General features: G+C 44.0%; 1 non-coding gene across 1 annotated transcript; it reads right to left on the bottom strand.

Moving 5' to 3' along the window:
- Positions 1 to 53,912: 53,912 nt before the first annotated feature.
- On the bottom strand, positions 53,913 to 53,996 carry Trnas-gga (transfer RNA serine (anticodon GGA)). The gene is given in 2 exon segments: positions 53,913 to 53,947; positions 53,957 to 53,996. It is a non-coding gene; the product is annotated as a tRNA-Ser (tRNA).
- Positions 53,997 to 72,089: the final 18,093 nt, after the last annotated feature.

Here is a 72,089-nt window from a genome sequence, read left to right as displayed (position 1 = left end):
GGTTCGAATCCTGCCTCGGGCATGGATGTGTGTGATGTCCTTAGGTTAGTTAGGTTTAAGTAGTTCTAAGTTCTAGGGGACTGATGACCTCAGAAGTCCATAGTGCTCAGAGCCATTTGAACCATTTTTGAGCAACGCTAGCTACTAGACCACGACCTGCGGACGTCTTTCTGAAGTACATGCGGTAAATGCGGGAACTTCAGCTATGACGATGTTTAAGAGCAGTTAATCTTTTCCTGGCTGCCGAAGGAAGAACACGGGTCCACATTCCTCAGAGAATGAAGGATGTGCATGAGATAATATGTCTGTCATAAACAACCGTTGTGGAATGGTGCACCAAGTTCCATGCTGGTCGCGAGTCGACACAAGACGCCCTCATATTGCAAATGTTGTAACGCAGATGTTTGCCAACTTAAGTAGGGAACACCCGAGCACCCGCCCTATAGTCCTGACATCTCCCCATGCGATTATCGCGCCGTCGCTCCCTTTAAAAAGGTCTTAATGGTCGACGATTCCTGTTGGGCGAGAACGTACAGCAGGTAGTTATGAGCTTCTTCACGTCGCAGGATATAGTGTTTTACCAAACAATTATCTTCAACCTGGTGTGTTGGTGGGAAGACTGCCCCAATGCGTTAATTTGCATTCCGGTTCTGGGCTGTACTGTCGTGGAACGAAAACTTTCCAGTCAGCCCTTATACAATCATGTACTTACGCACCGTGTCAATTCCAAGGCATTCAGACCCTAAGGGACTCTTTCTGCTTGAGTGGTGCATCTTTGTAAAGGAATTGGCAGGTTCTCTTAGGGGTTCGTGTAACATTTGACAGGATGCAGAAAGCTCGACGCCTCCTGGAGCTACGCACAAAGCACTCTGGTTCGTGGTAGCATATCGAATGGACATAATACAGACACTTGTTTTTTTATGGGCGGATAAAAAACATGAAAAAGAAATAAAATGGACATATGGCGTATCTGACCAGGACTCTCCCCCTAGGGAGTCCTTTAGCCTGGTGTAAATACTTCTAGGTGACGCCACTTTGGCGACTTGCTCGTCGATGATGCGAAATGATGAAGACAACTCACACAAACACTCAGTCCCACGTGGAGAAAATCCTAGGCGTGGACGAGAATCGAACCCGGGGTCAGCAAGGCTAACCACACGCTCACGACCTGCTACCAACTCCAACAAAAACTTCCAGCGTAAGGCGGATTCACAGCAAGGGAGAATTATTCAGTTCGCATTTACGTGGCTGGAATTTGAAGCGTGCTTCATGTTTATGCTGAACTGTGTGCCTTTTACAAGTATATTTTGTATTCGAACTTGTCCTGTGCATCGTTAATCCTTTATTCTCTCTTTTGATGTTATCAGAAAATGTGATGATTGGTATCCATTTCATATTTAGCCACTCCTAAGTTCTAGTGTCCCTCCTTCATTTTTCTTATGTTTGGACTTCCGAATTTATAGTTTTTCATCTCGACTTTTGTTCACGAATCACACCAAGTGTCACAAATCTCTGTATGTGAATAAAAAAGAGCGCCATTCACTTCCTTTGTAATTAATCCAACAATAACTGACCACGAATGCGTAGCGTTTGCAGTTATCTTGCGTAAGAATTTTACAGCACCAAAGGTAACAGCACGTAATACAGCATTTCGAGCAGCGCCGCAGTGGAATCGGCACTTTTTTCTCTGACCACAGCGGTTGACAGGTTCTTAAGCAGCATAGGTTACAAATCACTAACGTATTTCCTCTGCAGAAGTTTGAAACGCGATGATAATCTTATTACACATGAAGCGGTATAGTGCGACGCTTGTAGTCAACGTTGCAATGCGAATTTCAGCTATGTTACTCCTGAGTAACACATCCTCCCCCTCCCGCCCCTACTCCACCCCACCCCCACACCCCCATCTCTCTCTCTCTCTCTCTCTCTCTCTCTCTCTCTCTCTCTCTCTCTCTCTCCACCCTTTTTCGTTGCGGTTTGCGAAAGTTTTTCCATGTCAGACACTTCATCATAACAGTCAGGCAGCGCTGCTAATTGGAGGTATTAAGTGTCAGGGTGGAAACAAGGTTCACAATATTGTTTCAAAAGGAGTGGCAGGCTTTCAAAGGCTGAATTCTAAAAAAAAAAAATAATTTCAGACAAAAACTTCCTACTACACTCCTGGAAATGGAAAAAAGAACACATTGACACCGGTGTGTCAGACCCACCATACTTGCTCCGGACACTGCGAGAGGGCTGTACAAGCAATGATCACACGCACGGCACAGCGGACGCACCAGGAACCGCGGTGTTGGCCGTCGAATGGCGCTAGCTGCGCAGCATTTGTGCACCGCCGCCGTCAGTGTCAGCCAGTTTGCCGTGGCATACGGAGCTCCATCGCAGTCTTTAACACTGGTAGCATGCCGCGACAGCGTGGACGTGAACCGTATGTGCAGTTGACGGTCTTTGAGCGAGGGCGTATAGTGGGCATGCGGGAGGCCGGGTGGACGTACCGCCGAATTGCTCAACACGTGGGGCGTGAGGTCTCGACAGTACATCGATGTTGTCGCCAGTGGTCGGCGGAAGGTGCACGTGCCCGTCGACCTGGGACCGGACCGCAGCGACGCACGGATGCACGCCAAGACCGTAGGATCCTACGCAGTACCGTAGGGGACCGCACCGCCACTTCCCAGCAAATTAGGGACACTGTTGCTCCTGGGGTATCGGCGAGGACCATTCGCAACCGTCTCCATGAAGCTGGGCTACGGTCCCGCACACCGTTAGGCCGTCTTCCGCTCACGCCCGAACATCGTGCAGCCCGCCTCCAGTGGTGTCGCGACAGGCGTGAATGGAGGGACGAATGGAGACGTGTGGTCTTCAGCGATGAGAGTCGCTTCTGCCTTGGTGCCAATGATGGTCGTATGCGTGTTTGGTGCTGTACAGGTGAGCGCCACAATCAGGACTGCATACGACCGAGGCACACAGGGCCAACACCCGGCATCATGGTGTGGGGAGCGATCTCCTACACTGGCCGTACACCACTGGTGATCGTCGAGGGGACACTGAATAGTGCACGGTACATCCAAACCGTCATCGAACCCATCGTTCTACCATTCCTAGACCGGCAAGGGAACTTGCTGTTCCAACAGGACAATGCACTTCCGCATGTATCCCGTGCCACCCAACGTGCTCTAGAAGGTGTAAGTCAACTACCCTGGCCAGCAAGATCTCCGGATCTGTCCCCCATTGAGCATGTTTGGGACTGGATGAAGCGTCGTCTCACGCGGTCTGCACGTCCAGCACGAACGCTGGTCCAACTGAGGCGCCAGGTGGAAATGGCATGGCAAGCCGTTCCACAGGACTACATCGAGCATCTCTACGATCGTCTCCATGGGAGAATAGCAGCCTGCATTGCTGCGAAAGGTGGATATACACTGTACTAGTGCCGACATTGTGCATGCTCTGTTACCTGTGTCTATGTGCCTGTGGTTCTGTCAGTGTGATCATGTGATGTATCTGACCCCAGGAATGTGTCAATAAAGTTTCCCCTTCCTGGGACACGGTGTTCTTATTTCAATTTCCAGGAGTGTATTTATATCAACGCTACAGGATGTCCAGCGGAGGAGTTCCTAATCTGAAAACCAAACATCTCAAAATTAATTCTAAGACGAGTGCAACAAACGGTATGTTTGTTTTGAAAATTGTAAGTATTTTATACAGAAGTTATACAGTGAAGTGACGATATGCACATATACAATGGCGGTAGTATCGCATACGCAAGGTATAAAAGGACAGTGCATCAGTGGATCTGTCTGTCATACTCAGAAAATTCTTATGAAAAGCTTTCCGACTTCATTATGGCTGCACGACAGTAATTAACAGACTCTGAATGCGAAATATTAAGTAGAGCTAGACGCATGGGACATTGTATTTCGATAATCGTTAGGGAATTCAATATCCTGAGATTCGCAGAGCCAAGACTGTGCCGAGAGTACCAAATTTCAGTCATTACCTCTCACCACGGACAGCGGAATGACGGACGGCCTTCATGTTTGCACAGAGTCGTTAGTACTAACAGACAAGCAATAGTGCTTGACCTAACCACAGATATCAATGTGAGACGTACGACGAACGTATCCGTTAGCACAATGTAGCGACATCTGGCGTTAACGAGCAATGACAGCAGACAACGGACGCGAATGCATTTGCCAATAGCATGACATCGTCTGTAGTGCCTCTCCTGATCGGTTGGACCCTAAATGACTGAAAAACCGTGGCCTGGTCAAATGAGTCCCGATCTCAGTTGGCAAGAGTTGATGGCTGGTTTCGCATGTGGCACAGACTCTACAAAGTCATGGATAAAAGATTTCAACAAGGCATTGTGGGTATGGGTTGTGTTTACCAAGGATGGACTGGGTCCTTTAGATGTTCAGCTACTTTCGACATTCGACCGTCATGGAATCATGTTTCCAAACAACGATATACTTCTGTAGATGACAATGCGTCATCTCACCGAACCACAATTGCTCGCAATTAGATCGAAGAACAATCTGGACAATTCGAGCGAACGGTTTGACCGCCCAGATCACCCATTATGAATACGATCGAACATTTATGAGACGTAATCGAGAGGTCTGTTTGTGCACAAAGTCCTGCACCGGCAATACTTTTGCAATTATGGACGGGTATAGAGGCAGAATGGCTCAATATTTATGCAAGGAAGTTCAACAGGCTATTTTGAATACCTACCACCTCGAGCTGCTGCACTACGCCATGCAAAAGGAAGGTCGACACGATATTACGAGGTATCACTCCATCCCTACGCCAGTAAGTTAGAATAATCCAACTAGAGACTCTACCCCGAAGTATTCATCGAGAAAGCCTGTTCGATGCGATGTGGCCTGGCCCCATCTTGTACGAACCATTCGGTGCCTGGTCGATCCACCGACACTAGCTGTACGGCTACAATTTTTCCCAAAATTGCAAACGTAACGTTCACTTGTCATCACGTTTCTACCACGAGAAAATTATCAATATTACTTCTCCTTCTTACCGTGGCCCAAACAATAACTTTGGTAGAATACAGCGGTTTCGCTCAACACAAAGGGAACCCCAAGGTCTCCAGCTTGGTTTATGGACGACTCCATACAGGTCGATGTGTGCTCCATCTGTGAACTAAATTCTGCGAATATCATATTTTTAATCGTTTGTGAGAATCTGGTTCGCAAAGTAAGTCCTCTGACGCACAGCTCTTACAAATATGGACCGGTGGCTTTGGATTCAGAACAATATGCGCAGGCTCTAATTGTAAGCGTAGGTTTCCGCAACCATTGTCACCGTCGATAAACTTCTGCTGTGTGTGTGACAGCATTTCCAATGTGTCCGACGTTTCGGACATCCCTGCAACTGGGCTTCCTCAAGGTTGGTAGGCTCTGTTTTAGTGTTTTCTGCGTGCTGGAACGGTTCAAACCAGTCTTTGCTGCAATTCTTCCTGCAGATTTCCTTGGGTTTTTCAGAATGATACCAGGGGCCATAGTGAAATTTTCAGGAGCAGTTATAGTTTTCCTGAGGCCAAGATTCCCCGTCACATCGTCAGCCACGTTGCCTTTCGTTTGAATTTGGCAAACAGTTTGCGAATGGTTTTAGAATTGGTTCCTTTTGGGACATCAAATTGTGGTTCAAAAATGTGCCGTGTTGCCATAGGACCGTGTTCTAACCTGTAGTACTCCAGTACCGGGGAAACACATTGTTCAATGGGATATATGATTTCAGCATTTTCCTTCGGTCGCTAACCTCCATTCTCGTTTCAGCGATGAAACATCGTTCAGAGCTGCGGCTCACATTATACATGCACTGCGTATTGCGATTACAGCGCCATCTCTTACCAGCTTTTCAAACTACTTCTAAATACCTGCATAACTTCTTATAAAATTCTTACAGCTTTAACCGTTTGTTGCACTCGTGTTTCTGCCTCAGTTTCCGAGGTATGTAATTGAAATCAGGGACGCCCTGTATACGTTAACGTACGAGTATTTCAGTTTTGCTTTCAGTTCTGCTTTTCTTGTTACTGACATCTTCTTTACTTCTGCTATAGTCAGCTACTTTATGCCCAAACGTGGAAAGTCATTTCCCGTTTTTCATGTCTCATTTCCGAATATAGTTCTTTCAAAACAGTCTTACTTAAGTTACTGTTCTCGTTTTACCTTTGTTGACCGTCTTAAAAAAAAGACAGTACCCGTTCCTTTGAACTCATCTTCGAAACCCTTTGCCGTATCTGAGAGGACAAAAAAGTCTTCGGGAATCCTTGAAGTATTAATTCTTCCTGAACTTTAATTTAAAAATATTCTTAGAATTCCTTTACTGTGTGATCTGTGTACAGAGTAAATAGCATGGGGGATAAGCTACAGTCCTGTCTCACTCCCTTTCAAACTATTACTTCCATTTTCTGCCTTTCAGTTGACATGTCTGGTTTATGGACAAGTTATAGATAATGTTTTTCTTCCCTGTATTCTACATCTGTTAACTTCAGTATATGAAAGACTGTATTCAGACAACATTGACTATAGCTTTCTCTATACAAACGTGATAAATGTAGACTTGCGTTTCTTGAGTCCGTTTTCCAAATTGAATCGTAGTTTATTCCTACGTTTCTCTGAAATCAATATTGATCCTCCCAGTGGTCCGCTTGTATTAGTTTTTCGAAGTTTCTTTCCACCTAAAAAGATAAACAGGATCGACAGAGTAAGTGTCTTGCTAACTTTGTGCTATATTCTGTAGTTTTTTGTACATTACCCAATCCACATTTCAATCGACAGTAAGTGCTTTAATGATTCGAGCACCTGATACCATAAAATCTGTAAGCACTCCCTCATTCCCGATTCTCGAACTCCCATGTACAAATGGCTCTGAGCACTATGGGACTCAACTGCTTTGGTCATTAGTCCCCTAGAACTTAGAACTACTTAAACCTAACTAACCTAAGGACATCACACACATCCATGCCCGGGGCAGGATTCGAACCTGCGACCGTAGCAGTCGCACGGTTCCGGACTGCGCGCCTAGAACCGCGAGACCACCGCGGCCGGCTCCCATGTACAAAACAGCTGTAAAAGTATGGCTATTTTACAAATGAGTTAACATGTCAAAAGTTAGATTTTGGGCATGTAAAACCTTTATAATTAAAGACGTAAAACCACAATTGTGTTAGTTTTATTAGTTTCGAATTATTCGACCATAGACTAATGAAAAAGTGAAAACCAAGACTGTTAAAACAAAGAAGTGGTAACTTCTATATATATTCATGTAAGTCTAACTGGCAAATAGAGAAATCAGTTTTATAACCTCGCATCACCTGAATTATGTGTTGCACAATAATAAAATTTTGCACATATATTCAGTGGTACATGTGAATACTGTCTCCAAATGTGTTGCTAATACACTTAGTACTAAAGAAGTAATAAATTAAAATATCATGCCCGATGCTGAAATTTTACTAAATGAAAAGCGAAAACCAAGTAAGTAATAAAAGTTCTCCCTTTCATTATTTTGCTAACGAGAGAGTTTCGAAAATATTTTAAGTCCTGTGTAAAGTTTGTTGGAAGACGTTAAGTGCTTTGATTCTCAAATAGTTGGACAAATACAGTCTGAGTAATTCGCGAGCTGGAAAATGCAGGAATTTTGGATTCCGTGTATATGTGGGGATGTGTACGTGGGTATTACAAAAAGAACGGTCAAAAAACAACTAAAAGAGCACAAGGGCAATTTCAGAAGAGGAGAGATTGACAGATCAGCTTTTGCGGAACATGCTTTGCATTTTGTTAGGATTCAAGTAGCGAAAGGCAAGAGTGGATACCATGAAAGGCTATAAAAAGAGGTCATAGAGATTGTAAAACACGACAACTGCCAACTGCGCTCGGGTATTCAAAATATGTGACGTTACTCCACTACGCGGAAGCAAAATTTTCCTGCAGTTAGTAGCGAGTCGGGGAGTGAAACGGACATTCAAAGAAGCTATGATCCCCCTTGAAAATGTCATCGCCCGGTGGGGACGAAACGTTGCGTTTTAATGTAAATTCCATTCGACCACGGTATAATAGCCCACATCATATTATTAACTGTGATGTTTCCGGCTGTGAAAGTCTGCATTTTCAACTTTATGATATGTATCGTCAAGGTAAATTTTAGATTACCCATCCTTGTATTAAAATAAGTTACCCAAATACAAATCTAAGAAAAATAACACTTCCTTCAGCACAATTGCTCCTGACGTTAGATACTATTGTCTTGTCTGAAATTACTGTTCAACGTCAAACAGTGAGGTGCTAATATAAGAAGTTTGTCTCAGGGAAAAGCACCCTGTTAACCACAAAGCACATAGTTGTTTCTTTATGTATCCAGTAATTTTCTTGTATATTTTTGGCACGTTGCTTGAAGTACTAGTTTCTTCAGCCTCAGACACGGAGAGAAATTTATGTGGTGATCGACTTTTTTATGCTGCCAACCTTTAGATACTAATTTACATTAGTATATATACCAGTTATAAACAATAATCTTACGCATGGCACACAAAAGTGCTATGTGGAAGAATGGGTAATAATGATAGGGCACCAAACTATCACTGGGGGGAATAGAGTCCTACCTAGATACAAGTAAATAGCTACTGGAAGACACATAAGGATAGTTAACAACGTTAGGACAGCGACTCACCAACCCCAGGCGGCTATCTTTTTAACTTTATTGTTATTTCATATCCCTACTCGACGGGGGTAGGGGGTGGGCTGGCAGCGGCACAATTCGCCGCTCTACAGCCAAGAGACTTTATAAAACATCACAGAAGGAAAAAGTACATAAATACAGGATAAAAGATGAAGTTGACGCAAGAGAAGTGGAGGCAATAGGAGTCAAAAGATAAAAAAGGAGTAGTTTGGCGAGGTACGTTTACGTAAAATCCACATGTATATGAAGTGACATTCGATGAGGTCGAAGCACATAAATGCAGTGCAGAGAACATGATTACGGCGTTCACAGCAATGTGAGCCAGACAGGACGAAGGCACTTAAAATACACTGCACATACGTAACACATGCGGCGAGCACTAAAACATGACGGAAAGTAACCAGGTTAAAAATGGAAGGACCTTCACCCCTCGATGAACGGGAGCTGGAAGGGGCGGAGTTGCAGTAGTACCTACCTTGCGGTTGTATGTGATGCAGACACTTATGACTTATAATGTCATCTCTCTTGGACGCATATGTGGTACTTATGACAATTTTGTAAGGCCTGTGTGTCACAGGCAACTATTAATATCACCATTGTTTGCCTTGATGTTGTAACCTGTATGTGTCCTACGAACCGATGATGGCGGCTTTAGTTTCGCCGAAACCGGTAATCATGGAATAGAATTCCTGCAATCTTGGCTACTACTTTCCACATGAGCACAATGTGCTCCCTACAAAGGAAGGGTAGACGTCAGGGCGAAGCTCATCATCCAGAGGGGGTGGATACTGGAAGTTGCAGTGGGAAAGGAGATGGAGGGTGTGGAGATGGAGAGAGGGTGGGACACAATGATAAAGGTGCAGCAACGGGCTGGGGTCGGAGAGGAAGGGAGACACCAGGGGGTGATGGTGATCGAGTCATCAGACAACATACAGGGTGCAGATGTGTTCAAGGAAAAGGAGAAGGTGGGGAAAGGGGATGAGGTCATAGAGGATGTGCATGGGGGATGGGAGGTGGGTGCGGCAGACGAGGTGGAGTGCATAGCATTCAAGGATTTGGAGGGCCTTATAGAACTTGGGAGGCGCATAAATCCAAGCAATGCTGGCATAATAAAGAATGGGGTGGATCAAGGATTTGTAGGTGTGAAGGATGGTGGAAGGATGCAGTCCCTATGTCTGGCCAGATAGGAGTTTCAGGGGGCAGAGTCTGTTGTCTGCTTTGTGTTGTATTGTGAGGAGATGGGAAGTCCACGCAAGGCGGCAGTTGAGGGTGAGACCAAGGTATTTGAGGGTAGGAGTGAGGTGAATAGCCTGGTCACAAATGGTGAGGTAGAAATCATGGAGACAGAAGGAGTGGGTGGTGCGGCCCATGATCACTGTCTAAGTCTTGGAGGGGTTGATATAGAGGAACCACCAAGCGATGAACTGGACAAGGTGGGTTTTGGGGGTACGTTGGGAGCGTTGAAGGGTAGGACAGAGATGAACACGCAGGGGAGGTTTGTGCACATCAGCAGTGTACAGAAGATAGAGAAGATGGAAAGGATGGAGCCGTGGGGCACACCAGTACAGGGATAAAAGATACTGGAGTTGTAATTGTGGATAGTGACAAAGGTGCAGAGGAAGGAGCGGTAGACCCAGCGGGATTTGCGAAGAAGAAGGATGGCCTGTGAAGGAGATGTAGGGCGGTGAGGGTGGGACATGGGCTTTCACAGCATCAGTAATGGTTTTCTGAAAGAAGGCATGGGTGATATCAGCAGGATGGTGAAAGGTGAGTGGGTGGCTTTCGACCTGTGAGGCGATGGATTCCCGGTAGGTATCCCAGTTGGCATGGCGGTAGTCATGGATGGACTTTGGAGGGGCTCCTGGGCAGGGGGCTGCAGGGGTGCCACAGGCAGAGGAGACAGTGAGAAGGACAGGCAGGTGGTCACTACCTGCAGGATCAAAGACGTCCGCTGCGATGCAACCAAGGAGGTTGGGGGAATAGATGATAACATCAGGGGTGGAGTTACTTTCAGTAAGGGCGTTTTGTGGGAGAGGACCAAGGTCACCATGGAGGGTGGCAGGGAACTGATGCCGCTGCCAAAGGGTGGCAGGGTCATGGCTGTAGATGTTGAGGTCAGCGGCAATCACATAGGTGGAGAAGGTACAGTCAACATAGGAAATGAATTCGTAGGGGAGAGGAGCTGTGGGATAGACAGTGGCACAAGTGATGGTGATGGAGGGAAAAAAGATGCTGAGGAGAAGGTGTTCAGTTTGGTCATTGACGAGGGGTTGTGGTCTCAGGCGAGGGGAAGGGGATTCTTGGTGTGGTGAAGGAGATAGGGAGATGTGCAGACAACGTTTTGAGGTTGCAGGAAGGTTTCATTAAGGATGAAGGAGTCAACCTTGTGCTGGGATAGGATATGCATGAAGAGGTATTTGTTGGCAGGGAGGGAGCGAATGTTGAGGTAGAGGAGACAAATCTGGTGATCTGCCATGAGGTGGGAAAGGGGAATGGAGTGGGGCGAGGAGAGAGGGGCTTAAATGAGGGTGTCGAGGCAGGTGAAGGTAAAGTGGGCCTGGTTATGGGAGTAGGTGGTGTAGGTATTTAAGTGGGAAACAGAGCGGTCGGCGAGAGAAATCTGATGAAGGGTGTGGGGGCGCTGGAAGGGGTGGATGTTCAGCAGGACGATGGTTAGTAACCAGATGATGTCTTCTGCTGTAGGGGGTGGGTGGAGGGAATTGTTCGGGTGGATGGGCAGGTCGATCGGGCAAATGGGGATAGTGAACTAAGGATTGGTGGAAGACGAGGGAGAGGTGAGGTTAGGACAATGTATAAGGAAGTGGGTGGCTTTACAATGGAGGCAGGGGGTGGGGGGTTCTTGCAGTTTTGGGTGTTGTGGCCGTTGTACAGGACACAGCGCTGGCAAGGTAGGAGTGAGGAGTGGAACGAGATGTGTCAACAAGGTGGTGGTGGTTGAAAATCAGGGCTCCCTGTGTAGAGGTAATCGATGGAGGAAGTGGACTCTGTAAATATACACATGAGGAAGGTAGAGCCATAGGGCATTGTGAATATGGTGGACTGAGCAGTTTTCCAGGGCAGGATGGGCGTTCAGTTCTGCCAATACCTTTGCCTGCATGACCACAGGGCTGTGTTCAATGATCACGGTGGTGAGGGTTGGTGGATGACAAGGTGGTTCGGGATGATGAGGAAGGGGAGGAACTGAGGGGTAAGGGACGCATTGGTGCCAAAGTTGATGTGGGGAAGGCACTAGAGGAGATCAGTATGGGAAGAGGGAGAGTAGGACTTGAGGAGAACAGTGTCTCTGCGAGGGATAAGTTAGGTAATTCGTACACTGAGGATGTATTTGCAGATTTCAAGGGTGAGGGTGCGAGCATCTAGGAATTCTGGATCAGGGTTGGCAAGGACGAAAGTATACAGGGTGGGGGTTGGGGATGTGGGAGGAGGTGGTATCCATGGTGGGATCGGAGGGAAGTGGGGCAGGTGGTGGTTTTTTGGAGGAGGGGGTGGAGGTGAGGTCGCCACTTAAGTGCTTGGAAGGTTGTTTGGTGGATGTGGCCTGGGAGGAGGAATGAGGGACTGGATGGGTGGGGAGGTGGTGGTAGGCAGTTGTACTGGGTATGAGGGTGGGGCGCTCTGTTGTGGCGACTGTGGCGTGGCGGGTGGCTACTCGAGCTGCGGAAGCAGGAGTAGTTGTAGTGGGGCAGGTGAGGAGGAGGGGAAAGTCGTCTCGGCGGACGACTGTAGTGGGAGGGGGGGGGGCAGGAGCAGGGTCTGGAGCAAGAGAAGGAACAGGGGAAGGATCAACATACTGGTGGGGATACAGGGATGAGGAGGAGACAGAAGGGGAGGGGACTGTGAGTAGGGGAGGTGGATGAGATGGGTTAAGCCGATAGGAAGCACTCCATGAGGTTACAGTGGGGGTGGGTGAAGGGGAGGTGTAGATGATGGTTTTAGTGGGGATGTCCATGATTGAAGGCGGCGTCCACAGACGACAGGATTCGCCAGAGTGTGAAAGGAAGTAAAACGGGGGGCAGTGGCTGTGGCAGCGAGCACTAGGTGGCGATGAACAGCGGCAGCGACCGGGCGTCAGCGACGGCGTGCAGACCGACAGACAGCAATGGCAGGGGCTCTTCAGAAGTGATGAGTACACCTTGAGTGTACCCAGGTAGTGTATGCCCTTGTGTGGAACTGAGGGCATCCAACCCTCAAATAGGGAGAAGGCTGCAATTTTTTTTATTTATTGTATTTTCCCTTTACACAAAGGTGGGCCAGCAGTGGCATACAGATGCTGGTCTTTGGCCAACAGAAAAAAACATATAGCGAACATGGAGACATTGAAAACGAAATACATTAATGGTAAAAACAGAAGACACATACAAGAATAGTAATGAAGGTGTTAGTCGGAGGGCACTGGTTTCAGAAACAGGATCCACAGTGCACATAAACGAAGATAATCAGTTGTACACTCGAACGAAGGAGCACACCGAAGATAACACTGACACACAGAAACGAAGAAAACACCATTGCACTAAACACTGGGCTGACGATCCTTGTCACAGAAAACACTGAACATGCTTGATGAGATGAGGGGAGGGCCGGCCACCGGGAGGGGGTGGGGAGGAAGAATCCAGTGGGAGAGAAGGGAGAGGGGAGGGGAGGGGAGGAGAGGGGAGGGAGAGGGGAGAGGGTAGGGTTAGGTGTATAAGCCCGGGAGGGGGAAGGAAGTGGGAAAAATGGGAGAGGGGAAGGCTGCTATAAAAAGTATAAACCTATGTACAAGAGTTCTGTAGCAATAGGATTTGAGAATGAAAGACACTTTTACCAATTTAGATTCACAATTCACACATCGTGACCAATAGACATATGGGAAATACATCATACCACCTTTTTTATAAGTCTAGTGCTCATTATCTAACTTAAACACTGCACCACAAGACGACAAAAAATGGTTCAAATAACTCTAAGCACTATGGGACTTACCATCTGAAATAATCAGTCCCCAAGACTTAAAACTTCTTAATCCTAACTAACCTAAGGACATCATACTCTGGTGAAAGATGACATCAGCAACGTGGAAGAAATCAAGCATGAAGGGATTCAGGTGATTCGTACCTGCCAGCATGCCTTCGATCTCTATCACAGGTCTCATGCAAGCGCCGGAGAACGTCTTCCATAGCACAACGCTGCTCTCACCAGCCTGCGTCCGTGGGGCGCTGCACGTTTCCAACCGCCGTTCACCTCCATAAAAGCGTTTGTGGAGACGACTAGCAACCTAGTGTAGCAAAAATCTGATTCAACCGAAAAGCCGACACGTTTCCTTTGCTCGACGGTGAAACAGTGATAGTGGCGTGTCCATTGCAATCGTAATTGACGATGTCGTTGGGTCAATATATGAACATGGTGTAGTCTGCTGCGGAACTCCAAGTTGAACAATTTACAATGAACTGTGTGCTCCGAAACCTTTGTGCGTGCACCAGCATTGTGCTCCTTCGGTAACGATACCACTGATCACAGTCTATCCCTCTTTACTGACAAGGGAACCTCCCCATCGCACTCCCCTCAGATTTAGCTGTAAGTTGGAACAGTGGATAGGCCGTGAAAAACTGAACACAGATCAGTCGAGAACACAGGAAGAAGCTGTATGGAACTATGAAAAAAATAAGCAAAATATACAAACTGAGTAATCCTTCCGCAACATAGGCTACAACAAGGACAATGAGAGTTCAGGAGCGCCGTGGTCCCGTGGTTAGCGTGAGCGGCTGCGGAACGAGAGGTCCTTGGTTCAAGTCCTCCCTCGAGTGAAATATTTACATTCTTTATTTTCGCAAAGTTATGATCTGTCCGTTCGTTCATTGACGTCTCTGTTCACTGTAATAAGTTTAGTGTCTGTGTTTTGCGACCGAACCGCAAAACCGTGCGATTAGTAGACGAAAAGACGTGCCTCTCCAATGGGAACCGAAATATTTGATCGCAAGGTCATAGGTTAACCGATTCCTCCACAGGAAAACACGTCTGATATATTCTATACGATACTGGTGACGGCATGTGCGTCACATGACACTAATATGTTGTCGACCTACCTAACTTGTACACTTGGCGAATGGGTAAAAAGATTCTTCTGCCTTGCCCGATTTAGGTTTTCTTGTGGATGTGATTATCACTCCCAAAAAAATGATCGCATCGGACGGACAGACGGACTGATAATAATTGTCTGAAAACAAAAAATTAAAATTTTCACTAGAGAGAAGACTTGAACCAAGGACCTGTAGTTCCACAGCTGCTCACGCTAACCACAAGACCACGGCAAGCCTGACCGCGCATGACCCTTGAAGTTGCATATCTTCCACATGGGCTACTCAGTTTGTATATTTTGCTTATTTTTTCATAGTTCCACACCTTCCTGTTTTATCGATTGATCTGTGTTCAGTTTTTCAAGGCCTATCCACTCTGCCAACTTATAACTAAATCTGAGGGGGGTGCGATGGGGAGGTTCCCTTGTGAGAATACAAACCTTCAGACCCCACGTTCTGTGAAGAGGTGTGGGCATCCAACCATTTAGCGCCTAGTGGTAGTTACACTGTCCTCTTTCTGTAGATGCTAACGGCAGTAGCACGTGAAGGTTCGACCAGCTTCGCCGTTTACGAGATGCTCGCTCACAGGCTCTACCTAATAAGAATCTGCCCTTCGTCAAAGTCTTTTATCTCAATGGATTTCCCCATTTGTAGCCCATATCTTCGCCATGGTCATAGCTCGTCCTTATACTCTTTTGTTACCGTGTCGCAAGCCCGCAACGCTACCAGGCGGAATCCAACGTCGCGGTGGGGCGGTGGTCATAAAGTTTTGGCTTCTCAGTGTACTCTGCTCTATATGGAATACAGTATCGTGGCCAGCCGGGGTGGCCGAGCGGTTCTAGGCGCTACAGTCTGGAAACGCGCGACCTCTACGGTCGCAGGTTCGAATCCTGCCTCGGGCATGGATGTGTGTGATGTCCTTAGGTTAGTTAGGTTTAAGTAGTTCTAAGTTCTAGGGGACTGATAATCTCAGAAGTTCAGTCCCATAGTGCTCAGAGCCTTTTTAACCATTTTGAACAGTATCGTGGTCGGTCCATTATCAGACAGTGCATGGGGGATAAAAAGTCAGCAACACTGTGGCTAAGTCAGAATCTCACCCCTACCCTTGCAGTAGCTCTGCATTATGCATGGAGGTGTGAGGATGCTGCAGCAATGTAAATGATGTAATGGATAGTGCATTGGAAGCTTTGTGATAATGTTAGATTATGGAAGTACGCTCCTTTTGAAAGAAGGTGATGTACTTCTCACGTAATATTGTACTGTCAACGAAGACTCTAACACCATTACAATATCAAATTCTAGCGTAGTAGTCATAGGAATATGGTAAAAGAGATCCTCAATTTCTTCGGATAGTCCACATACACTCTGGGTGGTTGAGAATTTCCTCCTGTGCTATTTTGGTCGCTGTGATAGCTCTCTACCTTGTCAGTGACGGGTAGAGGACTAGACAGCCTTCTAACTAAAGGAACAGTGCTGTCCGTATGTGATGGAACATCGAGAGAATTAGCAAGGGACTTTGACTTGGCAGGGGAGATCTGTTACCCTTCGAAATCAGGTCGATTCAAACGCAATGTGTCGAAGACTGGACGATTCGTGAGAATGCGGCACTAAGCGATACTATGACGAATAGGGATCTGAGAATGATATCGATACCGTTTCTTCTAAGTTTTGTAGGCAAACATAATACAACCTCTTACATACATCTCGCGAAGTGATTGCTGTGAGAAAATTAGGGGATAATACTAAGCTTTTTACCGAGAGACAATCAGAAGAAGATGTTCTGTTTTCTTGATAAATAAGAGACAACATTCTTCCTTGAGTTTTATGTGCCTATAAATGAATGGATTGACATCTTAATAGGCAGACTAAATTTACATCTACCTGCGTTTGTGTGCATCCCAAGATATCGTACTATGCATGATGGAGGATGCACTGCACCACTACTAGTTATTTCTTTTTCTACTCCACTACCAAATTGATTGGGGGAGAAAAAGGCTGTCCATATTTTTCCGTATGAGCGCTAATTTCCCGTATCTAATCTTCGTGGTCCCTACACGAAATGTATGATGGCGGCAATCTGCAGTCAGCTTCAAACGTCGCTTGTTAATAGCGTTCCTCAAAACGACATCGCCTTCCAAGGATTCCCATTTGAGTTCTCCAAGCATCCGCCCACTAATTTGACAGGAGTCAATAAGAATGCTTCCACAGGGTTGTGTTCTGAGGCAAACCCAAGTCTCCAGGCTCATGCACATTTGGGATAGCGTGGTCAGCAGACATTATTTTCCTATTGTTGGCTGGGCCAGCCTTTGTGGTATATTTCTAAAACGCTCGTCAGAACACTTCGATTAGCAGGTGGGATGAGGGGAAGCATATTTTTCGATATCCTGGTGTCCACCTCAGTGACATTTGAGAGTCCAGTCCTTCTGAGAAGGATAGGACAATTTATGCGAGTGTGGAGTCATTAACAGCAGTCCGCCGCAACGAGAGGTGGCTTGCGGTGGGGCGCGGTGCATCCCTTACGTGCGGGAGGAGGTTCGTGAGCCAGTGGTGGTTGTGGCAACCATTCACATGGCGGGAATGGGGGCAGAGGCATCACAGGGGCGGTAAAGAGAGTGAGACATCCTACTGTCTCCATAGACCAAAAGGTCTCAGCAGGACTAGTTCGGTAGCAATATAACTGAATTATACAGGGCTATTACAAATGATTGAAGCGATTTCATAAATTCACTGTAGCTCCATTCATTGACATATGGTCACGACACACTACAGATACGTAGAAAAACTCATAAAGTTTTGTTCGGCTGAAGCCGCACTTGAGGTTTCTGCCGCCAGAGCGCTCGAGAGCACAGTGAGACAAAATGGCGACAGGAGCCGAGAAAGCGTATGTCGTGCTTCAAATGCACTCACATCAGTCAGTCATAACAGTGCAACAACACTTCCGGACGAAGTTCAACAAAGATCCACCAACTGCTAACTCCATTCGGCGATGGTATGCACAGTTTAAAGCTTCTGGATGCCTCTGTAAGGGGAAATCAACGGGTCGGCCTGCTGTGAGCGAAGAAACGGTTGAACGCGTGCGGGCAAGTTTCACACATAGTGATGTGAAAGATTCAGTGTTTAAACCTCCTCTACCAAGAAACGTGCCAGAACTGCGAGCTCGCATCAACAATGCTTTCGAACCCATTGATGGGGACATGCTGCGCCGAGTGTGGGAGGAACTTGATTATCGGCTTGATGTCTGCCGAATCACTAAAGGGGCACATATGGAACATTTGTGAATATGGAACATTTGTATGTGTGTGCAAAGCATTGTGAAAATATCTCAAATAATAAAGTTATAGTAGAGTTGTGAAATCGTTTCAATCATTTGTAATAACCCTGTATATGACCAACTTCCACAGACATGACAAGGCAACCGTAGGGCAGAACATAATTAGCGTTGGATATCTTCAGCTATCTGACGACGATTACCAGCGATTTCGATATCGGAGGAGGTGCCTGTGGTAAGACTCCAGAGACGTCACAGTAATCCGACTATAGGACAAAAATCATTCGATACGTAAAGGCTCCCCTGGTCTACGGGAGTATCTTGGACTAACACCGACACGGTAGCTCAGCGTGTTCGGTCAGGGGGTAGGCTATCCTCTTTTTAAAAAATCTGAGTGAACTGATCAACGAAGAACCTGAACGGGTGTAATCGGACGTCCGCCCCGAACAAATTCAACGAAAAATATAGAACAAAATGAGATAAAAAACTACTAATCAAAACTTCCATGATCCCGAGTTCGAAACCCGACAACGCTTAAGTTTTGATTAATAACAGACATTGAAGGCCGAAGACTTCCAGCACAAGAAGATACACATATTCTGCCAACAGCCTTGTCAAACTGTGAACGAGTGGACAGAGGTTCAGGGAACTCTCTTGTCCTCGGGGTGAGAAACTGCCCCTAAGGGCGGAAGAATCAGCAATGATTAACGGCTTCAGGGTGCCAAAGGCAATGGAAACCACTGCATTACAGACGCAAAATGTGAATCCAGAGGACATGTGGCCTGTAATTCGAAAAGTATCATGATGGTCTCCATTGGCAAAATATTCTGAAATAGTGCCTCATTCGGATCTCCAACAGGAGACTGCCAAGGGGGAGGTGACCATCAGAAAAAGATTGAATAACCAACGAAAGGATAACGTTCTACGAGTCGGGGCGTGGAATGTCAGAAGCCTGAACGTGGTATGGAAGCTAAAAAATCTGAAAAAGGAAATGCAGAGGCTCAGACTAGATATAGTAGGAGTCAGTGAAGTGGAATGGAAAGAAGACAAGAATTTCTAGCCAGATGAGTAATGGATAATAGCAACAGCAGCATAAAATGGTATAACGGGAATAGGATTCATTATGAATAGGAAGGTAAGGCAAAGAGTGTATTGTTGTGAACAGTTCAGTGATAGGGTTGTTCTTGTCAGAATCTACAACAAACTAACACCGACAACGATAGTTCTGGTATACATGACTACGTCGCAAGATGAAGATGAAGAAATAGAGAAAGTATATGAGGATATTGATAGGTTAATGTTGTACGTAAAGGGATATGAAAAATCAATAGTCATGGGTGATTGGAATGGAGTTTTAGGGGAAGAAGTGGAAGAAAAGGTTACAGGAGAAAAACAATAAATGCCTTCTCTGTGCGATGGCAATGGAGAAGTATCGAAGACAGTGCTGCCAAAGCAGAGTTACTAAACACAGTCTTCCGAAATGCCTTCACAAAAGAAGACGAAGTAAATATTCCAGAATTCGAATCGAGAACAGGTGCCAACATAAGTAACGTACAAGTAAATATCCTTGGAGTAATGAAGCAACTCAAATCACTTAATGAAAGCAAGTCTTCTGGTCCAGATTGTATACCAATTAGGTTCCTTTCGGAGTATACCGATGCATTAGCGCCATACTTAAAAATCATATACAATCGTTCGCTCGACGAAAGATCCGTACCCAAAGACTGGAAAGTTTCACAGGTCACACCAATGTTCAAGAAATGTAGTAGGCGTAATCCACAAAATTACGGGTCCATATCGTTAACGTCGATATGCAGCAGGATTTGAGAATGTATATTGTGTTCGAACATTATGGATTACCTCGATCGAAACGGTCTATTGACACACAGTCAACATAGCTTTAGAAAACATCCTTCCTCTGAAACACAACTAGCTCTATATTCATATGAAGTGCTAAGTGCTATTGACAAGGGATTTCAGATCGATTCCGTATCCCAGCATTTCCGGAAGGAGTTTGACACTGTACCATACAACCGGCTAGTAGTGAAATTGCGTGCTTATGGAATATCGTCTCAGTTACGTGACTCGATTTGCGATTTCCTGTCACAGACGTCACAGTTCATAGAAACTGACGGAAAGTCGTAGAGTAAAACGGAAGTGATTTCTGGCGTTCCCCAAGGTAGTGTTATAGGCCCTTTGCTGTTCCTTACCTATATAAACGATTTGGGAGACAATCTGAGCAGCCGTCTTCAGTTGTTTGCAGATGGCACTGTCGTTTATCGACTAATAAAGTCATCAGAACAGCAAAACAAACTGCAAAACGAATTAGAAACAATATCTGAATGGTGTGAAAAGTGGCAGTCGACACTAAATAGCGATAAGTGTGAGGTCATCCACGTGAGTGCTAAAAGGAACTCGTTAAACTTCGGTTACACGATAAATCAGTCTAATCTAAAGCCAATAATTCAGCTATATACCTAGGTATTACAATTACGAACAACTTAAATTGGAAGGAACACACAGAAAATGTTGTGGGGAAGGCTAACCAAAGACTGCGTTTTATTGAGAGGACACTTAGAAAATGTAACAGGCCTACTAAGGAGACTGCCTACACTACGCTTGTCCGTCCTCTTTTAGAATACTGCTGTGCGGTGTGGGATCCTTATCAGATAGGTCTGACGGAGTACATCGAAAAATTTCAAATAAAGGCAGCCCGTTTTGTATTATCGTGAAATATGGGAGAGAGTGTCACTGAAATTATACAGGAGTTGGGCTGGAAATCATTAAAAGAAAATCGTTTTTCGTTGCGACGCAATCTTCTCTTCAAATTCCAATCACCAACTTTCTCCTCCGAATGCGAAAATATTTTGTTGACACCGACCTACAAAGGGAGGAATGATCACCACGATGAAATAAGAGCTCGTACGGAAAGATATCGGTGTTCATTCTTTCCGCGCTCTATACGAAATTGGAGTAATAGAGAATTGTGAAGGTGGTTCGATGAACCCTCTGCCAGGCACTTAAATGTGATTTGCAGAGTATCCATGTAGATGTAGATGTAGAATATGGGCTTGGAACAAGGAATGAAAGAGGAGACAGACTAATTGAGTTCTGTAATAAATTCCAGCTACTAATAGCGAATACTCTGTTCAAGAATCACAAGAGGAACAGGTATACTTGGAAAAGGCCGGGTGATGCGGGAAGCTTTCAGTTACATTAAATCATGGTCAGACAGAGACTCCAAAAACAGATACTGGATTGTAAAGTGTACCCAGGAGCAGATACTGGCGCAGATAACAATGTATTAGTGATGAAAGGTAGGCTGAAGTTTAAGAAATTAGTCAGGAAGAATCAATAAGGAATGAACTGGGATACGGAAGTACCAATGAATGACGAGATGCTCTAAAAGTTCTCTAAGGCTATCGATACACCAGCTGGAATAGCTCGATAGGCATTACAATTAAAGTTGAATGGAAATCCCTAAAAATGGCAATCACAGAAGCTGGAAAGACAAACACAGTTACAAAGAAGGTATTTGTGAAGAAACGACAAGTAACAGAAGGAATACCTTAGTTGACCGAAAGTACAAAAATTTTCAAGAAAATTAAAGAATGCCGAAATACAAGTCACTGAGGAATAAAATAAATACGAATTACAATGAAGTTAGGACGAAATGGCTGCATAAAAAATGTGAAGATATCGAAAAAGGAATGATTGTTGGAAGGATTGACTCACCACATAGGAAAGTCAAAATAACCTTTGGTGAAATTGAAAGCAAGGGTTGTAATATTAAGAGTGCAGACGAGACAGCGGATAGGTGGAAAGAATATATTGGATGCCTCTGTGAACGGGAAGATTTGTCTGTTCTGATAGAAGAAGAAACAGGAGTCGATTTGGAAGATATAGTGGGTACTATATTAGAAACAAAATTTAAGAGAGCTTTGGTGGACTTAAGTTCAAATAAGGCAGATAGATAACATTACGTCTTAATTTTTAAAATCGTTGAGGGAAATACCAATAAAACGACTATTCGCGATGGTGTGTAAAATCTATGAGTCATGCGACATACCATCTGACTTTCGGAAAAATATCATCCACACAATTCCGAAGGCTGCAATAGCAAACAAGAGCGAAAATTATCACACAATAAGCTTAACAGTCCATGCATTCAGATTGCTGACAAGAATAATATACAGAAGAATGGAAAAGAAAATTGAGGATGTGTTAGATGACGATCAGCTTGGCTTCAGGAAAAGCAAAGGCAACAGAGAGACAATTCTGACGTTGCGATTAATAATGAAACCAAGAGTAAAAAATAATCAGGACACATTCATAGCATTTGTTGACCTGAAAAAAAGCGTTCTACAATGTAAAATGGTGCTAGATGTTCGAAATTCTGAGAAAAATGGGGAACGTATAGTGAGAGAAGGGTAATATACAATATGTACAAGAGCGAAGAGGGAATAGTAAGAGCGGAGGACCAAGAACGAATTGCTCGGATTAAAAAGGGTGTAAGATAGGGATGTAGTCTTTCACCCCTAACAGTCAATCTGTATATCGCTGAAGCAATGACGGACATAAAAGAAAGGTTCAGGAATGCAATTAAAATTCAAGGTGAAAGGATACCAATGGTATGATTTACTGATGACATTGCTACCCTGAGTGAAAGTGAAGAAGAATTACATGGTATGCTGAATGGAATGAACAGTCTAATGAGTACAGAATATACAGTGAGAGTAAATCGAAGTACAACGAAAGTAATGAGAAGTAGTAGAAATGAGAACAGCGAGAACTTAACATCAGCATTGATGGTCACGAAGTAGATGAAATTAAGGAATTATACTATCTAGACAGCAAAACAACCAATGACGGACGCAGCAAGGAGGTCATCAAAAGCAGACTAGCACTGGCAAAAAGGGCATTCCCATCCTAGAGAAGTCTACTATTATGAAACGTGGACCTTGATTCGAGGAAGAAATCTCTGAGAATGTACGTTTGGAGCACAGTATTACATGGTAGTGAAACGTGGACTGTGGGAAACCGGAACAGAAGAGAATCCATTCATTTGAGATGTGGTGGTACAGACGAATGTTAATAATTAGGTGCTCTGATAACGTAAGGAATCAGGAGGTTCTGCGCATAATCGGAGGGGAAAGAAATACGTGGAAAATAGTGACAAATAGAAGGGACAGGATGACAGGGCGTCTCTCAAGATATTGGGGAATGGTACTAGAGGGTGTTGTAGAGGGCTAAACCTTGTAACAGAGATAGGGTATTCTCTTAGCACTCGATCATGTGCCAACAATGAGATTAATATTCTAGTCCTTTCATGCAGGACGTAACAGATATTAAGGTGATTGGACAGAATTTTTACAATATTAGTTAATCCTAATAGGAAATATAGCCGATGACATGCTTTTGTACAGGAATGAAGAACAACATTTTAGCGATGTGAAATCGCGTATATGCTCCCATTTTCTCTGTCCTCGAAAATAACGCGCATAAGAGGGCGGATCTACCCACTGCCGGTGTATACCGTGACGCTACCAAAGGGGAATAAATCTGATACCATCTATGGAGTCCACTATGTGCTGTCGACGAAAGTGGGGGTGGAGGATAACCGCTCCCGCAACGAACCGTCCCAGTATAAACGTCGTCGACGTTGAACACACACATCTAATTATTGTTTGTTACCAGCACGCTGTGTTAAATGTGGCGTTATGCACCTCCTAAACGTGCAGTTGCCAGGGCCACTTGCAGCTTCTTGGCGGGGCTGTAGCGAATTTCAGAAAGCTGTCAACAAGTTCCGCCCATGTCTCACGTCCTGCACAACCACAGAAGGAACCTCCAACTGTTTCCGACAGTACGAAACTTGTAATGACTAACTCGGCTGGCCTAGATGCTCAAAAAGACCCCCCCCCCCACACACACACACACTCCTACACCACGGGACCATGTGTGGATTTCAGCTACAACACGGGAAGGACGTACGTTTGCTTCACCAATGCTGGGTGTGCAGCGTGACACTGGTCGTTCAACAACGAGGGCGTCTCGGGACAAAGATGCAGATGCTGCTCTTACGAAGGTTCCAACCATTCTCAAATTTCTTAGCACCCAGAAGTATCTACACAAACTTATCACTGCTGGAAAAAATATGTTGGCATCTAAAGACAAGCTGTCTAAGATAGTTAAACTGGTGGAAACACTGGCTCAGCTTCAGAGGTCAGGTTAACGTCTTGGCCGCACATACAAAGGATCTTTGCATTTGTTTATGGAATGCTACTGGAGTTGGCAATAAGAAACTGGAAGTAGAAGATTTCCTTGGTTGTCACAAGATCGACATAGTCCTCTTGTCAGAGACTCAACTATGGCCAAATGAAACATTCAAAGTTCGAAATATTGTGGGTTATCACACTGACAGACATGCACGAGATGGTGGCGCAGCAGTTTACCTTCACTGTACCACTAAATGTCGATCTACCCTGTTGTGTCTAGACCATACAGCCTAGACACAATGCTGTAGCCGATAGGGCACGCAAGGCTAACGCAGACGGGCGTGAAGTCTGGATCATGAGAACTTATAAATGAATAAGAAGAAAAGTACGTAGATGCTTGTTACTTAACTTTTAATTAGTCCTTGGAATACATCTCTCTTGAATATTAGTAAGCTATAGGCACTGATACAAATGGCGCCTTGCTAGGTGGTCGCCATTTAACTTAGCAGAGGGCTATTCTACTGTCTATCTCTCGGCAAATGAGAGCAAGGCTTAGCACGTCCAATCGCTAGCTATGTTGTCCGTACAACTGGGGCTTAGGTCTCCTCAGTCTCTCGAGACCTGCCTTGTGGTGGCGCTAGGTTTGCGATCACACAGTGGCGACACGCGGGTCCGACATGTACTACAGGACCGCGGCCGATTTAAGTTACCACCTAGTAAGTGTGGTGTCTAGCGGTGACACCACATTCCTCCCCCGCAAATCGGCGAACGGTCGTGAGATAAGGCTTCCGCCCGCCGTGGGGAGGACCGCATGTCGACGTATGCGATGAGGTGGGGAGCCTAACAACAGGCGAGGCTGTGCCACCCGCACCCGGCCATTCGGTCCGAGGGGAGCTAGGAAACGCCTGAAAACCTAGTCCAGGGTGCACGTCAACATGCGGTGTATGCGCACGTAATGAGACAGGAGGGGCCGAAGGGTCGACCTCCATTGCGTCGGGGAATCCGACGCGCGATGACGACATCTGGTCCGGAGCGGGCAAGAGGTCCATGGCGGAGGACGGCTGGTCACTGGAAGCGAGCGGCGGCGCGTGACCCTGGGAGGCGCCGGGCGGTTGCAGCGAAGCGTCCACTGCGGGCGGCGCCGGCGGCGGCTGCGGCGGCGGCGCGACGCCATGAGGCAAAAGGGAAGGCAGCGTCGGTAACACCTGGGGATGAGACGAGCCAGTAGATGGGTCCCCAAGGCGCTGACCGGACGGCTCCGTCGCTGAAAGCAGACGGGGAGCGGCAGAACCCAGGTGACGACAGAGGCGCAGCTGATTGAGATGCCGACGCACCTCACCAGAGGCCCCCAAAACCAAATACATCGCGCGGCCGAGGCAGCGAAGAATGCGCCCTGCGAGCCAACGCCGTGAACCGCGATAGGTGCGATAATAGACAACGTCGCCAGGAGCAAAAGCAGGAGTCTGCCGCTGCACAGGAACCTGATGTGGCGGATGCAGCAAAGACATCAAGGTGCGATGAGAACGACCATGGAGCAATTCAGCCGGCGAGCGACCATCGCGGGGCTGAGAGCGATACGAAGACAAAAAGAGCAACAAAGCGTCCTTCCGAGAATGCGACTCTTTCAACTTCAACATCTGTGACTTGAAAGTCCGGACCAATCGTTCCGCGGCACCGTTTGACTGAGGCGAAAACGGCGCGGATGTCAGATGTTGAATACCATTGGCCTTGCAGAATGACTGAAATTCAGCGGACATGAATTGTGGGCCATTGTCGGAAACAATAGTCTGCGGAAGACCTTCAATGCAAAAGATAGCAGACAAGGCTTGGATTGTGGCAGAAGACGTCGTGGAAGACATCCGGACAACAAAAGGAAAATTACTGAAAGCATCGACCACAACCAACCATCGAGCATTCCAAAATGGACCAGCAAAATCGATGTGCAAGCGTTGCCAAGGGGAAGTGGCTTTCGGCCATGCAAAGAATTGCCGCGGCGGTGCGGATTGCTGTTCGGCACACGCCACGCAAGAGGAGCACATATTCGTAATCGCAGCATCGATTCCGAACCAAGTACAGTGCTGACGAGCAAGTTGTTTCGTACGCACTATACCCCAATGTCCTTGGTGAAGAAGCTTTAAGACAGAGGACTGTAACGAACGTGGGACCACGACTCTGGACTGATCATTATCGGAACGCAACAACAAAACACCACGTCGGACAAAAAGTCTCTCCTTGTGAGCAAAAAAACGACGAACCAAAGGATCCTCGATCCGTGACTTTGACAAGGGCCATTGCGTAGCAACAAAACGCAAAACAGTAGCAAGGACAGGGTCAGCAGCTGTGACTGTAGCTACACGACGAAAATCAATCGGAAACGATTCGACCACGTCATCGGTTTCCGAATCAATGAACATGCAAGCAAGTTCGGAAGAATCGAATGGTTTATCCTCAGCAACAGGCAAACGGGACAACGCTTCAGCGTTTCCGTGCTTAGCAGTGGACCGATACAAGATATCGTAGCGGTACTGCGAGAGAAAAAGGGACCAGCGAATGAATTTCTGCGCTGTACGTGGAGGTACAGGCTTGGTCGGATGAAAAAGCGATGTCAAAGGTTTGTGGTCCGTGATGATGGTAAAGTGACGACCATACAAGAAATCGTGAAACTTTGTAACACCAAACACGAGAGCTAAAGCTTCTTTCTCTATCTGTGAATAATTTCTTTGCGCAGATGAGAGCAATTTGGACGCAAAGGCAATAGGGCGATCATGCGAGCCATCCTTGTGCGCAAGCACAGCACCGATCCCGAAATCCGATGCATCTACCATCAACAAAAGGGGTTTCTGGGGATCGAATGGCGTAAGGCACGTATTTGAAAGTAACGCCGATTTCAACTGGCGAAAGGCGCGTTCGCATTCCGTCGTCCAGACGAACGGAACACCTTTACGGCGTAAGCGATGAAGCGGAGCTGAAATGGAAGAAGCATTGCGCACAAACTTTGCATAATAATTAATTTTACCCAGCACACTCTGTAGTTGTTTAACATCCCGTGGCGAAGGCAACTCCTGTATGGCACGGAGGTGCTCTGGACTCGGATGTATACCTTGGGCATTTATGACATGCCCCAGGTAGGGTAAGTCCCGAGCAAAAAACACACATTTGTCCTTCCTCAAGCGAAGACCATTCTGACGCAAGACCTGAAATAATGTTCGGAGATTTTGCAAAAGTTCGGCTTCTGTCTTTCCTGAGATCACAATATCGTCCAGATAGTTCGCAGCAGTAGGGACCGACGCACAAACAGTTTGTAAATATTGCTGAAACAAAGCAGGGGCGGATGCCCACCCGAATGGCAGTCTTTTGAAGCGATACAAGCCAAGATGCGTGGTTACCACCAAGACGCGCTGGGATTCTTCGTCCACAGGTATTTGCAAGTACGCATCTGCTAGGTCCAATTTGGAAAAATATTTTCCCGGGCACAGTTTGTCAAAAAGGTCTTCCGGGCGGGGCAAAGGAAAAGTGGCAGTCACAAGTTGTGGATTCACTGTTGCCTTGAAGTCCACACAAAGTCTCAGTTTACCGGAAGGTTTTGGCAAAATTACTAAGGGTGAGGCCCAGAGAGAAGCCTGCACACGTTCAATGACACCTTGAGATTCTAAATCGGCTAATGTTCTGGCGACCTCATCACGCAATGCGTGGGGAACATTGCGCGCTCTGAAAAATTTCGGTTGCGCGTTTTCTCGCAGTTCCAAGTGCGCTTCATAGTTCTTAGCGCAACCAAGGCCCGGTGCAAAAATGTCTGCAAATTCTGCACAAAGACTAGAAACACTGGCGGAAGGCACAGTCTGATTCACTGATAGGACCTGATTTACTATAGACATATTAAACAATTGAAATAAATCTAAACCAAACAAGTTCACTGCAGAAGTAGAACGAAGAACGTAAAATGATACAAGTTTTGTCTGTCCCATGTATGTGGCAAGAAGGCTGCACTGTCCTAACACAGGTATATGCTGTCCAGAGTAACTATGTAACTTAACATTTGCGGCACGCAATGGCGGTTTGCCCAGTTGTTTGTACGTGTCGTGATTGAGCAATGAAACTGCAGCTCCGGTATCGAGCTGGAATGGTATCACTTTGCCTTCAAAGGCTAAGTCCACAAAAAGTTTATTGTCCTGCTGACGACAAGAGCGACTGTCACGTGCAATTTGAACTGATACAGGTACAGAAGCACTTGCGACTTTACGGGATTTTCGGCGACCGCGACGCACTCTGTTTGTGGGACTAGCAGAGTCACTGTTAGCTAAAGTGTCACTGGACGGGTGGGAATGAACTCATGAATGTCCATGGGCGAAGGTCCACGAGCCTGATTGTCCTGGGTTCGATTCCGGCGCGAAGCAAAGGGCCTGGAATTATTGTGATTGTCTGATCTAAGCTTTTTCTGGCAAACCCTTTGAACATGTCCTTTCTTTTGACAGTAAAAGCAAATAGCTTGGCGTGACGGGCAATTTTCACGCGAATGTCTAGTTGCACACCGCGGGCATGATTTCACTGCAGTTGCTTGCTTACGCGGCGCACGTGTTTGCAAGGTAGGCTGCCGCTGCTGTGACGGGCGCGAGGGCCGCGTAGCGTCCCGTGCAGCGGGCCCGGCGGGCCGGTTAATGTGACACACTGCTGGCGAAGTTTCAAATGAGTCCTGAGCAGAGTCAAGTGTGTCTTGCCTATCCAATACGTCTATCACTTGTTGGAGGGAGGGATTAACGAGTTTCAAAATCTGTTCCCGTATGCGAACATCAGAAACGTTCTGTGCTATTGCATCACGCACCATAGTGTCTGAATAAGGAAGGCCACAGTCACATTCAAAGGCACACTCCCTAGTAAGTCCGTGCAAAGTTGCAACCCACTCCCTATTAGTCTGACCGGCCGTACGTTTTGTACGAAAGAACGTATACCGTTTTGCAACAACATTTACTGTTTCTTTGAAATAGGCATCTAAAGCAGACAAAATTTCTTCGTAGGACAGAGTTGCTACGTCGCGTCGGGGAAACAATTTCACTATCACACGGTAGGTAGACACACCGACACAAGAAAGCAAAAACGGCTGCCGCTCATTACCTTGAATTTTGTAGGCTGCTAGATGGAAGGCAAATTGTCGGGACCACTCAGTCCACGACTCTTGAGCTGCGTCAAAGCTACGAAACGGAGGTGCAACCGCGTGTGGGGGCTGCGGTAGCGATGAAGCGGCGACTGCCGCATCGTTTTGCAGCGCACGTTGACCCTGGACGAGCTGTCCAAGGGCTTCCAATAACGCCTGCGTCTGCTGATTCTGCAAGCGAAAAAATTCGGACAGTACATCCGGAGATTGTGGCGAAGCCATGACACAAACGAATTAATACAAACTCTTTTTCTCGTCGCCAATAATGTTGTGTCTAGACCATACAGCCTAGACACAATGCTGTAGCCGATAGGGCACGCAAGGCTAACGCAGACGGGCGTGAAGTCTGGAACATGAGAACTTATAAATGAATAAGAAGAAAAGTACGTAGATGCTTGTTACTTAACTTTTAATTAGTCCTTGGAATACATCTCTCTTGAATATTAGTAAGCTATAGACACTGGTACAAATGGCGCCTTGCTAGGTGGTCGCCATTTAACTTAGCAGAGGGCTATTCTACTGTCTATCTCTCGGCAAATGAGAGCAAGGCTTAGCACGTCCAATCGCTAGCTATGTTGTCCGTACAACTGGGGCTTAGGTCTCCTCAGTCTCTCGAGACCTGCCTTGTGGTGGCGCTAGGTTTGCGATCACACAGTGGCGACACGCGGGTCCGACATGTACTACAGGACCGCGGCCGATTTAAGTTACCACCTAGTAAGTGTGGTGTCTAGCGGTGACACCACATACCCAACCTATGGGAGCTGGAGGCGACTGTAGTTTCAGTCTGGACAGATTTGGGAGAGGTTACTTTTGTTTTCGCCACACAGTGTAGCTCATAGCACAAGACTTACATCGTATCTTAGCACCAAATGGCAACTGGCGACTGGAATCCGAAGCATCCTACCTGGCCTGGGGACCTCTTGAGCCGACTCACACTCCCTCCCCCAGCCATCAACGTCCAGACGTCGTTGACATTGTTGTCTTCCAAGGACTTGGGATTGACCCCGTCTTGTTACTATCAATGATTTATCATCGAACCTTGACCCTGTTCTGGCGTCGCTACCACGGACGTCACCTACCGAACCGGCGAGTTCACCAGGAAAAGGGACCCAGTTCAAGAGATACTTAAATAACAACATTACGGCTACCCTGGAGGTTCAGATACCGCCCCATATCAATTATGCCGTCGATTACTTAACGTGGAAGCTACGGAATGCTCACAAACTGTCGCCTATAACGGTTGTTGAGGACTTCCAGACCCACTATCCGTTCCTCCCTTGAAGAACTACACACAGAAGAACCGGTGTCGGAATCTGTGGCAGAGAACTCGCAACACAGCTTACCGCCGATGGGTGCATCGCTTGAGAAGACAGCTTCGACGACGATTATTTGAATGGCGAGGAGAAACATGGGAAGATAAGATGTCCTCCCCCCTCCTGCAAACCAGAGAAGAATGGCGGTTAGTAAAAAACTTGAGGGCCGACTCCAGCTCTAAACGACCGCTTCATATTGCTCAGGGATTAACAGAAGACCCGCTCATCAAAGCGGAAACATTCGCGACAGCGTTTGAACGACAAATGACGCTTCTGAGGGAGCCTCTGAACAGAGCCCATAGAGACCACGAGTTGGCCGGTAACTCATCCAATTTACAAACTTTTGGTACAATGCTGCCATCTGTTATTCGTTCTTGGTGTTATGCCACAGAATAGAAAACGGGAGGAAATTAGAATTTTTCTTAAGTTCACACCAGTACCGCCACAGGCGACACCAGACATAGGTGTTGACATAGTTCTGTAGCGGACTGTAAGTTGCTCACAGACATGAGCACACGTTGCCACATTGGCACAAATCATCAGGTGCAAGTAGAATATACAGCAAAACGTCCACTGAGAGAGAAAAAGAGAGAGAGATTCATTATCTCTTGTTATGTGGAGTAGCAAGCACTATCTCATCATCTCTTGTTATGTGGAGTAGCAAGCTCTATCTCACACATTGCAACACTTTTTGGGGCTTGACAGTGGATTTAACTGCCATCAAATAATTATTAAGCAAACACTGTGGAAGGAGAGCCACTGACCACTAGCAAGGAAGCGGACCACATCCTGTCATAATGAAATGCGTATGTCGTAGCCTCATGCCCATCCATAAATACTGCTCTTCTCTAGCTCTAAATTCAGTTGGTCATTGGGATCGATGGCATCCTCTCTGAAGCATTCAGTTCAATGATTATTATGGCGTAGTAAAATCCATGTTCACGTGAAAGTGCTGCTTGCCACTGCCGAGTTGGCAACGTGAAAATAACCACAACCTACTGCTCGAAGGGCTTCACAATGGTCGGTTCCTACCACATCACTGATTGGGAGGTTGAGGGTCTTCTAACAACAGTACAATCAGTATATCTAGCAGAGATTGTAACACAAACATCATCATTAGTGCTGAGTAAGAGGGCTGTCCGATGTTTCTATTCCTTATCGTTACTACAGGCACTTTCAGGTGCCAGGGCCTACCTTTACAGTGGTGAATCAGTTAACTACATGACTTCTAATAACAGCGTAGTTCATCGGAATTGGTCACTACGAATCGTCATCGTCTTCTGGAGCGGGACTGAGGGTGCTCCAATGCAGTGGGGGGGGGGGGGGGGGGGCATAATCTCACGCTACGGTAGATTGTTGGCTGCAATCCATAGGGCTTGAGCAGAATTTCTGGAACATTAGCCTAGCCAACCGAGCTGAGGAGTCAGCGGAATTTCACTGTGTCATGGGCACGCAACATCTGCCAAGGCTCATGCGAATACATAGAACTGTAAATCTGAATGAATAAATAGTGATGCACTAACCATGTTTTGCTCCGAAAGACGCTTTAGAGGCCCGCAACACCCGCCTGGTAATGTAGAGACGCCTCCACTAGGCAACCCTACTCAGCGTTACCAACAACTCCGGTTTATTCGTAAAGTGATTTTTACAGAATACGCATTAACTGGAACTAACGGTTTCGTTTGTTCGTAGTGAAATTATTTTATTTATACCTTCTGTCTGCTCTGGAGGTGTGTATTTCTTCCGAAACTTGGATGGGCTAATACTACCATTTCGGGATGAGGGAATGTGACTATTACATAAAAATTATTTATTGTCAAAATAAACAAAACCACTAGCATTAAATAAATTTCATTTGATCGATGGAAGTGCATGCCGTCAGTGCCAAATCTAACAAAAAATTCCTCCTCAACATTCTTTCCTTTGGAGCCAGTGATTCCTCAAAGGTGAACATTGATTACTAGGAACTTCATTTTTAACTATTTTCTCCAAAAATCCCTTCGATATTATACTAGTTTCATTTTCAGTATTCACAATCATATCTGTTCTCTTCCCCCTAACTGTTCCTTTCACACATAAATTATTTACTTTGGTGGCTTCTCTCCCTGCCTCTTCCAACAACTCGTCCATTAACAACTGAATTTTTGGAATCTTATTAATCCTGTTTCGTATTACTGGATGACATTTTAAGTACTTGGCGGGAGCAACTCATTTTGCACTCTTCCCTCTTCCTCATTTCCCGTTATTTCTGGTGTCCGATTCTCTCTTCTCTCTGCGTCTTCGTATATCATTTGTTATTCCTTATGTTACAGTTATTTCTATATATTTGTCTCAATTGTGGCTATAGTTCCCTTCTGTACCGAAATCCGGGCACCTTGTCCTTTTGTTTCATCTCTTTCTGTAGAACTGAATAAGTTGTAAAACTCATTTAGAAATGCTAGTAACTGTAGGGGACTATTCCGTATTTCTCCAGCCAGCCTCACCCTCACTGTATTTGGTAAACCACTTGTGAATATTTCTATGAAACTGGTGTCATTAATCAGTTCATCTAAATCACTTCATTGATACAATATTACACAAAATTTCGATAACCACCTATTCTTCCCTAGGGGGTTTCAAGTAAGAATGTTTAAATCGTACGTTTCTTCGTGCTCATTTCAAACATCACTTTCATTTAAATATTTTTGAATATTATTCAGTTGAGGCAAAAGACTCTAAGTTCATCCTACCCCATTGGGCACCTTCTTCCTCAAGGTGACTCACTATAAATGGAACACTTTTCTGAGTGCTCCGAGAATCTAGTACTGCTTTCTGAAAAATATCTTAAGATTTCATTGAGATGGACATGACTATTTGACTTAAGCTTTTGAAAATTTGACATACCTCCCTCCATTATTTCATGTTTAGTTTCGTATAAAATATCTATTTTGTCTGCACTAGCTTCATTTCCCACTAACTTGTTGTCCACCATTGAAAAATTAACATGAGGCAGTGGTTCATTCCAACTTCCTGCCTTCAATTAGAGATATCGCATTAAAGTTTCTGCGTTCCTCGTAAGGATAGGAGGATAAAAGCACTGAAGCAACCACTGCTGGTAAATCTCTCTCTCTCTCTCTCTCTCTCTCTCTCTCTCTCTCTCTCTCTCTCTCTGAGTCACATTTACACTGTTAAGTGTCTACTTTTTTGATTTGAGCTTATCTAATATCCACCTCTGAGTTCTGGCGGTTTTTCCATCCATACTATCATCGAATAGCTTAACATGTGCTACGGTTTGCTCCCTTTCATTAATGTTGTCTATTTCTTTTGCTGTCGATGTAATCCAGAGAAAATTATGATCTCCCTGCTGCTTCACTTCGGCTGGTTCTCTGGCAAATAGCCCCTATACCGCCTGCTGCTTAAAGATTCTCTGCTTCATTTCAGGTCCTTGTTTGGATATAACAATACACAGCGTTGCTATGGTATTCTCAGCATCCCATCTAAAGAACGCCCTGCTCATTTCGTATTTCTCGTGCACTCTTTATTTTACTAAGTACAAATTCTGCACCTTCCCTTTTAATACTGACAATCCGACTTGTAATTCGTTCTTTTGTCATTCTGTCACTTCTTCATCTCATTTTTTATGTTTATCTTTTACATGATCTACCTAAACATTTAGACGACGTTCCCTCCCATTCTGACTATTTGTTATACACTAAAATAAGCCAACAGAATTGTAACTCAAGACTATACCAGTTTTAGTTCGTTATATTCCTTTGACTACTGACACTAGAAGAATTACATAGTACCATTTAGCTCACTGAAGCTCACGACCATGCACAGATTGTCTACTCAAAGTCTCAAAATGAAATCACTCTTTCTATAAAAGCTTCAACTTTCAATATCACTTAGAACGCAAATTAATAAATTGTTTATCACTGCGTAGAGTAGTCATGCCGACAAATGTCAGATATGTCGCACTAGCTATTAATACTTTTGGCCCTTTCTGGGTTTAATATAACGGTATACAATGCACAACCATGTAGAATTCTATATCATAGCTGGACCAAGTTACGATTTCAAAGGAACTATCATATCGGTTATTATCACACAACAGTCCCTCAACATTCATGGACGTTTCGACTTCATGGTGCACTTAAATTTTTGCAAAGTATCGACATGAATATCATTATGTTGCAGGATAATACCTGCTCTCATTTTGTCAAGGTTGTTTCAATATGTTGCATTGGTTTTGCTTGGAAGCCCTTATACGTCCTCCATACAGTCTCGATCACTCCCCATGCGATTTCCATATTTTTGGAACCCTGAAGAAAGAGAATTGCCTCGGACGAAGAGCGGTACGCCTGAGTACAACCATCGTTCCGTAGACAACCGCAACCATTTTTCAATGAAGGCATTAATCTTCTTGCCTCACAGTGGCATAAATATGTCAACAGTAACGGCGATTACTTTTGAAATAATAAACAGTTTACTTACCTGTTTTCCATCTGCCTTGCTTTCATTTGTGTGGATATTATACAAGCCTAATTTAGGCCCAAAATAAAGTATGAGCTACATGCTTAGTATTTAAACGTCTCTGTTAGATTCGTTTCATATTAGTTAACTTGTATTTCGTGTTGTCACGCTCAGTCTATAGTAACTTGGTTTTGTACATCATGTGTGTCGTCATTCAGTGGTACAGAATAACATGAAAGTATCAATTTTCCCAGTAAGCACCTAATCCTATGTACGTTACGTAAATTTTGTGCTTCCATATTTCCATTCTCTGTTTATCCTCTGTATGAATGAGTGAGTGAGCGAGCGAGTGTGTTGAATTTGTCTTTTATATGGTAGCAGTGCACAATGTGGCTGTCTCTTATAGTAGTAATAGTTTAGCCAACGTAGCTTTCTCAGGCAAGGCAAAGAGATTTCTACACTTTCCGTAGTCATTCGACAGTAGTTACTTTGGTGATAAGGACTCCTCTGGTATCTTCCGGCTACATGAAAGTTCTTTGCTGGGAGAGTGTGGTCTCGTCACTTGGGACTGAGCCTCTGGTGAGTAAAGATGGTACTCTTAACAGCGACCTGGAGCTGATGAGTGTGTTAATGTGTGATGGTATGTGGTTTTTCTGATGTACACGATTGATCTGCTAGTTCATTTTCAAGTTCGGTAGTGGAATTCTTATATTTTTCAGAGTGTGGTCACGAGTATATTTTTCCTTATGTAGTAAGTTCTTCCGGTTCTTGCTTTGTGTCACCAGAACACGTGGTGCAGGAAGTTCGTTACTCCAGCACAGGTTTAAAATTCAGTTGTCAGACTTCTCTTTTAATTGGATTGTATGTGTGAAATTTTGAGTGTGTATGTCTTTTATTTCTTCCAGTTTTCATTTCATTTCAATTTTATGAATGTGTAGCTTTGTTCATACCAAGTGGTGGTAATTCCACCGTCTGTAATTTCAGTGCCATCTTGATTAAGTTTTATTCTTAATTCTGCGTGTTATTTTATTGCTATTTGCGTCTATACAGTTTACATTTGTTTTCTTGAAGTTTAGTAATTTTGCTTTGCTCGTGAATATAGTGGCATTTGCGGCTGTTTCACGCCAGCGTATCTTAGTTTCTTGTGGAAAGTGCTGCAGATAAATTTCTGTGTAGCAAGTGTTCCATATTATTAGTATTGACAATAATTCAGTCATAACAATTGGGATGAACCTCTGAGCCTTTAACTTATTGTGATGGACAAATTCTTTTTATCTCTATTACAGTGTGTATGAACTTATTCCATGTGCACCTAAGAATTCCTTTTCATTTATCACAGCAATGTACTTCAGCACTCAGTACAATAATTATATAGGTGAGTTATTAATTAAATAATAGGCAACTGCAGATTAGAATTACTTTGTGAATTTTTAACATGATATTTTATTTTGATAAACTATGTTAAACTTTGATGACAGGTTCTCAGACAAATCACTCCCCTTTTGTAAGACAGTTATAGAAGAGTAATTCTCTCTGTATATTTGTTTGTGTGTTCGCTTGCTTAGCCCAGTATATTAGTTAGCATGAGTATTGTACAGGTGTAGGGTTGTTCAGGTCTGTTTTTTGTGCGTAGCCCCGTTTAGACCTAAAATGAAATGACATATATTACTTGTGGTGTCACTGCCAGACACCACACTTGCTAGGTGGTAGCTTAAATCGGCCGCGGTCCATTAGTACATGTCGGACCCGCGTGTCGCCACTGTGTGATCGCAGACCGAGCGCCACCACACGGCAGGTCTCGAGAGACGTACGAGAACTCGCCCCAGTTGTACGACGACGTTGCTAGCGACTATACTGACGAAGCCTTTGCTCTCATTTGCCGAGAGACAGTTAGAATAGCCTTCAGCTAAGTTAATGGCTACGACTTAGCAAGGTGCCAATTGTCACAGTGCATGTATCTTACGAGTCTCATTTGTATAGTCAAGAGAGATGTATCACAAGGATTGATTAAAAGTTAAGTATATTCCAAAGCTACGTATTTTCTTTATAGTATTCAATACGTATCCTGTTCCAGACTTGACGCCAGTCGGCGTGTGTGTACGCGTGCCTTTCGGCTTCCTTCTCAGTGTGGCGTAGCTACCTTGTTACGCCACAACATTACTCATTCCCTATTTTGTGCGTTTTGCACAAATAGTACAATTTGGCAAGGAAAAGACCTTATGGCACTTAATATGAGAGCCCACAGCCATGTTTTATGCACCGATTTTGAAAGAAACTTTTTCCTTTTTTTTCTTTCTTTTTTCGCGTGGTAATATTTATCTGCGCCTTACATAGAGTGTGGTGCAGATATCGTACTATAGTGGTTCACAAGTTCTGTATAGCCTGTCAATTCACGACAAACATTGTGTCTGGAATCGCGCTGCTGCTGCGGTCGCAGGTTCGAATCCTGCCTCGGGCATAGATGTGTGTGATGTCCTTAGGTTAGTTAGGTTTAAGTAGTTCTAAGTCTAGGGGACTGATGACCTCAGATGTTAAGTCCCATAGTGTTTAGAGCCCTTTGAACCATTTTTTAACAAACATTGTGTGCGTGTATGTTTGTTTGTGTGTGTGTGTGTGTGTGTGTGTGTGTGTGTGTGTGTGTGTCTGTGAGTGTGTGTTTTTCTGCTGACAATGAAGCTTGCGTGTTTTAGATATGAAAATACTGTATTTTATATCCTTTAAATAACTTTTTGATAAATACTTTTGAGGATGGAATAAAATTCAAGATCTTTAGGATATTTTTGAACTACAACCATAATGGCCGCTTTGCCAAGTAACCTACCTGCACCATCTTGGGGTTTTTTAATTTTTATTGTATTTAACACATTTTCAATTTTTTGCTGGCACATCTGGAATAGATTGTCATCTAGTTTTACATAATTTCTTACCACCATTATCTAGCATTTTTAAATTTCCGCCACAGCGGTCTTCAATTCCCAGCCTGCGCTATCTGGAATCTGCGACCACTGGCGAGAGGAGCTGCGTCCGCAATACTGTAAACCTGCAATGGACGCTTTTAACTTTGTCACTTGTCCGTTTGTTTCATTTAATCCCTTCGTCCAGAATGTGTTGTTTCGAGCGTACTGAGCTTCTTCATTGACAGCTCTGGGGACAGAGACGGCTAACAGCTGTACACGGTTCGCTCCGCCCGGGTCTGGCGGAACGCCCGCCGGCGCAGCCTCATTCTTGGCGAGTGGCGTTCGCGCGACGAGTGTGGCGGCCGTGAAATATTCAGCCGGCTACATCGGCGGCGGATCCCGACGCCAGCTCTTCATAATGCAGGCGGGGCAGGGAGGCGGGGACCGCTCCTAAGTGGCGACAGCCCCCAGCCCCCAGCTGGCGCTGCCACCCATCTCCCAGGGCAGATCGCTGATCGAGTTCAGGGGACCACCTGGAGCACATTATAGAAGGCGTACGTCAGAGCAAAGTAAGGTTTTCAGAATCACCTGGACAGTTGCACACAGTGCCCACATGGAGATGTGATCCCTATCTTTCTAATATTAACTAGCTGAGAATCCGGGGTGGACCAGCTGTATATTTATTCGTATTTATTCCAATGTTCTATTACTCCATCTCCCCCTAATCCCTCATAGCAGATTTCCTCTCTCCCGTTCATCTCTCCTTCTACTACACTACTGGCCATTAAAATTGCAACACCACGAAGATGATGTGTTACAGACGCGAAATTTCACCGACAGAAAGAAGATGCTGTGATATGCAAATAATTAGCTTTTCAGAGCATTCACACAAGGTTAGCGCCGGTGGCGACACCTACAACGTGCTGACATGAGGAAAGTTTCCAACCGATTTCTCATACACAAACAGCAGTTGACCGGCGTTGCCTGGTGAAACGTTGTTGTGATGCCACGTGTAAGGATGAGAAATGCGTACCATCACGTTTCCGACGTTGGTAAAGGTCAGATTGTAGCCTATCGCGATTGCGGTTTATCGTATCGCGACATTGCTGCTCGCGTTGGTCGAGATCCAGTGACTATTGGCAGAATATGGAATCGGTGGTTTCAGGAGGGCAATACGGAACGCCGTGCTGGATCCCAACGGCCTCGTATCACTAGCAGTCTAGATGACAGGCATGTTATCCGCATGGCTGTAAAGGATCGTGCAGCCACGGCTCGATCCCTGAGTCAACAGATGGGGACGTTTGCAAGACAACAACCATCAGCACGAACAGTTCGACAACGTTTGCAGCAGCACGGACTATCAACTAGGAACTATGGCTGCGGTTACCCTGCACGCTGCATCACAGACAGGAGCGCCTGCGATGGTGTACTCGACGACGAACCTGGGTGCACAAATGGCAAAACATCATTTTTTCGGATGAATCCAGGTTCTGTTTACACCATCATGATGGTCGCATCCGTGTTTGGCGACATCGCGTTGAACGCACATTGGAAGCGTGTATTCGTCATCGCCATACTGGCGTATCACCCAGATTGATGGTATGGGGTGCCGTTGGTTACACGTATCGGTCACCTCTTGTTCGCACTGACAGCACTTTGAACAGTGGACGTTACATTTCAGATGTGTTACGACCCGTGGCTCTACCCTTCATTCGATCCCTGCGAAACCCTACATTTCAGCAGAATAATGCACGACCGCATGTTGCAGGTCCTGTACGGGCCTTTCTGGATACCGAAAATGTTCGACTGCTGCCCTGGCCAGCACGTTCTTCAGATCTCTCACCAATTGAAAACGTCTGGTCAATGGTGGTGGCCGAGCTACTGGCTCGTCACAATACGCCAGTCACTAGTCTTGATGAATTGTGGTATCGTGTTGAAGCTGCATGAGCAGCTGTACCTGTACACTCCATCCAAGCTGTGTTTGACTCAATGCCCAGGCGTATCAAGGCCGTATTTACGGCCAGTGGTGGTTGTTCTGGGTACTGATTTCTCAGGATCTATGCACTCAGATTGCGTGAAAATGTAATCATGTGTCACTTCTAGTATAATATATTTGTCCAATGAATACCCGTTTCTCATCTGCATTTCTTCTTGGTGTAGCAATTTTAATGGCCAGTAGTGTATTTATTCGTATTTCTTCCAATTTTCTATTACTCGATCTCCTCCTCACCACTCAAAGCCTATTTCCTCTCTCCCCTTTATCTCTCCCTCGACTCGAAGTACATCTTCTTCTCCCAACACTCTCTGCCCACCTTGTCCTTCTCCTTACTCTCTCCTCCTCTCCCCTCTCTCCCTGCCCCCACATTCTGTCCAACCCCTCCTCATCTCTCTCTCTCTGTTCAATTCCTCCTTTTCCCTTTCTTTGAACAATTCCTCCCCCAATCTCTCAGTCCATCTTCTCCTTCCCCTTTCTCTGTCTATCTCCTTCCCTTCATCCCTCTCGGTCTCTTTCTTTGTCCATATTTTCATGATTCCTTTCTCTGTCCATTTCCTCCTCTCCCCTCTCTCTCTTTCCATTTGCTTCCTTTCCGTCCATTTCTTCCTCCTCCTTTCGCTCTCTATCTCCTCTTCCACTCCTGTCTGTTTCTGTATCCTCCTTCGCCCTGTCTTTCAGTACATCTCCTCCTCCACCTCCTTCTTTCCATGTTATCATCCCTCCCTTCCCCCTCCATCCATTGACAGGTTCCATGTTCTTGTCCCACTGTATTAACCAATCGAGAGTATTGGAGGGACATTTGATCCATGACTTCACCCAACTATTTAATATATTTCACGTATCTCTAAAGAATTTCACCCTGCATTTCGTTTTCATTCAGCTCAATGTTTATGACGTCATATCACCAGAACTACGTGTCGCACAAAGGCATAATTTTGTAGATACCTCAGATAGTAGATTTGGACACCGTCTGCGAAATTTGTTGCGAATAAAGTTGGCAGTAAAGAAGAAACACATTAAAGCGTCGTGCATGATGCAGCAGTTTTTCACCCATTTCAGTGTTTATAAAGTCATATCTCCTGAACTATGTGTCGTATAATGATATACACTCCTGGAAATTGAAATAAGAACACCGTGAATTCATTGTCCCAGGAAGGGGAAACTTTATTGACACATTCCTGGTGTCAGATACATCACATGATCACACTGACAGAACCACAGGCACATAGACACAGGCAACAGAGCATGCACAATGTCGGCACTAGTACAGTGTATATCCACCTTTCGCAGCAATGCAGGCTGCTATTCTCCCATGGAGACGATCGTAGAGATGCTGGATGTAGTCCTGTGGAACGGCTTGCCATGCCATTTCCACCTGACGCTTCAGTTGGACCAGCGTTCGTGCTGGACGTGCAGACCGCGTGAGACGACGCTTCATCCAGTCCCAAACATGCTCAATGGGGGACAGATCCGGAGATCTTGCTGGCCAGGGTAGTTGACTTACACCTTCTAGAGCACGTTGAGTGGCACGGGATACATGCGGACGTGCATTGTCCTGTTGGAACAGCAAGTTCCCTTGCCGGTCTAGGAATGGTAGAACGATGGGTTCGATGACGGTTTGGATGTACCGTGCACTATTCAGTGTCCCCTCGACGATCACCAGTGGTGTACGGCCAGTGTAGGAGATCGCTCCCCACACCATGATGCCGGGTGTTGGCCCTGTGTGCCTCGGTCGTATGCAGTCCTGATTGTGGCGCTCACCTGCACGGCGCCAAACACGCATACGACCATCATTGGCACCAAGGCAGAAGCGACTCTCATCGCTGAAGACGACACGTCTCCATTCGTCCCTCCATTCACGCCTATCGCGATACCACTGGAGGCGGGCTGCACGATGTTGGGGCGTGAGCGGAAGACGGCCTAACGGTGTGCGGGACCGTAGCCCAGCTTCATGGACACGGTTGCGAATGGTCCTCGCCGATACCCCAGGAGCAACAGTGTCCCTAATTTGCTGGGAAGTGGCGGTGTGGTCCCCTACGGCACTGCGTAGGATCCTACGGTCTTGGCGTGCATCCGTGCGTCGCTGCGGTCCGGTCCCAGGTCGACGGGCACGTGCACCTTCCGCCGACCACTGGCGACAACATCGATGTACTGTGGAGACCTCACGCCCCACGTGTTGAGCCATCTTCAGGTGAGCCGAACAAGCTGGCAGTTGTCCAGCCGAAATATCGTGCTATGAAGTTTACGACGACCGGCTGCAAGCCCGAAATCTTTTTGAACAAGATTCTGTTAAACTTTTATTTCGGTATTTCCCTGATTTTTGTTTCTCTGGTTTTAGTTCTTCTTGCTTCTTTCAACCGGACTCGATCAGTACATTAAAAAACACTATTTTCATGTGAACACAGCCAGAAATTTGAGAGGGATTGCAGTGGTATATGGATGCAATGAGATATCTGTATGATTAACCATCCATTTAACTTAAATTTACGCTACACTTGAGTCATAGGACACATATTAATTCTGACATAGGCCTCACCTGACGCCATTGAAAGGATGTCACTACCCACTTGAAGCAATGGCCGCCGAAGACTTCCGACATAAGAAGTCATCCTCGTTCTGCCAATGGCACTGTCAACCAGGACGGAGGAGCAGACAGAGGTTCAGGGTACTGTCTTGCCCTTAGGGTGACAAACTGCTCCTGAAAGGCGGAAGAATCAGCGATGATCAACGGCGTGAGGATGCAGAAGGCGATGAAGACCACTGCATTAAGGACACATAATGTGTATCTATGGGACATATAGTCTGTAAACTGAAAAAGTGTCATGATGACCTCTCCATTCAGAATTATTTCCCATTTGGATCTCGGAACTTCCAAGGGGAGGTGACCGTGAGAAAAAGAAGCAACAATGAAGGAAAAGCTCTCAGTCAGGGCGTGGAGTGTCAGAAGTCTGAACGTGGGAGGGAATCTAGAGAATTTGAAAACGGAAATGCCAAGGCTCAATCTAGATCAGTGAGGTGAAATGTAAACAAAGTAAGGATATCAGGGGAAGCAAATATAGGGTAAGCTCAACAGCAGGGGAAAGTGTAATAAGAGGATTAGGATTCGTTGTGAATAGAAAATTAGGGCAGAGAATGGGCTACTCTGAACATTCCAGTGACACCCCATCTATCTATATTCATACTCCGCAAGCCACCTGACGGTGTGTGGCGTTGTTCTCATCAGATTCGACAGCAAAACAACGTCGTTAACGATAATTCAGGTATACGTGCCAAATTCGCAAACTGAAGATGAACAGATAGAGAAAGAACAGAGGATATTGAACGGGCCACTCAAAAAATCTAATAGTCATGTCGGATTGGAGCGCGGTTTGAGGGGAAGGAGGATGACGAGAAGATTAGTGTTAAACGTCCCGTCGACTACGAGGTCATTAGAGACGGAGTACGAGCTCGGATTAGGGAAGGATGGGGAAGGAAACTTGCCATGTACTTTTACAGCAACCATCCCGGCATTATCCTGAAACGATTTAGGAAAACCATGGAAAACCTAAATGTGGATGGCCGGACGCAGGTTTGAACCATCGTCCTCCCGAATCCGAACCCAGTCTGCTATACAATGCGCCACCTCGCTCGGTGGAATATTGCCTCAGTTGTGCGACTGGATTCGTGATTTCCTGTCAGAAAGGTCACAGTTCGTAGCAATAGATGGAAAGTCATTGAGTACAACAGAAGCAATATCCGGCGTTCCCCAAGGAAGTGTTATAGGCCCTCTATTGTTGCTGATCTATATTAACGACATAAGAGTCAATCTGAGTAGCCCTCTTAGATTATTTGCGTATGATGCTGTCATTTACCGTCTTTTAAAGTCATCAGATGACCAAAATGAGTTGCTATACGATTTAAATAAGATATCTGTGTGGAGCTAAAAGTGGCAATTGACCCTGAATAAAGAAAAGTGTGAAGTTATTCACATGAGTACTAGAAGAAATCCACTAAATTTCGATAACACGATAAGTCACACAAAGCTGAGGGCTGTAAATTCAACTAAATACTTGGGGACTACGATTACAAACAACCTAATTTGGAACGACCACATACATAATGTTGTGGGTATAGCAAACCAAAGACTGTGATTCATTGGCAGAACACTTAGAAGGTGCAACATATCTACTAAAGAGACTGCTTACACTAAATTTGTCCTCCCTATTCTGTAGTACTGCTTTGCGGTGTGGGATCCGTGTCAGGTGAGACTGACGGATGATACTGAAAAAGTTCAAAGAAGGGCGGGTCGTTTTGTATTATCGCGAAACAGGGGAGATGGTGCCACAGACATGAGACGTGAATTCGCTATAATTAAAACAAAGGCGTTTTTCGTTGCGACGGGATCTTCTCATGAAATTTCAACCACCAGTTTTTTCCTCCAGTTGTGAAAACATTCTGTTGGCACCCACGTACATAGGGAGAAATGACCATCACGATAAAATAAGAGAAATCAGGGCTCGCACAGAAAAATTTTAATGCTCGTTTTTCCCGCGCGCCGTTCGAGAGTGCAACGCTAGAGAGAGAGCTTGAAGGTGGTTCACTGAACTCTATGTCAGGCACTTAATTGTGAATAGCAGAGTAATCAAGTAGATGTAGATGTAGAAGTAAATGCCACAGGGGAAGGAATAGAAGAAATGATTACAGGAGAATATCAGGTTGGCAGTAGGTAAGAGTAAGGAGAAAAAACAACTGAGTTCTGCAATAAATTTCAGATGATAATTATGCATACTCTGTTCAACAGCCACAAGACGATAGGGTGTACTTGCGAAAGACTGGGAGGTACGGGAAGATTCAAGATGGATTACTTCATAATCAGAGATTCCGAATTCGGATACTGGATTGCAAGGCATACCAAGGTGTAGATATGGACTCAGACCACAATTTAGAAGTGATCAAGTTTACTAGAATCGCATTGCGGAAGACTGTGAGATACTAAAGTACCGAGGAGGAATGAGACGCATTTTAAGTTCGCTAAAGGCGTGGATGGTGCGAAAAGGAATATCAAAGTAGCCATTTCAGTTTAAGGGGACCACATCCATGTTAATTTATGTATATATATATATTTATATATGTATATTTATATATGTTATTTGACCCATTTCTGAAAAAAACTATTTGATGCAGGACCTTAATATTTTTACAGTGTGTTACATGATGCTAATAGAGTCAACTGTACTAAAATATACTTCATGCATTTTACAGTTTTAAGAAATACTTTTTTAAATTTACTAACAAAAAATTGTAAGTTTTTTCTGCAGAAAACATTTTTTGTGAGCTTCCTAATGGGGGAATATCAATAACTGTAGTGCCAGATGTGGATTTTTATGTTATGCAGAGTCTCTGAAAATTTCATTTATTTATCTATGACAGTTTCTGATATAATGGGGAATATGTACTGAAAATTTTAGTTTGCGGGAAAGTGACTTTAAAGAAAAAACTTTTGACATTTGTTACTTACAGTTAATTAAAACTGTCCTGCTGCATATGACGGCCCTTCTTTGGCCTCTAGCGGGTCTTCCAGCTTCTGTTTCACCTTCCTGGATATTTGTCTTGCTTTCTTGGCCATATTAGATGCAGACCTGTCTGCACCGGCTATCCTCATTTTACCGCAATATTGCAGCCCAGTGATCATTTTTTCACCAGTATTAATTCCCAGCTTTTTCAGTACCCAACACTTTCCAATATTACCACAATTGAATGTAACAGCAGCAACATGAACTCCTAGTTTCATTGTATGGATGCCTACAAATACAGTTTTAGGAAGGCGGTTCCAAATTATGCTGTTGAAACATTGTTTTGAGTTCTGTGTCTGCCCATGCACACATTTCCTTAGAAGGTCAGGATCAGCCAAGTGTATGAAAATAGGTTTAATTGCTGCCATAACAGCAGCAGGAAGAGAATGCTGGTGAGAATAAGATTCTCCAGTTGCCTGAGCCCTATTGTACCTACACCACGAATTTTCTCCTGATGGACACAATCCATGACATCAGTAGTTATGGAATAATATAGCCCAAACATCTCTCTTCATTGCCTCCAGAGTACCCTTATTTCTCCTAATTGCCTGTCCATAGTATACCTGCAAGTTTTCTATTTCAATTTTAGCTAACCAACTCTGTCCGGTCAACAGTATTCCATCTTCTAACTTTTTTCCTCTCATATCATGAGTTACTTTTCTCAGCCTTGTTCCCAAACGTTTCTGAACATGGCCTACACATTCTATTTTGCTAATAGTGGTATCTCCATACGGCTTAGAGTTGACCACTTTCTTGTATGCCCTACTGTCACTATCGCCCAAATATTTGGTGTACCATACACCTCTTCTTTCTACGGAGCAATGAAATATTTATTTTACTCCATGAACTTCCATACCACCACTTGTTCTTCTAAAATTAGCCACACAGTTGTGTTCTTTTTGTTCATTGACTTTACAACATTTGCAATATTTAGACATTATCTCCACATCTAATACTTAACCGGTGTCTACAATCGTGGCAGTCACTACTCCATGCAGAGAAGTATGTCCTCTTTTCTGCCAACTTCCATCATGTGCACCTGCAATATCCGAACATCCATCATTTTCTTCCACTGCTTCCCTAGCAGCCAGTTACATACTTTCCTCACTGACTTCACATACTGCTTTCTCTAATATTGCAGTCAGTTTTTCAAATTTATTTGGTGGTTGATGTAAGTTCATCACTGGACAAAATGTTCTCCCTGCAGCCATGCCCTTGCCAATGGATCGTAAGACATAAACTAATCTAGTATTGATTTCATAAAGGCCACTTGCATCTGGTTTTGAAGAACACATAAATGAAATCACAGCTGAGCATTTAGTGCAAATTAAATCCAAAGCAATTGCTAGGACGTTTCACCCACTGGCACTCTCAAAAATTTTCACACTCTGTGACTCACCACGCTGCCTACATTGTACAAATTTAGAAATTACATCTGATAATATTCTCAAATTTATAATAATGTTACTGTCCCCCTTGTCACTTACAGTAAATTCGTTATAACTCTCTTGAAATGGTGAGAGCTTCTTTGATGATGCACTTTCTGAAGAATTACAATTAGAAACATTGTTGCCAGGCGACATAACCTCTTGTACAGAAAGCTTTCTAAACTTGTTTCCTCTAAATGGTCGTTTCATGAAAATGCTTTTACGTTTTGTCATCATCAGTAAACACAACAAAACACACGTAAACAAGCACTGAAAACGTGGGTATAACAACTGCTCGAAATCACACTTGAAAAAAAAACTAATCGCATGTTTGAAAGCGTGTTGTTTACAAACAGCAGAAACAAAAGAATACCTATTATTGTATTCCATGGATAGCCAACACACTCGGGAGTAAAAAAAAATCCCTAACGTGCAATGTAGGAGATATAAGGATCTAAAATATACGCAGAAAAGTGGGTGACAGAAAAGTAGGCGTGGCACATAAACACACGTGGTAGGAAAATGCCTTTTAAATACTCGAAAAAAGTTTTTTTTTCAGCAAAATTCCTTTCAGAGTACTTAAATAAAACCTTAATCTCTCTTAATATGATGAAAAGAGGAGTGAACATATCTAAAAGAGCAATCACAGTTGTTCGACAGAGAATCGTAGGTACAAAGAAGGTAACAGCGAAGAAACTTTGGGTAGCCGAAGTAGTACTCGAAGTGGAAGTATATTAATGTTCAGGAAAATACAGGAACAGTACAGTATAAATCCCTTAGAAATTAAACAGACATAAAGTACAAGACAGCCGAGGCGAAATGAATGCAGGAAAAATGTGTAGAAATCGAAAAGGAAGTTATGATCGGAAAAACTGACACATAGAAGAGTCAAAACAACCTTCAGTGGAATGAAAATTAACTGTTTTAACATAAAGAGTGCAATGGGAATAAATCCACTGTTCAACGTGGAGGAAAAACAGGAAGCTGTAAAAAGTACGTTAAAGACTTCAGCGACGGAGAATGTGAGGTAACGGGCGAATTGTGTCGCCCTGAAAATATTCTAAGTTCTGAGTTGGCGTGGCCGAGCTGGGGCCTCTCGGCGGATCGCGGCCCGGCAGCAACCACATGGTGCCGAATGTTAGTTTAGCAAGAGGGGTAGCCCCAGCGCGTGGTCCAGTCGCGTGGCTAGGAGTTCCATGGTGACGCTGTGTCGGTTAAGGAGACACGCAGTGAGTGCCAAAGATGGCGGACTTTGTGAGGACGCGCGCATCTAGCGCAAAGAGGAGGAACAAAATTTAACAAATTATATATATATATATATATATATATATATAAGACCGGTGTTTTACATTTTATAGTTAGTTTGACAACGCATGAACCTGTGTTCAGTGCATGCCGCCTTTAGGTATGAACTATAAGTATATTGCATAAATTCAGTTAGATTACTAATAAGCCTTGTCAAATACTGCACTTATTTTTAGGTTTTAATATAAATTTTCTTTTGTATTGTAATAGAACCTGAAGATGGTCATTGCATGGCCGAAACCGATTATGACTGTAAGAATGTGATTGCGTCTATAAATAAATTTAAAAAATTACAAAATAATCCATCACTCACTCCATTGACAAAATGTCGTTTTTTCCAAAAGAAAAGAAAATTGCGGACCTGTGAAGTGCAGATCTGTTTGGCTTTAGGAAGGTAAAGGCACTAGCAAGGTAGTCCAGACGAAACGCTTGATAATGGAAGCAGAACTGAAGAAAAAACAAGGCGTGCTCATAAGATTTGTCGGCCTAGGAAAAGCATTCGAGAATTTTAAATGGTCGAAGATATTCGAAATTCTCAGAAAAAGGAGACGGCTAAAGGGAACAGTCGGTATCATGCAATATATACAAGACACAAAAAGGATAAATTAATATTGGAAGACAATGAACGAAATGCTCGGATTAAAAAGGGTGTATGACACGAATGTAGTCGTTGGCTCGTACTGTTCAATCAATACATCGACGAAGTAGTGACCGAAATAAAAGATCGGATCAACAGTAGGATTAAAATTCAAGGTGAAAGGATACCAATGATATGATTTGCTGATGACATTGCTATCGCAAGTGAAGGTGAATAAGGATTACATGATCCACTGAATGCAAAGAACATTGTTGTGAGTACAGAATACGGTTTTAGAGTAAAAGCAAGAAAGACAAAAGTGATGAGAATATCAGAAAGGAAAATAGCGAGAAACTTAACTATAATAGGTGATCACGAGGTAGACGAAAATAAGGATTTCTGATACATTGCAAGAAAATAACCCATAATGAACAAATCAAGGAGGACATGAAAAGCAGACTAGCTTACGCATTCCTGGCCAAGAGAACTCTTCTAAACCAATGCAGCTCACTACTTTGTCCTGGACGGCAACTAGTGATTAGTGCCCCAGGGAAGTGTGATAGCACCACTGTTATTCTCTCTCTCTCTCTCTCTCTCTCTCTCTCTCTCTCTCTCTCTCTCTCTCTTGACGCTGAACAGGGGGAGCAGCAATTTACATTTCTTTCTTTTTCGGTCATCAGTCTTCTGACTAGTTTGATGCGGCCTGCAACGAATTCATCCCCTGTGCCAGCCTCTTCATTTCAGTGTTGCACTTGCAACCTATTTCCTCAATTATTTACTGGATGTATTCCAGTCTCTGTCTTCCTCCACAGATTGTGCCCTCTACGGCTCCCTCTAGTGCCATAGAAGTCATTCCCTGATGTCTCAACACATGTCCTATCACCCTGTCCCTATTTCTCAACAGTGTTTTCCACATATTCCTTTCCTCTCCGATTCTCCGCAGAATCTCCTCGTCCACTGAATTTTCAATATTCGTCTGTAGCGCCACAGATCAAATGATTAGGCTCTCTTCTGCTCTGCTTTTCTCAGAGTCCATGTTTCACTACCATATAATGCTATGCTCCAGATCTACGTTCTCAGAGATTTCTTCGTCAAATTAAGGCCAATGTTTCATACTAGACTTCTCTTGGGCAGGAATACCCTTTTTGACACTGCTACTGTGCTTTTGATGCCCTCCTTCTTCCGTCCGTCATTGGTTATTTTGCTGCCAAGGTAGCAGAATTCATTAACTTCATCTACTTCGTGACCATCAATTCTGATTTTAAGTTTCTCGCCGTTCGCATTTATGCTTCTTCTGGTTACTTTTATCTTTCTTCATTTTAGTCTCAATCCATTCGGCATATCAGGTAATTCTTCTTCACTTTCAGTCAGGCTAGCAAAGTCATCAATGAACCGTATCGTTGATATCCTTTCACCTTGAATTTTAATTCCACTTCTGAACCCTTCTTTTATTTCCATCATTGCTCCTTCGATGTACAGTGTGAACAGTAGGGGGGAAAGACTACATCCCTGTGTTACACGCTTTTTAATCAGAGCACTTCGTTCTTGGTTGTCCAATCTTATTATTCCCTCTTGGCCCTCGTACATGTTGTACAATACAAGTCTCTCCCTACAACTTAACATCTATTTTTTCAGAATTTCGAATATCTAGCACCATTTTATATTGTCGAGCACTTTTTCACGTCGACAGATCCTAAGAACATGTCTTGATTTTCCTTTAATCTTGCATTCATTACCGACCGCAACGTAAAAATTCCCTCTCTGGTGCCTTTAAATTTTCTAAAGCCTAACTGATCGTCTTCTAACGCATTCTAAGTTTTCTTTCCCATTCTTCTGTATGTTATTCTTGGTAGCAATTAGGATGCATGAACTGTTAAGATGATTGTGCGATAATTTTCGCACTTGTCAGCTTTTGCAATTTTTGGAACTGTGTGAATGACATTTTTCCGAATGTCAGACCCATACATTCTACACACGAATGTGAATAGTCATTTTGTTGCCACTTCCTCCACTGATTTTAGAAATTTTGGTGGAAAGTTATCTATCCCTTCTGTTTTATTTGCTCATAAGTCCTCCAAAGCTCTTTTAAATTCTGATTCAAATATTGGATCCCCTATCCCCTCTCAATTGACCCCTGTTGCTCCTTCTATCACATCAAATAAATCTTCCCCCTCATAGAGGCCTTCAATTTATTATTTCCATTTATTCGCTCTCTCCTATGCATTAAACAGTGGAATTCCTGTTGCACTCTAAATGTTACCACCATTACTTTTAATGTCACTTTCCTGAATGCTGAGTCAGTCCTTCCGACAATCATTTCTTTTTCGATATCTTCACATTTTTCATGCAGCCATTTCGTCTTAGCTTCCCTGCACTTCCTATTTATTTCGTTCCTCAGCGGGCTGTATTTCTGTCTTCCTGAATTACCCTGAATATTTTTTTTTACTTCCTTCATTCATAGTTCAATTGAAGTATTTCTCCTGTTACCCATGGTTGCTTCGTCGTTACCTTCCTTGAATCTATGTATTTCTTTCCAACTTCTGTGATTGCCCTTTTAAGAGACCTTCACTCCTATTCAACTGTACCACCTACTGAGCTTTTCCTTATCGCTGTGTCTACAGCCTTAGAGAACTTGAAGCGTATTTCGTCATTCCATAGTACTTCCTTGTCCCACTTCTTTGCGGGTAATCTCTTAAACTTCAGCCTATTCTTCGTCACTACTACATTTGTGTCTGCCTCTATGTCTGCTCCTGGGTACGCCTTACAATCCAGTATCTGATTTCGGAATCTCTGTCTGACCACGACGTAATTTAACTGAAATCTTCTCCTTATCTCCCTGTCTCTTCCGACTATGCCTCCATCTCTTGTGATTCTTGAACAGACCGAGTCTTCGCTATTACTAGCTAAAATTTATTACAATTTATTACTCAATTAGCCTCTCCTCTCTTTTATTCCTTGTCCCAAGCCCTTATTCTCCTGTAACCTTTTCTTCTACTCAATCCCCTACAACTATATTCCAGTCCCCCATGACTATTAGGTTTTCCTCTCCCTCTACGTACTGTATTACTATTTCAATATCCTCATATACATTCTCTATCTCTTTATCTTCAGCTCGTGACGTCGGCATGTATACCTGAACTGTAGTTGTCGGTGTTGGTTTGCTGTCGATTCTGATAAGAATAACCCTATCCCTGAAGCGTTCACGTAACACACTCTTTTCTCCACCATCCTATTCACAACGAATCGAAGTCCTGTTACATCATTTTTTGCTTCTGTTGATGTTACACTGTACTCATCTGACCAGAAATCCTTGTCTTCTTTCCATTTAATTTCACTGACCCTTACTATATCTAGAATGAGTCTTTCTATTTCCCTTTTGAGGTTTTCTAGCTTCCCTACCACATTCAGGTTTGTGACATTCCACGCCTCGACTCGTAGAACGTTATCCTTTTTACATTGCTAAACGACTAATACTGTAGCCCTAAGCCAGTACCAGTTGCAGGATTCCTATCCAATTTCTTTCCGGGGCAACAAATATTTCATTTTCATGATTTCATATAATTGTATCTACAAAACTGTTTTCAGTTTCTAGTTTCCTCTGTATTTCCTCATCTGCGTGATGCAATCTAAATATTTCATCAGTCCTCTTCCACTAGTCCATGTCCGCAGCTCGTGGTCTAGTGGTGTCACTATTGCGTTGTGGGCCGAGCGAGCAAGTCCTTGTTTACGTATTCGCTCCGCTGCAGCGTCAGAAGCCTTTGTGTCAGTGGTGTTTGTGCCTTTGTGTGCGCGACATCCTCGTTGTCTAATCTTGTCCTTCGTTGAGTGTGTGTCTTCAGTGGTCTAGTCGGCTCCCGTTTGTTTCTCATGGTGTCCAAGAGTGTTCCATGGAAAGATACTATGAATTTTTATTTTCACAAGTCGACACGTAACGCGAACCCCGCTTCTTTAGAAATCCATGAGTTGTTAGTTAAAAACTTTTCATGTTACTTCGGACCAAGTACACACAGCCTATTTTGGTACTGAGAATTATGTGTTCTTTGATCCGCTGCTGGTAGACAAATTCCTATTCAAGCGTGGTACTCAGGCTCCCTTCCGGGCCGGCCGCGGTGGTCTAGCGGTTCTGGCGCTGCAGTCCGGAACCGCGGGACTGCTACGGTCGCAGGTTCGAATCCTGCCTCGGGCATGGGTGTGTGTGATGTCCTTAGGTTAGTTAGGTTTAAGTAGTTCTAAGTTCTAGGGGACTTATGACCTAATATGTTGAGTCCCATAGTGCTCAGAGCCATTTGAACCATTTTTGCTCCCTTCCGGCATAGAGGTGGTTCGGTCTGTGGTGTCACCGCCAGACACCACACTTGCTAGGTGGTAGCTTAAATCGACCGCGGTCTATTAGTACATGTCGGACCCGCGTGTCGCCACTGTCAGGATCGCAGACCGAGCGCCACCACAAGGCAGGTCTCGACAGACGTACGAGCACTCGCCCCAGTTGTACGGACGACATTGCTAGCGACTACACGTACGAAGCCTTTCTCTCATTTGCCGAGAGACAGTTAGAATAGCCTTCAGCTAAGTCCATGGCTACGACCTAGCAAGGCGACATTAACCATATCTGGAGAGAGTCTCACTTGTATTATCAAGAGAAATGTACCACAAAGAATTAAAGTTAAGTATACGAGAAGCTCCGTTCTTTTCTTTATAGCTTTCATCACGTATCCTGTTTCAGACTTAACGCAAGACGGCTTGAGTTGACGCGTGCCCTTTCGGCTACCTCCCTTGTGTCTAGACTGTCTTGTCTAGACACAGCACGGTCAGTATGGTACTGCTTGCAAATGCGATCACTGAATACACGAACGTTCGAATATTTAGTCTTCCTCCGGAGGTAAAATGGTTCATATGGCTCTGAGCACTATGGGACTCAACTGCTGTGGTCATAAGTCCCCTAGAACTTAGAACTACTTAAACCTAACTAACCTAAGGACATCACACACATCCATGCCCGAGGCAGGATTCGAACCTGCGACCGTAGCGGTCGTGCGGTTCCAGACTGTAGCGCCTTTAACCGCTCGGCCACTCAGGCCGGCTCCTCCGTAGGTAGAGGATATTTATCTTAATAAAGTTTTGGCTCAATATGTGGCGTGAACGTTGATCAAGTTAACTCAAGCTACAATGTTATAGCGGCACCCGTTCGGTGTTAATGAAAATCAAAAGGAACATCCATTCCCATTTGCAAGTTTGTGGCTATGGTGTTCGTCTTACGTACAGGGGGCAGGTGGGGACCTGTTTTCTGTACAACGAAAGTGGCCATTTCCGAACTAACTGCCCGCGGAGAGACTTTGTTTTACGGTCTTTTTTAGAACAACGCCGCAAGTTAACGGATGCCCACCGTATTCCCTGCAGTAACGAACTTCGGGCTTCATCTTGGCCCGTTTCTGGAGATCATCTGGCAGTTCTCACTATCACTGAGGGTGATTTTCCACTTTCCAAACAAAGCCTCACCCCGTTCCTGGTCCTGCTTGGACGGTAGCGAGCGATTCTTACTGAGCGGCGCCGCACTCGAGTTGGTGATGAATTAGTTGTGTATTCCACTCGAGTTGGTGATGAATTAGTTGCGCATTCCACTCGAGTTGGTGATGAATTACTTGTGCCTTCCCCTATCCCACCTTCCCCTGAGCTATGTTTGTCTGTCACTCCTATCAGTAGTGGCACTACTTGGCCCTGGCGAGGTGGAGATCGGCGAGGCAGTGTCAGGTATTCCTGCTGCTGCAAGGATGGCCCCGGTGCGAGTGTGTATCGGAGTCGTCTCCTTCGCAGCCTCTACCACAGGTCCGATCGGTAATACAGCAGTGCATTCCCAATCCTCTGTCTGCTCTCGGCGACGGAGATCGTGACTCGCCGCTTGTTGCGACTCCCGTCGCGGAGGCTGTTACTTCAGAGTTGCCTCCCGCTGTCTCTGAGATTCACTCTGTTTGGCCTCCGTTAGGGAGTCGGCATGCCTTGCAGCGTGACCCTTCTGTAGGGCAGGTTTCGGTTCCTGAGCAGTCACAGATTGATGCGGATGTGGTGCAACGCCGGCCTGGGTGGCCGAGCGTTTCTAGGCGCTACAGTCTGGAACCGCGCGACCGCTACGATCGCAGGTTCGATCCTGCCTCGGGCATGGATGTGTGTGATGTCCTTAGGTTAGTTAGGTTTAAGTAGTTCTAAGTTCTAGGGGACTGATGACCTCAGAAGTTAAGTCCCATAGTGCTCAGAGCCTACTGCAGAGGCTGTTGCGCTTCGCAACCAGTAAACAAAGTGTACAGCCGGAATGTGCAGCGGCGCTAAAAACAACCGAGGGTAATGATTCAGTTGGGGCCGGTACTACCCACCCGCTCTCGGATTAGTTACTGGTGTCCAAGATGGACTGTGCCGGGCGACTGGTGGAATAGTCATGTCTTTCTGTATTTTTTCCTGTGACGGATGGTTCGGGAGTACTCATTTCTAACGCTAAATGTTAAGAAAGTGGTTTCAGAGCAGAGCCTAGCTTCGCTGGTTCAGTTTACACGTGACTCCTGTGCAAAAATGTTTCAAATGGATCTAAGCACTATGGGACATAACATCTGAGGTCATCAGTCCCCTAGGCTTAGAACTACTTAAACCTAACTAACCTAAGGAGATCACGCAGGATTCGAACCTGCGACCGTAGCAGGCGCGCGGTTCCGGGATGAAGCGCCTAGAACCAATCGGCCACAGCGGCCGGTGACTCCTGTGCACATATAGTGTTCCTGCAAGAGGTTTCATTTACCAGTCTCCCTCTTCTTGGATTTCGCACTGTTTTTAAAGTGGCGCTGAATTTTCGATGGTAACTGCCTTATTCTTTCGAGAAGGCATGATGTAGAGGTTCTTGAATCTGGCAGAGGAATGGGATGTCATTTTGCGGCCTGCTGTTTTTTTCTTTCGAGGACAAAGAGAAATACGGTAATTTGGCTGGTTGGTCATTTTGTACATTTTGTCGTTGTGGTGGAGAAAATGATGAGCGGCTTTTCGCAAGTTTATGGCTTACTGGTCCTGCTTGCAACTGCCCCTATTTCGAGAACTCTTGGCCAACATACTGAATCTTACTTTTCAAAGACAGGGCGTTGGCTAGTTCCAGCAGCAGCTGCTGCCCTCAAAATGCTTTTTTTCGTCTTTTTTGTTTCCTCTGCAGTCATTCCTTTCCTATTGGTATTATTTCTGGAAACATACACAACAGCTTAAAAAAATAAGATATGAAACTCTGTGAGGGACGAGCTCGGTGACAGGGGAGGAGAAGGCATTCTGGCCAGGCCTCGGAATTTGAATCCTGCCCACCTTGTCTCCACCAGCCTGAAGCTGGCTGTGACCATTATTACTAGCGTTTTGTAAAACGTGTTTCTTGTTTGTACTAAAATAAACAAAATAAAATAAAACTAGCCAGCGTTGCTACCTCTGGATTTCAGGGTCCCGGGTTCTATTCCCGGCCTCGTCGGGGATTTTCTCCGCCCGGGGATTGGGTGTTTTTGTTGTCCTCATCATTTCGTGATCATCCGGGAAAGTGGCGAGAATGGACAGCGAAAAGATTCGGCATTTGTACGGGCGCTGATAACAATGCAGTTGAGCGTCCCCACAAACCAAAAATCATCATCACCATCATCCACTAGTTCATATCCACTGAAAAAGCTCTGTTTATCTCTTTTGTTAATTTCTCAGGTTTATAACTCATAAGTTGAAATACTTTCCACATATCTATGGTATATCCCTGTTTTGATTTGTACTGTTAGATTCTTGTTCCACAATGCAGAATTTCACTGTCGAATTGACTTCTTTCCTTGCCCACCTTTAATATTTGTTTTGTGCCCTTTCCACTAACAGATAATGCTACCCCAAAATATTTAAGACCTTTACTTCCTTTTACCTTTACAACATTGTTTTCCAAATCCACTGCCTCGTTTTCTTCCACTGAAGATATTCCGTTTTGGTAAGATTTACTGCTCATAATATTCTCTGAGTTTCGTGAACATACACCGACAAAGGAAAAATCACAACACCAAGAACGAGTTGAGAGACATACACGAAAGTTGGTAGGAGTGTTTCTGCTTTTGGAAGATGATGTCCATTTAGATTTGGTGGCAGTCGCATAAGAGTTGCGCTAGTAGCTCCACTACGAGGATCCAAATCAGGTTTGCTTTAAATACACGCTGTAATGCTCGTGAGCGTTGGTTACCTTGGAGACTGGGTGTGTTGGGTTGATGTTAGTCAAGAACGACCTCAGTGTCACAAAGACACCATTATCAACACCTCACTGAGTTTGAACGAAGCAGTGTAATTGGGCTATGAGAAGCTGAATGTTGCTTCTGCGATATTGCAAAAAGACTCGGCAGGAACGTAGCCATGGTACATGACTACCGGGAGCGGTGTTCACGAGAATGTACGGTAGCAAGAAGACCAGCCTCCTGACGCCCACGTCGCACTACCGAGAGGGAACACCATAGTGTTCGGCGTTTGGCTGTGACCCATTGTACGGCCTCTGCAGCAGGTATTTGGCACCACAGTGACACACCGAGCTGTTAAGAATCGGTTACTTCAAGGACAGCGTCAAGCCAGATGCCCTGTTGAGTGCATTCCACTAACACCACATCACCATTTGCTACTTAAGTGGTGTCTAGCGAGAGCTCAATGGAAGACAGACTGAAGGTCTGTTGTGTTTTCTAATGAAAACTGGTTCTGCCTCAGTGCAGGTGATGGTCGTGTGTTGGTTAGAAGGAGGCCAGTTCAGGACCTGCACCAGGCCAGATACCCTGGATAACTCGAGTTACGGTCTGGGGAGCGATTTCAAATGACAATAGGAGCTCTCTCGTGGTTATGCGGCGCACACTGACTGCAAAATTGTACGTCGGACTGGTGATTCGACCGGTTCTTCTGCAATTCATAAACAGCATTCCAGCTGGTGTTTTCCAACGGGATAAGGACTGCCGACATACCGCTTTTCTAACCCAACATATTCTACAGAGTATCGATATGTTGCCTTGGCTTGCTCGATCACCAAATGCGCCTCTAATCGAGCACATACGAGATGCGACTAATGTGAAAAAAAAAATGTTGCTTACCGTTTTAGTCAAGTTTAGTGTTGTCTCCTTCAGAGTAGTTCCCTTCTGATTGCACACACTTTTACCAGCTCTTCTGCCATTGATGGTAACATTTCTGGAACTCATCTTCTGTTGTATCCTCCAGGACCCTCGTCACAGCTTTTTGGACATCTTGTGTTGTTTGAAAATGGTGTCCCTTGACGGCGGTTTTGACTCTTGGAAATAGAAAAAGGTTGCACGGAGCGATATCTGGTGAATATGGTGGCTGTGGTAGTACTGAAATTTGTTTTGGGGTTAAAAATTGCTGTACTGACAGAGCAGTATGGGAGGGCGCATTATCGTGATGCAGAATCCAATTATCAGCTATGTTGGGACGCACACGAAGAACTCTTTTACGAAGTCTTTCTAAAATTTCTTTGTAGTAATATTGGTTAACTGTTTGTCCAGGAGGCACCCACTCTTTTTGAACAATTCCCTTGGAATCAAAGAAGCACACAAGCATGCATTTCACTTTTGACTTTGACATGCGAGCTTTTTTTGGTCTGGGTGATACCTTTCAGCACCATTGAGAACTTTGACGTTCTGTCTCTGGATCGTACTCGAAAAACCAACTTTCAACGAGGCTCAACAATTCTGTATTGATTTCCTTTTGCTCTAACACATCAGCTGCCACATTTTTCCGTGTTTCTCGCTATTGTGGGTTTTGGGGATCATTTTTGCACAAGATCTTCAGTTATTATTAGAAAAACCGTTTCTCGATTGATATTCAGTTCTTCTGCAATGATTTCACGGATAATATTCGATCAGATCGTAGGAGTTCATGCACCCTGGCCAAGTTGACATCCATCTGTGATGTTGATGGTCGTCCACTGCGCTCTTCATCTTTAACATTCTTTCTGCCTTCACTAAACATTTTATTCCAACGAAAAACTTGAGTTCTTGACATAACCTCCTCTCCAAAAACCTTCTGAAGCTTACCGTAAGTTGTCTTCGCGGTTTCGCCCAATTTAACGCAAAACGAAATGGCATACCATTGCGCAATATTATGCGGTTCCATTTCCGTGACGAGAGACACAAACACGTGTTAACTTATTACAGCACAACTCACGACTGAGCAGTTGCATCGATGTGCCGCTTGGACTAAAAGCAGCTTATAGACCAAGGTCAAAGACATTGTGCCTATGCAAGCCTGCAGGGCTGCCACGCCTTGCAAAGAAAATCACTCTCATTACTTTATTGTCGCACCTCGTATAGAACATCGTGTGATTACCACTCCAGTACCATCCACAAATTGAATTATCTGTACTTGTATTTACCAACCAAATGCAACAGGCACGGAACTGCATTCCACAAACTAACATCCGGCGCTTGGACAACACAATGCATACATGTTTGCATACTTGCATTCAACATTCTGACGGTTACACCGATTGTTAATGTACTGCCATTTCACATTTGCAATGACTAAGCACACGCTTACATCAACCAATGATTTTGTAATGTTAATCACTTATGTATGTTACCTAGACAAATGTGTTCCACAAATTTCATTACTCTACATTAATTACTTTTTGCTGTTGCGAATTTTTCTCCCGTTCAGTGTATGTTCCACATATTCAGCTCTGTTGTAATGCTCACATGCTTGTCCGAAAATGTAATGTTCTAACTGGAACTCCCATGGGCATCATTTACGTTTCCATACTTGTAAGACTTATTCTGAATAGATTTTGATGAGAGTAGGCGCTAAAGTACATCGTTGTCGGGGTCTTTTCGTGATTTTAAATTCAGCGGATATCTGTTTACCCGCGTTGACCCAACTAGTGAATCCAGTATCAAACTCTTTTACTGCTAATTGTCCTTACCTACATCTTTACCAAATCGCCCAACAGCAGGGTCATTTATTTTGGAGCATCTACGAACATTCAAGTCACCAGTTATTATAATTTCCTACTATGAGAGATACTCATTGAGAGGTATAATCTAATGCTAAGGGTTTAAACACAGTAAGACAACTCTTACAGTTAGAAAATTTGTATCGGCCTTTTAGCGCCGTATTTCACGACGCGTAAATTACCCAGGCTGTACTCATCCAGAATATGATAATGAGAGCACTTAGTGCGTTCACAAGTAATTTCAAACTTTTGTGAAACTTTTTCATTACCCACGAAATGAACTGAGTAAACTTCAGTATAACGCACGCCGTTTTTATTTATTACTTCTTTACTCCTGATGCTATTTGTAAAACATTTTGCAGATGATATCCACGTATACCACTCATTGTGCCTACAAATTATGTCATTTTACGACACGTAGTTGTGGAGCTTAAACGTAACAAACATTGAGATGCTTGAGAAACTAGGTTTTCCTTAAAACGGGGCAAATTACTTAGACTACACTCTTCTAGTTTTGGTAATGAGAGCATTTGCCGACTTTCAAAAACGTTTGAACCTAATTTCAAACCTTTTCTAAAAATTTTCTAGCTTATGTGCGTAACGTCAAATATTTAACACCTTAACTAGCTGTTTTACACGTGGAAGTTTACTAATTTATAGAATCAGGGGTTTGGACTGCGACTGTTTGCTGATACGCTCTAGTGTAGGGGACTGTGTCGTGGTTGAATGACTGTAGGAGGATATATGATGACTGTCAGGTTGAATATCGGACCTGTCACTCATGGATTTCGATGAGCCTTAGGTATGTTGAAGAAGGCCGTGTTCTGAGTACCTGGCTCTTGACTTTTCGTGCGACGAGCACTAGTTTCCGAGGAAATCGACGTTGAAGCTTTAAAAGTATCTACTACAATCATTACTTTGGATACGCAGGACTAAATGAGCGTATTGCAGCGGTAAGGGTTTACGGCTACCGCTCTGGCGGTACCAGCTAAAACCCTGCTCTCCTAATTTCTTTCCTAATGTAATTCGTACAGAATATCATTAAATAGCGTATATAATGTAAGATTATTAAAAAGTAGTCATTTTCGCTTTTGAAATTTCATTTAAAAGTCGATCACTACAGAAAAGTTTCTTCCAGTGGATATTCCGTTTGTTACAGAAAAAATTACAGAATCACCTTACTCGCTATCGCCCGAATAGCTTTCTGTGCTAGAATACAATTCCGGACAGTGATGTGGTAGAAGCAACCGCGGGACATATTCGTGGAACACAACGAACATTTAATGAAAGCTACAGCCTAGCAAACACATTGATTTTTCAGAAGCGATATGGATGAACTGAGTTTTAATTCAAAAAGATTGTTCTTCGTTTAGTTTCGATGAGAACCACGAGTATTTGATAGTTCCTGTGAAACAGGTACATTTAATAGGTGCAGAATCAAAAAATGTTTTTAATCGAATCTTCCTTCGAAGCGATTCCTGTATTGTCCTTGAGAAAGTCGGAATCACTATGAACTTTTTTTGTGAAAATTTTAACCTGCTTGTAAAAATAAACATCATAGAGATGGTAAAGTAGAGTACGTTTCGGTGGAATAATTTTTATAGTGCAGTTGCATGCGTTTCTTTCATCCAAAAAAGTTTGATGGTAAAGTTTCTGATCAGTCTGCTTTTGCCACGAATCAATAACTTAAAAGTATGCGGGCAGATTTTGAACTGGTGCCGCCCATTGGCCATGTATATAGGAGTATATGAAACTCGAACAACTGTTTTCTCGGAAACTACAAGCTGTAGCAAGGAAAGGATACAGCCACATACTCAAGACAGATCTCCCTACAACATACCTAAGATTCATCGAAATCCGTCACTAACACGTCTGATAGTCCCCTTGTTACACGGAATTTCTATTTGGTGTGACGAATGACTGCTTGCTCAAAATATAATGTAAGATAATGCCGATCAGTAGGAAGAATAATACAATAATGTCCTAGTACAGCATGAGTGGTGTGCTGCGGGACAAGGCTGTCACGATTGGGTTTCTAGGCGTAGCGTACCAAAGTAAAATGAGGCACAACAAGCACGTAAGGATAGTAATCGGTCGACCTCGGTATATTGGGAGAATTTTTGGAAGGTGTAGCTCAACTATGAAGGAGACTGCGCATATTACACTTCTGCGGCCTATTTTTGACTGCTGCTCAAATGTCTGTGATGCCTACCAGTGCGGATTAACACCTTGAGCCCCAACAATATAAAAAATTAACTCTAAAAATTTTCCCAAAAGTGACCTTTATCGTCATAGAAAACAACGAACACGAGAAGAAATTTTCTAGAGAGTAAACAATCAATTATTTTAAGGAGGTGGTTTCACTTTGAAATATATTTTTAAAATTTCTCTCGAAATTAACGTATATTATCACAGTAACCAATGAATACAACAAGAAATTAGGGAAAAGTAAACAATCAATTGTTTCAAAATTGTGGTTTCATTTTGGAACCAGTGGGACAATACCCATAAAGGTGATATTGGCAGTCCTTCTACTCTAGCATCTATTGCCACTAATAGTGACAATAGTAACAGTAACGAAAATAATGACAATAAAAACAATAATGATAGTGGAAGATATAGAAAGACTGGTAGATGTGCAAAATAGATGTTTCCCAATACAGAAAACTGTGGTGAAAGGAAATTTAAGGAGATTATGCCAGCTGAAAATATTGGGCAACGAGGAAGATTTGGTTGGGAACAAGGACGTAGAAGGGTAACGAGTGCGTACAGGGAGAATGGTAATCCCTAGGGGAGGCTTGCGTGCCTCAGCGATACAGATGGCCGTACCGTAGGTGCAACCACAACGGAGGGGTATCTGTTGAGAGGCCAGACAAACATGTGGTTCCTGAAGAGGGGCAGCAGCCTTTTCAGTAGTTGCAGGGGCAACAGTCTGGATGATTGACTGATCTGGCCTTGTAACATTAACCAAAACGGCCTTGCTGTGCTGGTACTGCGAACGGCTGAAAGCAAGGGGAAACTACAGCCGTAATTTTTCCCGAGGACATGCAGCTCTACTGTATGATTAAATGATGATGGCGTCCTCTTGGGTAAAATATTCCGGAGGTAAAATAGTCCCCCATTCGGATCTCCGGGCGGGGACTACTCAAGAGGACGTCGTTATCAGGAGAAAGAAAACTGGCGTTCTACGGATCGGAGCGTGGAATGTCAGATCACTTAATCGGGCAGGTAGGTTAGAAAATTTAAAAAGGGAAATGGATAGGTTAAAGTTAGATATAGTGGGAATTAGTGAAGTTCGGTGGCAGGAGGAACAAGACTTTTGGTCAGGTGATTACAGGGTTATAAATACAAAATCAAATAGGGGTAATGCAGGAGTAGGTTTAATAATGAATAAAAAATAGGAGTGCGGGTTAGCTACTACAAACAGCATAGTGAACGCATTATTGTGGCCAAGATAGACACAAAGCCCATGCCTACTACAGTAGTACAAGTTTATATGCCAACTAGCTCTGCAGATGATGAAGAAATAGATGAAATGTATGACGAGATAAAAGAAATTATTCAGGTAGTGAAGGGAGACGAAAATTTAATAGTCATGGCTGACTGGAATTCGTCAGTAGGAAAAGGGAGAGAAGGAAACATAGTAGGTGAATATGGATTGGGGGGAAGGAATGAAAGAGGAAGCCGCCTTGTAGAATTTTGCACAGAGCATAACTTAATCATAGCTAACACTTGGTTCAAGAATCATGAAAGGAGGCTGTATACATGGAAGAAGCCAGGAGATACTGACAGGTTTCAGATAGATTATATAATGGTAAGACAGAGATTTAGGAACCAGGTTTTAAATTGTAAGACATTTCCTGGGGCAGATGTGGATTCTGACCACAATCTATTGGTTATGAACTGCAGATTGAAACTGAAGAAACTGCAAAAAGGTGGGAATTTAAGGAGATGGGACCTGGATAAACTGAAAGAACCAGAGGTTGTAGAGAGTTTCAGGGAGAGCATAAGGGAACAATTGACAGGAATGGGGGAAAGAAATACAGTAGAAGAAGAATGGGTAGCTCTGAGGGATGAAGTGGTGAAGGCAGCAGACGATCAAGTAGGTAAAAAGACGAGGGCTAATAGAAATCCTTGGGTAACAGAAGAAATATTGAATTTAATTGATGAAAGGAGAAAATATAAAAATGCAGTAAATGAAGCAGGCAAAAAGGAATACAAATGTCTCAAAAATGAGATCGACAGAAAGTGCAAAATGGCTAAGCAGGGATGGCTAGAGGACAAATGTAAGGATGTAGAGGCTTGTCTCACTAGGGGTAAGATAGATACTGCCTACAGGAAAATCAAAGAGACCTTTGGAGAGAAGAGAACCACTTGTATGAATATCAAGAGCTCAGATGGAAACCCAGTTCTAAGCAAAGAAGGGAAGGTAGAAAGGTGGAAGGAGTATATAGAGGGTTTATACAAGGGAGATGTACTTGAGGACAATATTATGGAAATGGAAGAGGATGTAGATGAAGACGAAATGGGAGATAAGATACTGCGTGAAGAGTTTGACAGAGCACTGAAAGACCTGAGTCGAAACAAGGCCCCGGGAGTAGACAACATTCCACTAGAACTACTGATGGCCTCGGGAGAGCCAGTCATGACAAAACTCTACCATCTGGTGAGCACGATGTATGAGACAGGCGAAATACCCTCAGACTTCAAGAAGAATATAATAATTCCAATCCCAAAGAAAGCAGGTGTTGACAGATGTGAAAATTACCGAACTATCAGTTTAATAAGTCACAGCTGCAAAATACTAACGCGAATTCTTTACAGACGAATGGAAAAACTGGTAGAAGCTGACCTCGGGGAAGATCAGTTTGGATTCCGTAGGAATGTTGGAACACGTGAGGCAATACTGACCTTACGATTTATCTTGGAAGAAAGATTAAGAAAAGGCAAACCTACGTTTCTAGCATTTGTAGACTTAGAGAAAGCTTTTGACAATGTTGACTGGAATACTCTCTTTCAAATTCTGAAGGTGGCAGGGGTAAAATACAGGGAGCGAAAGGCTATTTACAATTTGTACAGAAACCAGATGGCAGTTATAAGAGTCGAGGGGCATGAAAGGGAAGCAGTGGTTGGGAAAGGAGTGAGACAGGGTTGTAGCCTCTCCCCGATGTTATTCAATCTGTATATTGAGCAAGCAGTAAAGGAAACAAAAGAAAAATTCGGAGTAGGTATTAAAATTCATGGAGAAGAAGTAAAAACTTTGAGGTTCGCCGATGACATTGTAATTCTGTCAGAGACAGCAAAGGACTTGGAAGAGCAGTTGAACGGAATGGACAGTGTCTTGAAAGGAGGATATAAGATGAACATCAACAAAAGCAAAACGAGGATAATGGAATGTAGTCAAATTAAGTCGGGTGATGCTGAGGGAATTAGATTAGGAAATGAGACACTTAAAGTAGTAAAGGAGTTTTGCTATTTAGGGAGTAAAATAACCGATGATGGTCGAAGTAGAGAGGATATAAAATGTAGACTGGCAATGGCAAGGAAAGCGTTTCTCAAGAAGAGAAATTTGTTAACATCGAGTATAGATTTAGGTGTCAGGAAGTCGTTTCTGAAAGTATTTGTATGGAGTGTAGCCATGTATGGAAGTGAGACATGGACGATAACTAGTTTGGACAAGAAGAGAATAGAAGCTTTCGAAATGTGGTGCTACAGAAGAATGCTGAAGATAAGGTGGGTAGATCACGTAACTAATGAGGAGGTATTGAATAGGATTGGAGAGAAGAGAAGTTTGTGGCACAACTTGACTAGAAGAAGGGATCGGTTGGTAGGACATGTTTTGAGGCATCAAGGGATCACAAATTTAGCATTGGAGGGCAGCATGGAGGGTAAAAATCGTAGAGGGAGACCAAGAGATCAATACACTAAGCAGATTCAGAAGGATGTAGGTTGCAGTAGGTACTGGGAGATGAAGAAGCTTGCACAGGATAGAGTAGCATGGAGAGCTGCATCAAACCAGTCTCAGGACTGAAGACCACAACAACAACATAGTTGCTTTGGAAGACAAGTTATTAACTATCTTCTGAAGCTGGAAATGTTTTTCAGTTCTCTGATATAATGCGGGAGGTAATTTCACAGCTGGATTCCTGCTACTGGGAAGGATTTCGAGAAAGTGGCTCAAGGATGCAGTGAGAAAGAAAGGAATTTGCTACGATGGGAACTGGAGTTTCTACCATGTTGTTCACAAAAAAGACGCTAAGGTAGAGGAGCGATACGAGGTACAGTTCGTTGACAAAACAGCAGAAATCTCTGCGCTTGTCTGGACACAGCTAGGATAGCTTAGAAATCTCTGCGCTTGTCTGGACACAGCTAGGATAGCTTACATATGATGGTAAAATATAGATGAAATAGTGAAAGAAAGGCATTTGTAACCAGTTCAGGCACCGCGAACTGTCCTGAGAAAGGCACTGCGTGATAACATCATTCCAAACAATTATTGGAAGACTAAGATATTGTATAAGTTCCCCTTCAGGTCAGAAGGCAAGAGCTTTTATATTTTTGTAGCGCGTGGAGAGATTCTGGTGCCTTCTTGCTGAATGCAGTTACGTGCTCAGTCCAATTTAGATTTTCATTTACTATTAGCCCACGCTCTTTGCTGAAGAGGAGGACATGACATTTGTCTCATTTAGGGTTAAACATGGTATGGATTCCCGATATTTCGGGCTAATAAGTCTAGAATGACCAAGTAGTACCGCTTTGGTTTTGGAAGGTCAGAGCATTAACAATATGTCCTGCTCCCGTTCTGATAGTGCACACAGGTCGGCATTGTGATGAGGTATTTTCAGTAGACAACACTGATCTACAATGAAAAGAATATAGGACCTAATAAAGAACCTTGGAAGACTCCTGATACTGCCAGTTTCCAATGTGAATTTATGGAGCCGCATATGACGCATTGCTGGCGAGATGTCAGGTACGAGTGAGACCAGTGGCGAAAAATCTAAGCTGCTACATTTAGTAAGGAGACTATCGAAGTAGACAGTGTCAAAGGCACCGCTGAAATCTAACGAAAGAAGTACGTCAATCCGTGTTCACGATTCTGTGAGAATGGGCGACCTCTACTAGCACCTGTCGGAATCGACAGCGACAAATCTTGCCTACCGAGTATCAGTTTATCGTTACGAAATACTGCTGCTTGTATTGGTTGGGATTCCAAGAGTGCCATACGAATACGAAAACGACGTGCTTTGATCTACTTACAGTTTATTTTAATTGCCATTAAACTACCGCTTATGAGGTAAATTCTTAAATCCACAACTCCCGTGATTATACTTGTTCTCGTTTTTTGTCCCACGTTACAGGTCCAAGGATTCATGTAATGCTTGAGGGGCCATTATAACTTTACAAATGACAAATAAAAATTTCGAGTAATCTTGGTTTATTATTGTTCCACACATAAAAAATAAAATGACCTCTTTACAGTGAAATGTCCCACTATCTGATTTTGAATGAGTATTGTCACCTTCACCATAGACACAGCCAGCACAGCGAAATCTTGGAAACATATAGATATCTGTCGTCCGCTACAGTGTCTGCCAAGACTCCAACCAAAAGAACCGCCCATACAAGTTGTACTGCCAAAACGTGCTGGTGATTTTATTCTAATGGCCGTTTTTTCCGTCTTCTGGCTGGTTTGATTGGGCCCCTTACGAATTCTTCTCCTGTGCCAAACTCTTCATCTCAGACTAGCACTTGTAACATATGTCCTCAATTATCTGTTGGATATATTCCAAACTATGACTTCCTCTACAGTTTTTACCCTCTACAGCCCCATCAGGTACCCTAGGGTCTACTCCCTGACGTCTTGACACATTCCCCATCATCCTGTCCCTTCTTCTTTCTGTGTTTTCCACATGTTACTTTAAGGAGTCTGGAAGCCATCCATGAACAGAAACGTCTTTCGTGTGCTCAGACGTTCGTCAATAGTCTGCAGTGGGGCAGCGTGTCAAACGCTCTCCGGAAATCCAGGAATAGGGTATGTACCTGTTGCCTTCCATCCACGGTTCGTAGAAAATCATGTGAGAAAAGTGTAAGCTGCGTTTCTCATGAATGGTGCTTCCTAAATATGTGATGATTTGTGGACAAAACCTAATCTGTCTTAAGAAAATTTATTATATTTGAATTTAAAATATGTTCAAGAATTCTGCAGAAAACCAATATTAAGGTTTCAGGTCTGTAACTTTGGGGGTCCTGTATTTTATCCTTCTCATATACAGGAATCATCTGAGCTTTCTTCCAGTCACGTATAGCTTCCCGGTGGACGAAAGATTCGCGGTAAATGCAAGCTAAGGAGCGTACCAGTATCGCAGAGGCGCGCTGTAACACTGAACTGGAATTCCGTCCGGACCTGGTGTCTTCTCTGTTTTCAACTCTTTCAGTTGCTTCTCTCTGCCACGAATGCCACTTTCCATGTCCTGCGCACGAGAGTCCCCACGACAGTCAAATGACGGTATGTTCATACGATCGTTCTGTGTGAATGGTTTCTTAAACGTAAAATTAAAATCTTCAACCTTCCTTTTGCCTTCCTCTGCAGACAACACAAACTGTTCGACGAGGTACTAGATAGAAGCCTTCGACCCCCATAGTCATTTTACGTGTGACCAGAATTTTCTCGGGTTTTCGGCAAGATGTCCCGCTAAGGTACAACGGTGGAACTTGTACGCTTAATGGATTGATCTCCTTACGAGCGCACGAATTTCTACTACTTTTGCCCAGAATATTTGACTCTCTCTTTCAGAACCAAGAGCGCAACAATCTCTGTTTTTCTCTTTACTTTCCGAACTTATTTATTAAACCAAAGGGTGATTTACAATCAGTTTTAGCTTCGCCCATAATCCCTCTATGTCCGTCACATAGGAATGAAATTAAATCCATTCTTTGTCTAAGAGATATGCTAAGAACTATCAGTCGTGTACGCGTGCAGACCGAAGCGATGAATGAAAATTGGTACTACTGCTGTGATTCGGACCCAGGTCTGCTGTTCTACAGGGTGTTACAAAAAGGTACGGCCAAACTTTCAGGAAACATTCCTCAAACACAATGAAAGGAAATATGTTATGTGGACATGTGTCCGGAAACGCTTACTTTCCATGTTAGAGCTCACTTCTCTTCAAATCACATTAATCATGGGATGGAAACACACAGCAACAGAACGTACCAGCGTGACTTCAAACACTTTGTTAGAGGATATGTTCAAAATGTCCTCCGTTAGCGAAGATACATGCATCCACACTCCGTCGCATGGAATCCCTGATGCGCTGATGCAGTCCTGGAGAATGGCGTATTGTATCACAGCCGTCCACAATACGAGCTCGAAGAGTCTCTACATTTGGTACCGGGGTTGCGTAGACAAGAGCTTTCAAATGCCCCCATAAATGAAACTCAAGAGGGTTGAGGTTAGGAGAGCGTGGAGGCCATGGAATTGGTCCGCCTCTACCAATCCATCGGTCACCGAATCTGTTGTTGAGAAGCGTACGAACCCTTCGACTGAAATGTGCAGGAGCTCCATCGTGCGTGAACCACATGTGTCGTTCTTGTAAAGGCACATGTTCTAGCAGCACAGGTAGAGTATCCCGTATGAAATCATGGCGGTGAATCGAGGAAGTACAGTACTTACTGACGAAACTAAAATGAGCTCTAACATGGAAATTAAGCTTTTCCGGACACATGTCCACATAAGATTTTATCTTTATTTGTGTGTGAGGAATGTTTCCTGAAAGTTTGGCCGCACCTTTTTGTAGCACCCTGTATAAGCAGATGGGCAAACCATTATCCCACCCTAGCACAGTGGCTTTGCGTGATTGTACAGAGTACCATATTACGCCTCCCTCCTCAGTCCAAATTCCCATTCACGTCTGATCCCTCTTGGTATTCCCCCTAAACTCGAACAAGGGGTATATATACGCATAGAAGCAGAAGCAGAAGAGAAAGGAGAAGGAAAAACAGATAAAACATTTGCCTGCATAAGACTGTCTCTTTTATTTTCAATAACATTTGTAAAAGCATGTAAGAAGTTATCATAACTGCAATGTTTCTTTAAGCTCTATGAAAGCATATGTCTTTATCTCCAATTTACGTCGCTGGGGTCATGCAAGAGACTTGGCGTACAGTAACTGTTAGTAGTAAAGTAATTGCAAACCAGCTGCTCCGGAGAAAATCCGTAGACAAGGTCGGTGCTCGCCAGTACATGCGAATCCATTAATTGTGTGACGTGCTGGTGTCAGGCGTCGGGAAGTGGGAGGTTCTCAAGTCATCATTAAGCTGTTGTGAAGATCCAGAAAGTCCAACTTAAGGACAGTCGTTGGAATTCGGTTTCCTTTTTCGTCACACCACGACGTCATGGCTAAAATAATTGTTGCAACAGAAGTCGCAGCATGTTGCGGGCGTGGTACCTGGCGCCGAAGGTACAGCTTGAAGTACTAACATTGTCCCACTTACCACATTCGCATTACGCATGTGCACAACCCACTAACGTCTTATCGCGTCTTTCGCCCCCACTGAGAGTGGACGACTTATTCGTGGCGACTACATCGTCATTGTCGCCAACATTTTCTGCGCAAGGTCAATGACTTGGATATGCTTTAGCGTCCATAAGTGCCCCAGTATTTTCCTTATCCGGCTTAATTAAAGAATATATCTTTATCTTAGTTTAGTTTAAAACCATTATTTTTCCTTAGAGATTTTGCTTGAAAGATCTGTTTCTTACTGTCCAATTTGACGTTCTGAGTATCATTATGAATAAAAAACCTAATGAAAAGTGTCTGACGATACAGGGTGGGCACAAAGTCTTGCCCTGATTATAACAATTTGTTACAGAATAACCGTTTGACACAATAATTTACATTTGATGCCGTTACATAAGTTAGTGTAACTAGTTTTTTTAAGACCCTTACGTTAGTAAACCTCAACGTCTGCTCCATTGGTAGCTCGCAGAATGTTGAGGCGGTATACCAGTTCGCACCAACTGTTTTGTTACATATGTTCTGTCACAGTACCCACAGCAGCTTGTATCCTAGCCTTCAGTTCGTCGACGTCAGCAACTGGTGTGACGAAGACCCTGTCCTTGACATAGATTCAGAAAAAAAAGTCAATGGGCGTAATGTCTGGAGAGCAGGGTCGCCAGGGTGTTGGACCGTTCCTTCCCATCCACCGATCCGGACATTACTCCTCTCTCCAGACATTACGCCCCTTGACTTTTTTTTCCTGGGTCTATATCAAGGATAGGGTCTTCGTCACAGAAGTTGCTGACGTCGACGAACTGAAGGCTAGGATACAAGCTGCTTTGGGTACTGTGACAGAACACATGTTACGAAACACCTGGCGGGAACTGGAATACCGCCTCGACTTTCTCCGAGCTACCAAGGGAGCACACGTTGGGGTTTACTAACGTGAGTGATCTTAAAAAAAAACTAGTAACACTAACCTATGTATCGGCATGAAATGTAACTTATTATGTCAAACGGTTATTCTATTATAAATTTTTATAATCAGGGCAAAACTTTGTGGTCACCCCGTATTTTGCTATAGATTTAGAAATTTTTTAAAAAGATATAAACTATTGTTAGGCAAGTAAGTAATTATTTGGACGCTTATCATTTTAAAATCAGGTGCGTGAAATATTAAGAGAAATAGACAGCCATATTGTTGTAAACGAATTTTTAATGTGTACAAATTTTCTTACGTTATGGATATACTACGTCTATTGTGTTTTGCTTGGTGCGTAATATTAAAGTTTTGGTTTGTCTTTTGTTGTTGGTAGTGTATAAAAAGTAATTCATTGGCTGAATTGCCACCATTTCAGTTTCTAAGTTTAGTGCATTTTGTAATGGCAACAACGCTTCACACATATTGTAGTTATCTGTTAATATTCGTATTCAGTAATAAGCGTACAGCTTGCCAGTATGCAATTCTGTATAAAATTACTAGTTAAAATGTTCTGAGTAAAAACTTGTAATTCTGCTACCAACAAGAGATTTTTTAAATGTCTTAAATGCTTATTAAGTCCGTGCATGTCACTATTTACGCAGTTAGTACTGCATGCGCGAGTTCAAATATACTCACTCTCCGTAAAACTACTGGCTAAGAACGGCTGCCGTATTAGTATTAATTATTCAATTTATGCGCAACAAAATAGGGCGT

Source organism: Schistocerca nitens, chromosome 7, assembly GCF_023898315.1.
Source record: "Schistocerca nitens isolate TAMUIC-IGC-003100 chromosome 7, iqSchNite1.1, whole genome shotgun sequence".
Classification (NCBI taxonomy): domain Eukaryota; kingdom Metazoa; phylum Arthropoda; class Insecta; order Orthoptera; family Acrididae; genus Schistocerca; species Schistocerca nitens.
Note: the sequence above shows the minus strand (reverse complement) of the source record. Positions and strands in the feature narration are given on the sequence as shown.